The following is a 72,089-nucleotide window of genomic DNA, read 5'->3' on the forward strand; positions in this document are numbered from 1 at the left end:
ACGGACTGAAGCAGGATGCCCATGTACCCTTTGTAATGACTAACACATATACAAACCATAGCAGAAGCACACCAGAATAATGCTAAGTTTAAACATGACGTTAGAGAAGAGGGAACGGCAAAGTGTGGGGAGAAATTAGCTTTAGCTTTCAACATGCTGCTTTCCCCTGGCTTCTATCTCTTTGTTTCAATTCCCTAATCAGGTTTTGCCAAAACTGCCATACTGGCTTCTCCTCTGTCAACACTCTGTGTCCTCTCGTTCTTCTGTCCACTCTTTCAGATAATTAGAAAGACGAATTAGGGAAGTGTGGATTTGGGGTAGAATAGACTGGTTTTTAAGTCCTGTTCCTTCTACTTACTGATTGTTTGATCATAGGTAAGTCATTTTACCTCATTTAAATGAGAATTTCCAAGCCCCAGTTTTCTAAAAGAAATTGACTACCAATAGTTGCATGCTAATAGTAATGTGAAGATTAAATAATAGCAGTAAATGGGCTCCATAAATTGTTATAGTAATAGTTTTCATTACTGCTCATTCTATAATGGAAGAAACTTTTCCAAATTTTTAGGGTATCCAGAGAAATAAGACAATCTCTGTATTTGAAGTTTTTCACTAAAATCTGGGCACATCTACTTTACATCATTTCATGTACACACACATTTCACAATCTAATCTGATTTATGTCATGTTACCACAGTGCTCTCTTTCAAGTTTTTCAAATTAATAAGCCAACCTATGATGATGTGTTTTTGCCTCATGGGAGCACTATAGATTATCCATCAGGACATATGAACATTTAAAACAGAGCTCTAGAAGATTATATGGCAAACAGGGGGATGACTAATAGAAGGAATTTCAAGTGCTCCACCCTCCTGAAGTTCAGCTTTCTGTAGATCACATGTGGAAGTGGTTTTGTGTACTGACAACGTGTGGGAGACCAGTCTTGCTAATGCTTTACTGAAATGTAAAAATATGACTCATTTTATTAAAAGTAATTTGGCAAAATGTTATCAATACTTGAAAATATTCATACATTTTGAATTAGCAATGATATTTTGAGGATTCTTAGTAAATTAAAGTTGAAAAAGTGCTATGACAGAAGTTCATTTCGGAGCCATTGAAATCGCTCAGTAGGTAAATACATTTGCCACTAAGCCTGACGGCTTAAGTTCAAGCCCCATCATCCACATGATAGAAGGAGAGAACCGGCTCCTGCAAGTTGTCCTCTGATCTGTACACATGCACCGTAGCCCGTGTACATGTACACTCACACACAATATATAAATAAAAGGTAAAAATGAGAGTTCACTTTATCAGAAAATAATTGCAAATAGAATGAATGGTCAGTAGTGGAGGAAGGGTGTTTAAGTAAATCGCATGATATCCACCTGTATTTAATTACTTTTTCATTGTTGTAATACAGTAGCATGGTCGAAAGCAACTTATAGAAGAAATTGTATTGTAGCTTCTGTCTCCAGAGAGCTAGAGTCCATAATGGTGGGGGAGTTATGGTGGCAGGTGACAAGAGCAGGAAGCTGACTGATCACAGGAAGCAAAAGAACAGAGAAAAGGAGCAAGGCTATAAAACCCTTCACCCATTTTCATGGAAATAATCCCAATAGGCTCACTAATTCACTAAACTAGACTTGGAAGGAATAGTCTCTTTGGTCTGTCATCAGTATCCTAATGGGATGAATAGATGTTTGCTTTTGTATTTCAAGGGAAAAAAATCATGTAACAGATACAGATCTCAACAGAGGTACAAACCTCAGCATAGTGAGTAAAGAAATATAATACTGTAGGAAATCATGATTCATCCAAAAGTTAATAATTCCATAATTTTTCAATAACTTAATCTAAATACATTGAAGTTTGTGAAATGACAAAAAAAATTTGAAAGACCAGTTTTAAAGAGTGATTTAAAAAAGAATGTACTGGACCTGCCTGGACTGCGTCTACCAGGTCGATCCCAGTCCTCGGGGGTGACCTTGATCTGGAGGAGGTGGGAATGGGGGGTGGGCTGGGGGAGGGGGAGGGGGGCGAGAGGGGGAAAACAGGGGAATCTGTGGCTATTATGTTGAACTGAATGGTGTTGCAAAATAAAATAAAAAGAAAAGAAATAGAAACTAATACACATGAGAGGTTCAGTCACGTAATTTCATAAACTTTATGTTGATGCAAAACAATAACAACAACAAACAAACAAATACGAATAAAGAAAAGGAAACCACAGCTCTCGCCTCCTTCAAAGGTGTAAAGGACAGTTTATTTTGGAGCCAAAATTGAATGATCATGGACTGAGGGCACAAATTCAGCTTACACAAAATTCTTTGTTCCAATGTGGAAACAGTTTCATAAAGTTTTGTAATTCTGCAGAATAAAGGAAGCCATGAATCAAAAAAAAAAAAAAAAAAAAAAAAAGAATGTATCTGTCCCGCAACTAGTGGAAGCAGATGCAGAGATCCACAGCCAAACATTGGGCCAAGTTGCAGAAATCCTGCTGAAGAGAGAGAGGAAAGATTGTATGAGCTGGAATGGGGGGGAGGGTCAAGGTCATGGTGGGGGAAACTCACAGAGACAGCTGACCTGATCTCCTAGGTGCACACAGACTCTGGACCGACAGCTAGGCAGCCTGCGTGGGACTGACCTAGACCCTCTGCATGTGTATGACAGTTGTGTAGATTGGTATATTTGTGGAAATCCTAGCAGTGGGATCAGGGCCTGTCCCTAATGCTTTGACTGGCTTTTGGGAACCCTTTCCTCATAATGGGTTGCTTTCCCCAGCCTTTATACAAGGGGAGGAGCTTAGTCCTACCTCAACTTGATGTGCCATGCTTTGTTGATACCCCGGGGAGGCCTTCTCCTTTCTGAACAGGAGTGACCTTTGTGCTTGTATCCTGCTAGATGAGATGCATCTGGGAAGGGTATAGAATCATCTCCACGGTGGACAATTCTGTTCTGCCATCTTTCTTTCCAATTTTGTGAGTACACTTTTTAAAAGCATCTTCCCATAAGACTACCCTTCCCACCTCCTCCAGGGCAATGAGGGGTGAGCTGGGGGGAACGGGAGGGGGACAGGAAGGGGGAGAACAAGGGAGTCTGTGGCTGTTATGTAGAACTGAATGGTATTGTAAAATAAAATAAAATAAAGACTACCCTTTAAAAAAAAGTTGTTCTAGACTTACTCCAGGCCCTGCAGACTCCTTTTCTATCTCCTCATCACTAGTCACTGTCAGAGCCTCCATGGGTTTCTCAAACTCCTCAGAGCTTTGTGGCAGGTGCCAGTGGTCTCCACCATCTTTGTTTTCTCTGGAATTTCAATCATTGTGGGTTTCTTACCATCATTTTTCATAAAAAGAGAACACTTAGACCTGATTTATATGTTTTTCTACATGATATGCAGATATCACTCAAAAACCCCATGTCTGGCTAGGATATTAACCCTAACAAGGAACTTAGTAGTATTATTCTTTTTAATGGATGTAGTAATAAACTGCCCTTAAGTGCTTATCTTCATAGCTATAGAATACTGCCTCTCAACCCTCAACAGAGATGCTTCTTTTAGCAATAGATGGCAATTAATGCAAAGACCCACAACCACTCAATGTACAAAGAACAAAAAGACTGTGGAGTGCTGTGGAATAAATAGGACATCGATGTCACACACACACACACACACACACACACACACACACACACACACACACACACCGAGGCTCAGAGGCCCTATAAGAAGAAGGGACAAAATATTTTAAGAGCCAGAGGTAGTGAATGACTACAGTAAAACACTATTTGCCAGACATGACAGTATGCTTTACACATAAATTCACAGCTGCTGTGACAACATGTACAAGACCTGCATAAGATCAAGCCAACCCAAATCCCAGCATAGATGGGAGAGCTCATTAAGTTCCACACCTAGAAGAGGAGCTATGGGTAACTGATGGCTGACGCGAGGTGAGTAAATTTTCTTCAAGGATTTGGGCCCGGAAAAGCTACCCATACTCTAGTGGATGGTCACACATCCATGCAACTGCAGGCGTATACAGACTAAATGGGCTCAGTGAGTATATTTAAAAAGTGAGACCACATGAAATTGGTAGGAAAATGCGGTGGGGAGGATCAGGAAGGAATTGAAAAGCTGAGAATAGGGGTTGGATTTTGTCAAAACACACATGGCCGTGAGTATCACATACAATATTTTTAAAAACTTGACAGCTGAAGTACTGTGAATCATATATGGGGCTGAACTGAAGTATGATAATGAATGGAAATCTTTAAAACATTTGTGTAATACCCCTGTGTATGTGTATATAGACACGTATTCAGCTGTGGTGGTGCATGCTTGCAATCCCAGCACCTAGGAGGTACAGACAGTAGAATTGGATTAGTAGTTTAAAAATAGTCACACATGATTTGTAAACCAATTAGTTTGAGCAAATGCTCAAGGTCTTGGAAGGAACATAGTTGGAAAATTGTTGGCAAAATCAATGAGAAAGAGGTATATAAAGAGTTATATCTGCTTTGAACAAATAAAAACAATGAAAGTATTTGTATATCATAAAAAACTCCCAAAAGGAATTTCAATAGAGAAGAATTTTAATGATCAAGTGGATACAGTGATGCATTCCATAGATACCGGTTTGTTTCTTTTCCTATTGTGATGATTAATTTTCCATGTCAACTGGGCTACATTAAGAAACAGCTAGAAAAATGCTAAGAACACATTTCTGTGTAGCAGGCTTTTTCTCTTAGGTCCACCAACCAGCTCCCAAATGAAGACATGGAGACTTCTTATTAGTTATGAATGTTTGGCTTTATCTTAGTTCTTATTTTAATCTGTTTCCCTTCGTCTACATTTTCCCTGGGGCTTTTTAACCTTACTTTCTTTCTGTATATCTTACTTTTCTGCAGTCGCCATGGCTAGCTGGCGGCTGCCTGGCTTCTGGCCCTGGGCTTGTCCCTCTTTTTCTCCTTCATTCTCTTGTCTCTTGAGCTTAGATTCCTCCTCCTACTATTCTCTCTACTGGCCAGCGCCACCTATCCCTCTCCTGCCTAGGTATTGGTCATTCAGCTTTTTATTAGACCAATCAGGTGCCTTTGACAGGCAAGGTGAAACAAACGCAACAAAAACAAATGTAACACATCTTTACATAATTAAACAAATGCAGCATAAAAATGTAACACACCTTTATACAGTTAAAGTAATATTCTACAGCATAAACAAATGTAACACACCTTCACATAGTTACAATAAAATTTCACAATTCTGTTTGTGTCTGTGAAGGTGTTTCCAGAGACATTTGTAATATAGATTAGTAAACTGAATAAAGGAAATGAATTTTGAATGTGAGAGGCACTGTCAGAAAAAAACCAAAAACCCCAGACCATATGTAACAACACACAGAAAGCCAAAGTTTGCCACTGTGTTCAAGATTGAGTCTTTATGACAGGTGCAATGTTTCTGCTGCTACCATTGCTTATAGACATCAGATTCTATCTGTTTTACCATTGACCATAGACTCACACAAGAAGTAATCCACAGTTCTTTTATATTTTTAACCTTTGAAAATTGCATACATTTATACAATGCATTTTGGTTCTATTTACCTTTCACTCCTCCTCCCCAATTGTCCCCAGCACTTATATCATATCACCATCCCGATTTCATCTCTTCCTTTTATCATTATATTTTTAGCACACTGAGTCTAATTATTGCAGTCCATATATGCACAGGCTCCAGGTTTTTTTTTTTAATAGACTTTCAGGTTTAGACTACAGTTGCAACATCAGTGACCCCCCCCTTACCACCACCACCACCACATCTACTTTTTTCTTCTTCATGACTCCAGCTTCTTGGACTAAGCAGACAGACACTGGTTTCCCTAGCTGTTCAGTTTTTAGACATTTAAGATATTGTCAAACTAGCCAGCATCTGATAACAGAAATAAATCTGAAAAAAATCTCTATTATTTTTGGATATGGAGATAGTAACATATAAAAGACAGCATCCTTTAGGATTTGCTTAATACCTGAAGGTGAATAAAAGCTTTCATATTCAATAGAGATGGAGGAAGAAAGACTTTATATCAAATATGCTTTATATTAAACTTACAGATGTTAATTTAATCACTGTTGAATGTAGACATAAAGCAAATTTGTTCTATTCTTAATAGTTGTCAAGAACAAAAAATGAAGACACATTGTAAATTACATTAGATTATGCAGATGTTGGTAAAATGAAACAAACTACTAATTATAAAGTGCTTGTGTGTGAAGAGGATACAAAGGATCATCTTGAAAGATTTCTGTTGCTAAGTTCCTCTTATTAGACTGGCAAGCAGGATACTCCTGGTGAACAGCTTTTAAACATAAGAAAGGGAAAAGTGGTTAAGAAATTTCAAGTATGTTCTTCAATATAGTCTTTCATTAGCATTACTTCTCATTTTCCTTTAATCTATTTTCTCTACTAAAACTGCTTTTCTCTACTTGGAAATAACTATTTTCTAATAACAAAAGTTATTTACTTTCAACTTAAAGCTGGCCCTCATATACAAATGAAAAAAAAATAAGCTAGAAATAAAGCATGCAAGCAAGTAAACACACAAAGATGGGGTGGAGAAAAGAAAACAATTCCTATCTGGTGGTGTCTTCCTCCAAGTCACTTAGATGCACCCTTTTAATTAAAATTTTCATTTATTTTATATCTCCCTCCCTCTTCTCCTCCCTCTGCCTTTCCTCTGTGTGCCCCCTCGCATCCACTCCTCCTTTGTTTCTGTTCAGAAATGGATAGGCCCACCATGGGTGTCAACGAAGCATGGCATATTAAGTTGAAGTAGGACTAAGCTCCTCCCTTTGAATTAAGGCTAGGTGAGGCAACCCAGTATGAGGAATAGGTTCCCAAAAGCCAGCTCAAGTGGTAGGGACAGGCCCTAATCCCACTGCTCAGATTCCTGCAAATAGACCAAGCTACAAAACCGTCTCACGTATGCAAAGGGCCTAGGTTGGTCTCATGCAGACTCCCTAGCTGTCAGTCCAGAGTCTGTGAGCTCCTATGAGCCCAGGTTAGTTGTTTCTGTGGGTTCTCTTGTGATGTCCTTGACCCCACTGGCTCATATAATTCTTCCTCCCTCTCTTCAACAGGACCCCTGGAGGTTGAACCAGATTGGTGACTACCCTAATTGTCATCAGAGGGCCACCATCCAGTAACTATGGAAACAAATGTAGCGATCCACAGCCAAGCACTGGTGCATCCTCTGGCAATCATGTTACTTGTTCTTTTTCCTTGCAGCTTTTAATATTCTTTCTTTATTCTGTATGTTTATTGTATTGATTATTATGTGACGAGGTGTCTTTCTTTTTTGGTCTGTTCTGCATTGTCTGTTTGGTGTTCTGTGTGCTTCATATACCTTTATGGGCATCTCCATCTCTTTGTTAGGAAAATTTGCTTCAATGATTTTGTTGAAAACACTTTCTGTGCCTTTGACCTAAATTTCTTCTTCATCTATTCCTATTCATAGATTTCGTCTTTTTATAGTGTCCCAGATTTCCTTGATATTTTGTGTCTGGAGTTTTTTTTTTTATATTTAACATTTCTTTGACAGAGGTTTCCATTTCTTCTATTTTGTCTTCAATGTCTGAGATCTTTCTTCCATCTTCTTATACTCTGTTGGTGAGGCTTGCCTCTAATGTTCCTGTTTCAATTCCCTAATTTTTCATTTACAGATTTCCCTCAGTATGTATGTGTGTGTGTGTTCACCTTTAGAAAATGAGGAAATTTTGACATTTGTGATAACATAGATGAATTAGAGCACATCATGCTAAATAAAATATGGCATATACATTGGGGAAGGCACTCTATGATAATGCTTATATGAGAGAACTTTAATAGGTCAAATTCATGAAAAACAAAGATAATGATAGCTGCTAGGGAGTGTGACAGGAGAAATGTGAATATATTAGCTAAAGGAAAATGTTTTGATTATATGTGATGAATATAGCCTCAAAATGCAAATTAAAAATCATTTGAGATTTTTGTCAACTGAGTCCAAATGTCTACCATTAAGAAAGCAAATGACAATGATTGCTAGCATGGATGTGGGGAAAAAGAAATCCTTATACATGGCTGTTTGGAAGTAAACTGGTGCCACCTCTATGGAACTCAATATGAAAGTCCTGAAAACTAAAATGTAAGTTCTACTTATATTGCTCCTGAGTATGTATCTAAGGAAACTAAATCAGCATACTGAAGAAATACTTATACATGTACATTTATTGCTGTACTATTTACAGTAGTCAATATATGTAGCAGTTACTTCATTAGTGTGACAAAATATCTCACCAAAGCAAATTTAGGAAGGAAAGGTTTGTTTGTTCCTGCAGTTTGAGAGGAAGTCCTTTATGGCAGGAAGCCATGGCAGCAGTACTGTGATGCTCCTGCCCACACTGCATCTGTAGGCAGGAAGCAGACAGTGATTGGTGCTGGTACTCAGCTCACTTTCTCATTTTTCTAGTCCATGACCCCTGCCCAGGAATGGTGCAATTCACATTGAGAAATGATCTACCCAACTCAATGAATTTAAACTAGAAAATTCCTCACAAACATGACCAGAGATTTGTCTCCAAGGTGATTCTAGATCCTGTCAAGTTTACAGTCAACTATTAAACATCATGATACAAAACCAACTTAGGTTTCCCTCAATAGCTCATTGGATAATGAAAATGTGGGATATATACACAATGAATTTTTTTCTTTAAATTATGATAGTTACAGAAAAATGAATAAAGACCATCATTTTAAGCAATGAAACCCAGGATCAGAAAGTTAAATATTGCATGTTTGCTATCATATACAGACCATTTTAAAGAAATTTACTCTTTGGGAGAAGTAAGAGGACCAGCGGAAAGCAGTGGAAGGATGGGTTATGTGAAGGGTGGGGAGCAAGCCTGAGTGAAGTACACTCATATCTGTGCATGAAAATGTCACAATGAGATGTACTAATTGTATACCAATTAAAAGAAATCTGGGAAAAGCCTGAAGAAATGAAATCTCAAAAACCCATAAATAAAAATGATTCTTATTTTGTAATAATTGCATATTTAACAGAAATTGCCATGAAGGGACAGAAAGTGCTATGTACTTTGCATCCAGTTTCTCCTGATGATTGTAGGCTGATTGTGGCAATAACTTCCTGCAATTGCTCCTGGATTCGGAAGGTGACCATGGGGAAATTTTCATTGCACTTATTTCTTTATTTTGCATGAATGTCTCTGTGTGCTCACATGCCATAGAGTACTTTCAGCAGTCAGAGGACAACTTGCAGGAGTCCATTATATGGGTCCCGAAGACTGAACTCAGGTCACCAAGGTAAGTGCCTTTACCAGCTGAGCCATCTGGTCTGAGCACTGTACAGAAGTTTTAAAAGTTTTAGTATTCAACCCTAGCACTGCATTTATTTATTTATTTTTCCTTATTTTGTTTCTTGCCTTCACTACACCAAGAATTATAGAAGTATCCACTTGATACTGTCCCAAATGGCTTGAAGTGTAAGCTTCAGCTAATACTAATTGTTTTGCTTTGTCACAAACAGGATATTTTCATAAACAGATACATACTATGTGAAGAATAAAACACATCTCCCTTCAGTGTACAGTGTCATGAGTTTTTGTTCAACTTTTATATATAATTTGCTCTTTTCTTCCTGTCTTAGTCCTTTGCTCTTGACTCATTTAAGAAATTGCTGGGGATGACAAAAGGCCCCTTGAAATCTTACTCTTGATTTTTTCCTGCCCTTCTACAGAGAAGCTTACAACAGTTTTTAATGTTAACACCTGATCATTAAGAGTCAGCAGGACTCTCACTGGTCCATTAATAATAAGTGGCTCTGATAGTTTCCAGGCCCAACACAGACTAACATTCTTATTAGGAATTAGGGTTTGGCCCTCAATGTAGAAACATTCCTACCAAAACCAAATCCTGACTAACAGTCATTTTAAACATCAGAATTGTCCAGATTTCAAAAAACAGGGTCTTGGAGAGGTCCACAAAACTGCTGACATCTGTTTGGAGATTAAATGTGTAGAAACAGATCAAACCAAGTTAAGTCCTGTCATAAGAACCCGAAATTATCACTTCCCTTCTCAGCTTCCCTCTGGAGAAAATATTGAGTAAATTTTTCTGAAAGATAAATAACATAAACATGTATCATCCTTTGCCCTCTCGTTTGAAGACTCTGATGGAGGACTATAAACAATAGAATAAACTGCATGAACTTATTTCTCTTCTCTCATTAATTTTGTTCAACCTATGTTCTCTTTAGATTCCTGGAACAGTAGCCAAGAACAACCTTGGGTGCAGAAATGAACATCTCATTGCTTTGCAATAGAGGGTAGTTCTATTTATGGTCCATTTGTAGCCTTTCACGTTATATTCTACATAGAAAAGAACAAAAGAAGTTTTTCGTGGGCAGCATAAAGTCATTGGGGTGCAGAACATGACTCTTGTCATAGCCACAGAGAAACAGTATTGACATACCAGGGAAAGTTAGAAGAGCTTAAAGAATTTTTGAGATATTTTAGCAAACCAAATTGAACTCCTCTCAAAGTGCAAAAAATACTAATTTGTTTCAGTTTCCTCTCAGTGTTAGTTTTTTAAGTGTGCTCATTTACTATTTTCCTCACATTCAGAAGTTACATTTCATTTATGCTAGAGATACAGACCTGACCTATATGTTTTCTACCTAAGGAGCCCACAGGTCACAACCTAAAATGTTACTCTAAGGTAAAGACATTGGGTTTTCAAAATTGAAATCAGTTTTCTGTTGTGGAGATAGAATGTAAAACTTCGGTATTTTAGATAGTGTTGGGAAGTATTTGGAGAAAACTAAGACCACTTCCCCAAACATAGCTATTATTGAAAATAAGCCTATGTTGTGTTAATGAATTCTCCAAATCAGTGAAGACATAAAATTTTATAATAGACTGGTAGCAATATATTAAACTGCATACTCCTTAAGTCAGTGGACATACTTTATTTATCTCTGAATATCCACTGCATTCCAGACTATATAGGTTCAGGAAACATTGACTCCAGAGGTAGATAAATAGAAGATGGACTAACTCTACAGATTGTAGTATAACATATCTGTCTCTAAAATAAATGTGTCTAAGGGTTTTGAAAGAGCACCTGGAGACAACTTCTTGTTGTGAATTGCTTTTTTATGCTGTAGAGCATTTGTTTAATGATGTGAAGATGTGCTGCATTCTTTTATGTTGAGTGTGTTTAACTTTGTGAAGCTGTGTTACTTTGCCTGTCTAAAATCCCTGATTGGCCTAATAAAGAGCTGAATGGCCAATAGCAAGGAAGGAGAAAAGATTGGCAGGGTTTGCAGGCAGAAAAAATAAATAGGAGAAATCTGGGAAAAAAGGATTGAGGTACAAAAGAACAAAAGATAGAAGAACTCCAGGGGCCAGCCACCCAGCCACGCAGCAAGCCACAGAGTAAGAAGAAAGGTACACAGAAATAGGGAAAGGTAAAACCCCAGAGGCATAAGGTAGATGGAATAATTTAAGTTAGGAAAAGCTGGCTAGAAACAAGCCAAGCTAAGGCCAGGCATTTATAAGAAAAAATAAGCCTATGTGTGAGTATTTATTTGGAAGTTGGGTTGTAGGCTCCCAAAAGAGTTAAAAAAAAAAAAAAAAAACAACTACAGCCTCTGAAGAGTGTCTCATTCTCTTTTGTTATTGTTGTTGGAGCTATAAAATTCATAAATACACCCCTCTCCATGCACAACAAAGTAGTTTTTCAATAAAAGAGCAGAAGAGGCAATGTATGTAAACAAAAAGGGCTGGGCATGCCAAAGTAAGATTTTTCATAGAGCTGTTAGACAGCAATAAATAAATAGTTAATATATGAATATTATGCTGTAGAATGTTTTATTAATTATAATGTAATATGTGAAAGATAAATTGAGAAAATTTTTCTTCCTATGAGAGAGGCAGGATAATTTAGTGAAATTAAAGTTTGAATTACTTCTTAAGGTGTTTTGTTGTTATGTCACCTTGGGAAATTTATTGAGTAAAGTTTTTATGTTACAGATGTCTGATTTGTAAAATTGGGCTAACAGTAGTAATTATCTAAAGTTATTCTAATGTTTATAAAATTCTATTTTAAATTAAAATATTAAGATATTTTTATACGCAAAAATGTACTTACATCATTGATTTGTCTCTTCCTCCTCCAACCTCTCCCATACCATATCCACTTCCTCTAAAATTCATGACCTCTTCGTGTGTGTGTGTGTGTGTGTGTGTGTGTGTGTGTGTGTGTATGTGTGTACAAATTAAGTCCATTTAACTTATTTTGTGTATGCTTTCAGGGCTGACCCACATGGGACTATATAACAAAACAATGGTATCGTTCCTGAGAAAGACTGATTCTTCCTCTCTCAGTAGCCATTGATTGCCTATAGCTCCTTATTTAGGGGGTGGAACCTTATAAAAAATTCTTATTTTTGAGCTAGACTTTGTGTTTATTCAAAAACTGAAAGTTTTTTCTCTCAATTTACCAGCTGCTTTAAAGTCTCTAACAAATATATTCTATAAGTGTTGCAATTAATTAGCATATTACATGGATCAGTAGAAACAAATTCCTTTTAGCCAGTTTTCCAAGAAACAAAGACAACACAGATTGCAACTTTTCATTTTAATATCACTTACAACCCAGGTAATATTAAATAAATCGTTCTAAAATAAATTCTTCAAATCCTAAATTAGTTGTTTCATAGACATATATGAAAACTTCAGCATCCCATGTGAAGCAGACTATAGTTTTTAAAATAAAATTTTAAATTATGTAAATATTAAAGCTTGTCCCTGGGCTAATTGTTGTGCCAGTTTGAAAAACAACTACAAGTGTCTTGAAGCACATCATAAACTATAAGGAGTATTCAGACAAGGCTCCCACAATTCAGTCTTAGAGAAATGCTTGACAGAGATTGAAGGAGATTAACTTATTCTGGACTGGCTAAAAAATATTCAGGAAATCTAGGCCAATTTTTCTAGTCTACTATTTTCATGAATGTAATATAATGCCATGGATTTTGGATTTCTTTAACCCCATTCTTTGTTTTGTAACCACTATTCCTGTCTTCCAGTATTCAAGGAAATGGAGTTATGGTCATGCTTTTTATTATTTCATGTGCAACTTTTCTGACCTAGTTTGCTGATATTAAGTGGGTTGTAGGAATTCAGGAACTGTCTCATCTTACCATCATAGACTTTTGATACTGTGTAATTATTTGTCTATGACAGGCTTTGAGACTTTTAAATTTTCAGTCATTCTCTTTTTCCTCTTATTCTAAATAACTTTCTGAGCACTGAGTCTAGACTAGTTACATTTTTTTCTAATTTGTTTCCTAAACAGATGACTCTAGTCTGTTCATTCTAAGATGCTGTTATTTGCCAATTTTTATATCTTTTCATGTCTTTATCCTTTATATATGTCTTCCTTTCACTTCTCAAAAAGAACCATGAGGGCAAAATAACAACTCTAAGATGTGACATTTAAAATGAGTAATAATAATACAGTAATATAAATCCATCAGTAACATGCTCACATTTTCAAATATTTTGTTATCCAATGAAAATCCATTTATGGAATCAACATTTCGATTTTCTCAGTTAGTGGGAGAGCAGGACATGATTGTGGTAGGAACACAAATAAAGAATTTAAAACAACAAATTTACTCTTGAATATCCTACTGAGAGAAAATATAAGCTTGGTTGGTTACTCAGTATCACTGCTATGTAGCTCTACTATATGATCATCAAACCTATTTCATAAATGCTGTTACTACCTTCTCTTCAAAGAAACACTTCAGTGATTTCCAATAACCTAGCTTACATACTGGTATTGAATATTTCTTAACCCCAATGTTTAAATTTCTTGTGATCTATCCATATAACATCACAAATTCTTTATCAATTCATGTTTAGGATATTATAATAACCCTCTGTTTCATTGCATCAGATTTACTCCTTGATAAAATAAGAAAAAAAACCCTCTTTTTTTGGTCTGGCATGGTACTCTTATTAAAATAATTGCCTTTGTCAAAAATCTAGTGGCTATAGTTGTTTTCACTTATTTCTGAGTCCTCTGTTCTATTTCATTGACCTACACGTCTGTTTTTGTGCTAGTGCCATACTGTTTTTGTTACTCTGGCTCTATAGTATATGTTGAAACCTTGTGCAGTGATACCTCCAATATTATTTTTGGCTCAAGATTGCTATGGGTATCCAGAGATGTGTGTGTGTGTGTGTGTGTGTGTGTGTGTGTGTGTGTGTGTGTGTGTGTGTTTATACCTTTATTTCAATTATAGGATTGTTTTATTCAATTTCTGTGGAAAATGCCATTGATATTTTGATGGATACTGTATTGAGTGTGTCAATTACTTTCAGTAATACACCCATTTTCACAGTGTTAGTTCTACACATCCATGAACACAGATGGTCTTTCTATCTTCTAGTGTCTTTCTCAATGTCTTTCTTCAGATTCCAAGTCATATTACAGAGCAATAACAATAAAAACAGAATGGCACTGGCATCAAATCTGACACATTGACTAAAGGAATAGAATAAGACATACATACAAACCTACATTGTTGTATAATATTTTGTTTGTGTTCTGACAAATAAAGCCTGCCTGGAGATCAGAGGGTGGAGCTAGCCACTAGTTAACCATAGAGACCAGGCAGTGGTGGCACACACAATTAATTCCAGCACTTGGGAGGAGGAAGCCAGAAGATCAGGAGTTCAATCCCACCCGGGGCTACAGGAGATTGAACCAGTGAAAAAGAGAAACAGAAGACGGGTGGTGGTGGTGCACACCTTTAATTCCAGTACTATGGAGGTAGACACAGGAATACAAGGTGGGTGCAGACAGGATCTCAGCCCCCATTCAGTCTGAAGATTCATAGAGACAGGATCTCCTCCCCATTCCGTCTGATATTTCATAGAGGTAACAAGTCTGTAGTGGCTGGCTGCTCTGCTTCTCTGATCTTTCAGCTTTCACCCTGATATCTGACTCTGGGTTTTTATTATAAGACTAAATAGATTCACACTTCACTACACTCCTACAGCCACCTTATGTTTGACAAAGAGGCCAAAAATACACACTGGAAAGAAGACAGCATCTTCAACATATGGTACTGGTCAAACTGGGTATTTACATGTAGAAGAATAAAACTCAATCTTCATCTCTTACCCTCCTCAAAACTCAACTCGAAATGAATCAAAGATCTCAATATAAGATCTGATACAAAAAAATTAGATCTGACACACTGAATTTGATAGAGAAGAGAGAAAAGAACATTCAAATTCATTAGCGCAGGAAAGTACTCTCTTAACAGGACCATATAACAGTCATTAAGCTTAACAATTAAAAAAATAGGGCTTCAGGAAACTAAAAAGCTTCTGTACAGCAAAAGACATCATCATTCAAGGGAATAGGCAAGCTACAGAGTGAGAAAAAAATATTACCAGCTGTACATTTGCCAGAAGTTTAATTACTAGAATATACAAAGAACTCAAAAAGCTAAATATAAAAAAAGTTTCTGACTGAGGTAACCCAGACCCTAAAAGACAAACACCACATTTCCCCCTTGTGTTTGTGGAAGTTAGCTTTGAATCTTCAGATATGTCTGTTTAATTTGGAATACCCCAGAGGTTAAAAAAAATTGCTAAAGGGCAATAATGTAGCATAAAAATAAACAGAAAGTTCTCAAAAAGATGAAACACATATCCCTTAGACACATTTCACAAAATGTTCAACATCTTTCATCATTAGTGAAATGCAAATTAAAAATACTTTTAGATTTCATCTTACCCCATCTACAGTGGCTAAGATTTAAAAAAAATGATGACAAATACTGGCATGGGTGTGGGTTAGGAGGAACACTTATTTCCTACTTGTGGAAGTAAGAACTGTCACAACCACTATAAAAATCAGTGTGGAAGTTCCTCAAAAAGCTAAAATAAGATCTCTTACCCAATCTAGCTATACCACTCTTGTACACACACCCAAAGGACTCCATATATTATACTGCAGAGATGCCTGTGAATACAAGATCATTGCTATTCTATTCATGATAGCTACAAAATGGAAGCAGCCTAGATGTCCCACAGCTGATAAATGGCTAATGAAAATATGGTACATTGACCCAATGGAATACTATTTAGTTGTTAAGGAAAACAAAATCATCAAATTCTCAGGTTGAAACAGGAAACAATTATTCTGAGTAAGGTAATCCAGACCACAAAAGACGAATATAACATTTTTTTTCTCTGTGGAAGTTAGCTTTGAATCTTCAAATATGTGTTTAATTTGGAATATGCCTAGAGGTAAAAAAAATTACTCAAGGGCCGTAAGAGGGCTTTTCAAGGGAGGGGAGATAGAACTCAGTGACTTAAAGGGTTAAGGGTAATAATGGAAAAGAAATAGAGAAACAAATATGTGTTGAGGATTGGAGAGCAGGATAGAGGAAGTAATATTGGGAGGAATAAATAATATAATGACCTTTTGAAAAACTCATTTGAAAGCTTACTACTGTAGAATCTTCCATATATATATATATATATATATATATATATATATATATATATATAACACATATATATGCACCTATAAATGCAATTACCCTAAATAGGGCAACAATGTCTCCATTAGTCTCTACAAGCTAAAAAATGAAAAGCCCAGTGTTAGGAATGAGGAATCTATTTTGGAGTATTGGCCACTGAGGTCTCATAGACTTCTAAACACTACAGACTATTGCCAATCCTATTGGTTACCCTCTAGAACTTGATAGTAAGATCCTATTGATCAAGACACTACATACCTGAATAATAGAATATGGAGTTTCTTTGATGGTCATCATCTTCTCTAAAGTATTTTGGTGATGCCAGGATCAGACATGTCTCATTGTCATAAAAAACCTTATGTTATTAAAACATCTTAAATGCTATGTCCTGTAGATCTCTGAAGTGTTTGAAGACCAACTGTCTATCTAAAATATATCTGTTTGACCTTGAAAACATATCTAACATAACTATAAGTTTGATTGTAATAGGTAACTATTAACCCGTTTTTTTAATTATCCTAAATAGTTTGTAATAATAACTTTCAAGGACTAGAAATCTACATTACATTGTTAAATGAGCTGTATAGGTACAATACCTTAAACAAGACTATAAACGTATGTACAGTAGGTTGTAACAAAAATAACCTTAAATTTGTGTCAATATATAAAAATATCTTAAACAAGAGTAGAAACATATATACAGTATAACAAAAATAACCTTAAATTTGTAGCAATATACAAAAATCTGTGCCAATGTAAAATATTTAAGACTAGTAGTTTCTTTTTTTGGTTTAAAAGTAGATTCAATAAGCTACTCTTTTATCCTGTCATTTCTATATCTCCCCTTTTTCTTTTCAGAACAAGATCCCTGAATCTAATTTCCTTTGTTCAGCCCTTTTCCTGACCACTACCAATAACAACGTTGTAACCAACCCTCCTAAACAATGACAAATAGCAGAGGGCAGAGCCAACCAGTAGCGGGTGGTAAGTCCTGCAGACTTTGGAGCCTAGATGCCTCTGGGGTTTGGGGACTGTGGAGTTTGGGTGGCACTCAGAGATTGTTGTAGAAAGGCTGCAATAGGAAAATCCAAGACGGGCTTGGAGAAAGATAGGAAAAGCCAACCGGTGGTTCAGTGACTCCGGAGGGTACAGCTCCAATGACTGGCTGCCAGTGGCTGCAAAGCCAGGGGCAAGCAACTATCTTGTGAATTCGTGCCCTGAGTTGGACACCAGGTGAAGCCTTATCTAATTATTCTTTCTCAATAAAAAATTGGGAGTCAGATATCAGGGTGAGAGCCTGAAAGATCAGAGAAGCAGGGAGCACCCACCAGTGGCATCCTACCTCTTCCATTCCTTCCTCCAAAAGGGCCGAGATCCTCTTTCAGCCCCACCTTACTACTTCCTGTCTCCTATCTGTCTACAGTCCTCCTATCCTCTATGGTTAATTTTGGTCAGCTAATGGCTAGCTCTGCCTTCTGACTCCAAGTAAGATGTGTTTGTCAGAACACAATGAAAATATTACACACAATAGTTGCACATGTGAATATAAGCTGTGATAGCACACACAAGACTTATGCAAACTCAAGCCAGATAAAATTCTAGTACAAAGAGGGATATTGGGCATAAAGTCTCTTTCCTAGCTGAGGAGCTACTAGCATTTGATAGCTACCAGGAAAGAGTGAGACAGTTTTCTATAAGAGTGTATCTCCTAGCTAGGTATGGTGGTGTACTACTTTAATCTCAGCACTTGGGAGGCAGAGTCAGGCAGATCTCTGTGAGTTCAAGGCCAGCTTGGTCTACATAGTGAGTTCCAAGCCACATAGTGTGATCCTGTTTCCAAAAAAAAGTGTATCTCTTGGTAGACGAACTATACTCCAATGGAAGGCCACACATGTAAGAATATATCAACAGCACAAATTTGACTTTGACATTTTTTTTCAAAATGAGTAAACAAAGTTGCATAGATAGGGGAAAAGAATTGATCTGGAGTTGAGGGAGCATGAATATAATCAAAACACATTGAATTTTGCAAAGAACTAAAACAATTTTTTCATTGTAGATGTTTGGTATTTTCAAGGTTAAGCACACTCTGAATTGTTTTATATATTTTTAAGATACTGTTATGGAGTTATTTTGCTAATTTTCTCCTTGGATATCCAATTTTCTATAGGGGGGGACAAATAGCAGATGGGGGAAGAGGGTGGTAGAGATATGGTTAAAGTACATGACATACTTATATGAAAATACATTTATGAAATCTATCAGTATGTGTAGTTAATATATTCCAATAAAATTTATATTAACTGTTCATAGGTTTGAAGGACATTTAGGTTGTTTTCATTTGCTATCTGGTTGCAGTAATTTGCAATCTCACCAATGAGGGTGTCCCTTTTTCCTGAATAATGAAATTCTACTTAGGTGTAAAAAAATTGGAATCATGAAATTTGTAAGTAAATGAATGAAACAAGGAACAGTTATACTGAGTGAGGTAACCAGACTCAAAAGACAATACACAGTCTCTCCTATTTATGAATCCAACTTTTTAGGGCAAATATATTACCTTGAGTAACCTTGGGAACCAAGAAAGTAAAAAAGGACCATGATGGAGTGGGGATAAGATCTGTAGAGAGGAGAGGATGTGGAGCTAGGGGAACTCTCCTCCACTGCTGGTGGGAATGCAAGCTTGTACAACCACTTTGGCACTTTCTTAGAAAATTGGGAATCAGGCCGGGCGGTGGTGGCGCATGCCTTTAATCCCAGCACTTGGGAGGCAGAGGCAGGCAGATCTCTGTGAGTTCAAGGCCAGCCTGGGCTACCAAGTGAGTTCCAGGAAAGGCGCAAAGCTACACAGAGAAACCCTGTCTCGAAAAAACCAAAAAAAAAAAAGAAAAAGAAAAAGAAAATTGGGAATCAATTTTCCCCAAGACCCAGCAATACCACACTTGGGCATATACCCAAGGAATGCTTAATCATACCACAAGGGCACTTTCTCAGCTATGTTCATACCAGCATTGTTTTTAATAGCCAGAACCTGGAAACAACCTAGATGCCCTTCAACTGAAGAATGGATAAAGAAAATGTGGTACATATACACAATGGAGTACTACTCAGCAGAGAAAAACAATGACATCATGAGGTTTGCAGGCAAATGGATGGATCTAGAAAAAAAATCATCCTGAGTGAGGTAACCTAGACTCAGAAAGACAAACATGGTATGTACTCACTCATAGGAGGATACTAGATGTAAAACAAGATGACTAGACTGCTACTCACAACTCCAGGGAGGCTACCTAGAAAACAGGACCCCAAGAAAGACACAGGGATTGCCCAATGATAGAGAAATGGATGAGATCTACATGAATAACCTGGACGTGAGTGAGGGAAATGAAAAGCAAGGGTGGAGGGAAAGAGAGCTTAGGGGAGCAGATTCCAGCTGGATCAAGAACAGAGAGGGAGAACAAGGAATAGGAGACCATGATAAATGAAGATCACATGAGAATAGGAAGAAGCAAAGTGCTAGAGAGGTCCTCAGAAATCCACAAAGATACCTTCACAACAGACTACTGGCAATGGTCGAGAGAAAGCCCGAACTGACCTACTCTGGTGATAGGATGGCCAAACACCCTAATTGTCGTGCTAGAAACCTCATCCAATGACTGAGGGAACCAGATGCAGAGATCCATGGCCAGCCCCCAAGTGGAGCTCCAGGAGTCCAATTGGCGAGAAAGAGGAGGGTTTGTATGAGCGAGAATTGTTGAGACCAAGATTGGAAAAAGCACAGGGACAAATAGCCAAATGAATGGAAACACATGAACTATGAACCAATAGCCGAGGAGCCCCCAACTGGATCAGGCCCTCTGGATAAGAGAGACAGTTGATTTGCTTGATCTGTTTGGGAGGCATCCAGGCAGTGGGACCGGGACCTGTCCTCAGTGCATGAGCTGGCTGTTTATGGGGCTTATGCAGGGACACTTGGCTCAGCCTGGGAGGAGGGGAATGAACCGGCCTGAACTGAGTCTACCAAGTGGAACAAAATCCCCAGGAGTCTTTGCCCTGGAGGAGATGGGAATGAAGGGTGGGCTGGGGAGAAGGTGGGGGGGGGGAGAACAAGGCTGATATGTAAAATTAAATTAAATTATAAAATAAAAAAATCTGTAGAGAGGATGATAGTAGGTGCTGTGAAGGGATAACTAGGTAAAATGGAAAAAACCTTAACTGGGAGGTGGTGATGGATAATACAGTAGGAGAGGAAAGAAGAAAGGATAAATGATACTAAGGATGCTTGAAAAAGCAACAGGAAAGCATTTTTGTTTACTTAAAATACGTACAAGACACCAACAGAGACACAATTTATTTATTTATTTTTCATTTTTCTTTATTAAGAAATTTTCTACTCACTCTACATACTACCCACAGATCCCACTTCCTCCTTCCTCCCACCCCAGCCCTCTCTCCCAAGCCACCCCACATCCCCACATCCCCCAAAACAAGTTCTTTTATGGGGAGTCAGCAGAGCCTGGTACACTGAGCCTAGGCAGGTTCAAGCCCCTTCCCACTGCACCAAGGCTGTGCAAGGCATCACACCACAGGCACCGGATTCCCAAAAGTCTGCCCATGCACCAGGGACAGATCCGGATCCCCCTGCCTGGGTGTCCTCCAAACAGTTCAAGCCAAACAAGAGTCTTCCATATCCAGAGGGCCTAGTCCAGTCTTCATGGGGGCTCCACAGCCACTACTCAGAGACACAATTTAAATGAAATTACATCACTTGAGGTGATAATGCTCACTCCAATGCACAGCTATAGATTACCTAATAGAAACCTCAGTGCCAGGCATTAGAAACCTCCCTTCAGATTGTTGGAAGGGCCAATGAAATCCAAAAGACAAGCCCCAAAGAACATAAGCCATTGCCATTGCTCTTAGTCGTCTCCTAGAACTTGAAGATAAAACCATGTTGCTGAAGACACCACAAACTTTGGATAAAAAATTTGAAAGTTTATGTGTTGGAACTGACTTGGGAGCCTCCTCTCCAATTACTTTTTCACAGTATCCAAAGGTGTTATGCACACTGCCTATGGAGAAAAGCAATCAATAGTTCTACTGAGCTGTAAAGTCTATGGACCACAACAATGACTATGTAGTTCTTGAGTGTTTAGAATTGATTTGTGGCTGGGATATGGAAGAATTTAGAATATTTGGTTAGTAAAACCATTTAATGCTGTAGATAGAGTGTAATGGGCCACTCTGATTGGAGTTTGGAAGAAAAAAAAATGTTAAGAGATGCATACAGTGGGGTCCTGGTTCATAAGGTTTTGAGGGGGGACAAGGATTCCTATCTATCAAAACTGTGTTAGGTGTCTTTTGATTGTTTTTTTTTTTTTTTTAAAATCAGGAATCTGGCTGCATTCTGCCCATCTTCTGAGACCTTGAGTGCATTTAAACTAAAAGATTACAGTCTAATTTGCTTATGGTGGTGAAAAGGTGTAGAGCAGGCACACATTCATTGCTCTGTGTTTGCTGATTATGGATATGATATAACCAGTTACTTCTAACCTATGTCCAGTTAATTTCCTTGCCATGAGGCATTGTACATTGAACTGTGAGCAGATGAAAAACAAAACAAAACAAAACCTTTCTATGTTAAGTTGCTCTTGTTGGGGCGTTGTATCAGAGCAACCTAAGACAGACAGATACTAATCCTGGCTTTGCTAGCTTTGCTTTTCTGGGTAATCTCTTTTTCCTTTTTTTTTTTCTCTAGGCTGCTTGCCTCATAGCAATATCATGCTCATTTTTTTGTTTCTGCCACAACATGAGAAGATAGAAAACTACTATATGAAAAAAGAAAAGGTCTAGAATAAAAGAAGTTTCCAGAGAGCCCCATGAGCATCTTAGATACTGAAACTATAAAATAGTAAAATTAAGATCACTGGGGAGGAACTTTCAGTTTCAAAGCTTTGTTTTTGCTTCACTTAATGTTTTTAGATGAAAGTTTGTACACAACTACCAGTTAACCCTTTCAATGGGGCCAAGACTAAGATTATAGAATTCTGAAAGTTTTTATTTGAGATCTTTATTACACTTCATTCTGAGACATTGTGATGCTTTTTAGGCATTTCCTTTTTCTTCAGCCATGCTTAAAGCTACCCTAACAATGTCTTTACAACATGTTCTTAAACATTTCATATGTTAAAGTTAGTATTGTTAAAGATAAGTATATGAATATGGAATTCTTTTTTATAACTTTATTTTATGTGCTTCTGTGTAAAGGTGTCAGATCCCCAGGAACTGGAGTTACAGACAGTTGTAAGCTGCCATGTGGGTGCTGGGAATTGAACCCAGGTCCTCTGGAAGAATAGCCAGTGTTCTTAACTATTGAGCCGTCTCCCCAGCCCTGAAGATGCAATTCTTAACCACAAAGAAGACCACAATTCACACATTTATTCATCTTTTGGGGTGACCTTACTGAGCACAATCTTTTTGGTGATCTCAAATCATTACATTTTCGTGACCCAATAAAACTCTCAAAGATGTTCTTATTATTACCATTCTTTAATTTCTAAAACATAATGTGGCAAAACAGAGCTACAATCTAATTTGGAAATATTGACCTCCTATAGCCAGCCTTAAAGTCATATGTGACTCAGATATATGCATGCATACACATAGAAAAAGGAAAAAAAAAGGAAGGAGAAAGCTGATGATAGAATAAGATGGGCGTGTGCAAAGCAGGAAGCTCAGTGCATTCTTGACACATTCTCTGTCAAAGTACATAGCAAAGCCACATGACCTTTTATGTCTTTAGATGGAAACATTAGCCATTGTAGACATGGGGTGTAATGATATCTGGAAGCATAGTATCTTCTATAGTTTTAGCAGACTGTGGAGTAGCTAGCTACCTAGTAGCTTTGCGAGCACTAGAAATGGATTTCCCTAAGAAGTAGATGCCAGAAGATTGCTGCAGAACGATGCTATGGTAAGGAATGAAATACAATGGAAAGAGAATGGGGGATTGATATATAAGTTGATACTTATTGATTTCTGTAGAACCGTGATTAGGATTTTAATTACATAGCAATTGATTTTTCAATAGTAAAATAAAATTCTAACGGTTAAGCTGGGTTTTTGCATAGCACACACTTTAAATGTTCAGAGGAGACTGAGAAAACCATGGTAATACGTGGCAAATTAAAGTCAGATACTCTGTTCCTGATTGAAGAAGTGTACAAATCATGGAAACTCTGAATTTATCAAAGCCAAAATTTGAATTTACTTTGCCCACAATATTCTCTGAGGCGAATGCTTCCCCAACAACTGAGTGATGCTGACGAACAGTTCTACCTCCCATTAGAGGTAAACGATTTTGTTTTTTTTCCTGTTTTGCTGAATAAACTACGTTACTTCCTCTTCTAGCTGTACAAGCCTGCAGTTCACTACAGGATATCTGGGTAGAAAGGGTAAGGTTCTTGGCTTTCTCTTCATACATTCAAAAATAGAACTAAAAAGCTTCTGTGAATTGAAAACGACAGTGGGAATTTCTGCTGCTTCCATTGAAAACTTAATTCTGAGTCTGCTATATCTTACCTTTGGGGGGATATATTGTTATGAAGAATGGAGACTTCAGTGAGGTAATATCTATTTATAAGTTTAAGTGGTTAAAATGTTCGCTGAAACTGCTGCATGCTTTCGGAGAGGAAATGTGGCTGTCTAGATAGAAAGCTCCTTTCTCTACAATTTAACATGCCACTGACAAAAACCAGGGGTCCAGACTTGTGTTAAACATTGCTCCTAACAATTCTATGTTAAAATAGATTGTGGTTCATTAAATGCATTTTTGTTAGTGTGAGCCAAGGGGAGAAAATAAACTTACAATTTTAAACTCATGGTTTGTGTCAACCAAATTAAAGCAGCATTCAAATAGTAAATGCATCTAAGTGCCTTAATCTTTTCATAAGATGAGACTTGACATGTTTTCTTGAATTGGGACATTTTCCATGCATGCATTTTCCGGTGGGATGTGATGGCTTCAAATAGCACAAAAGGATTTTCATCAAGCCCTAGAAGCTAGCACAGCTGTCGAGTCTCAATGGGGCTGATTCTCAGCTTACGATGAACATTTCTTTGGATGTATTTTTAATTTGAGAACATGGGAAGCATTTTCAGAAGGCGTTCCAAGCATTTTGCTGTCTTTTTAAGAAGGAATTCCTTCTGTGTTTTTTTTAACGTGTTCTTTTTAAAGTCTGCTAATTTCACACGTGGAATTTGATTCTTTGATATGTAAAATTATCCACAATATGTAAGATTACATATGACTCTAGATGAGACTATAAGCTGTAGTAAAATATAAGTGAAACCTATTTATTAGGAAAATATAAATGAAACCCATTTACACCAACACCTTCCTTTTCCTGTGGTGAGCAAATCAGTGTATTTTGTACAGATTTAATTTCCCCAGAAGGAAGTGTTGGAAACAGTAAATTCCTCTTTTAAAAAAAGATCCCCAAATGAAGGTTTTTTTTTTTTCTGTAAAAATTTAGGATAAACGCTTTATTGTACTGCTAGTTTTTTTCCAGTAACAAAATGAAACTAACAGCTGTAGAGTACATGAGCATGACTCACAGGATGGCACTATGTGTATATTATGGTTGCCAAGTGGCACTATACTGTCTGCTATTGAGAGAGCTCTGCCTAATCTCTCTAACCACAAGTATGGGTGGGGCTTTTTTCCTATAGCAAAGTTGTTCCAAAGTGACTGATACTTGGGCCAGTATGTGAAATCCAGGCAGGCTAAGCAGCTGCACTGCTCTGGGAACCTCCAGAAGGGCTGAAATCAGCAGCACTCCATGGACAGACCCTCCTTAGAAACAGTTTTGGTGGGATTATGACAAAAGATGTCCTCAGTAGACTTAAAAAGTTCTGGGTGGAGTTTTCTCTACCAGTCAGTTTCCCTTTCTTCCACTCCACCCAGGAAGTTTAATGGGAAGAAAGATCAGTTATTCAACCAGCTTCTGAAACTAGATGAGGGAAGAAGGAAATTAATCATCTCTCTGTCCCCAACAGCACAGTTTAACACCAAGTTGGAGCTTAGTAGGGACTAGACGCTTGATGAATTGTAGAACCCTAGGGGAAGGGAGAGGTTTCTGTTGGCTGACTCTGTGCTGATGTCTTACTTTTTGCAACTGTGAATGTGTGTGTCCTAGAAGGCTGAGAAAGAAATTATTCACTAGAGCATGAGACATTTTCCACTTGGTCAAACTTATTTGCTCAAGATTGGAAAAATAATACTTGTCTGAAAGTTCTAGTGGTATAAAATTATAATATACCATTAGAGTTAGACTTACAAATTGGCAACTACCTAGGTACAGTATTCTGGGGCTGGGAAAGAAAAAACAAGACTCTTACTGGGTGTTTCTCTTTGTCCAGCAAGTGTTTCTGTCTGCCTCTAACCAGAAATGTTATTATGAATAATCTAATCTAGAGATTATTTACGGTCTCTCAAAGTTCTTCTTTCTTGTGAAACACAAGTGATGCTAATCATGGTAAAAGGTTAAGCTAGTGAAAAATTAGCTAATGAGTTTATAGGCTGAATTTTTCGGTCAGCTGGTAGGTTTTCACAAACCAGGAAGTCCGACACTTGGAAATGTACTAAGTAATTGAAAAGGAGGTAAGGGAGACAAAGAGTGGGGGGAGAGTTTACAGCACAGTATAAAGAGAAGTTTTCTGGCTCTGTACATCCTGCCTACTTACTAACCAAGAGTGTAGTTGAAATACATATGCACCATACCTAGATAATCTTTGAACATAGCTATGAAATGGAACACTGTCAATACTTGAGTAAAATTTTCTTTTCTGGGTTTGGAAATTTTAATTTTCCATCTTCAACTTTATTGCAGATATGTGGCATACTTTACTTTGGTAATTTCCTTATCTTTTCAATCATTTATTTTCCTCATAAACTTGTTTTTAATCAGCAAATACCAGTGTATGTTTATGAGCTACAGCATGATCTTTTGATCACAGATTATCTTTCTGAAGTAAAAATGTTAAAGATGTGTTTTTCTAGAAATTTTGTCATATACATTTGTTATTTACTATTATTGTCCCATAATGAAGTTCATTACAATAACATTCCTTCTTGTTTAGCTTTATACTTTTTTTGTATTTTAAGACAGGGTTTCTCTGTGAAGCCCTGGTTGTCTTGGAACTTGCTCTGTAGACTAGGCTGGCCTCAAACTCTGAGATCTGTCTGCCTCTATCTCCTGACTGCTGGGATCAAAGGTATGCATAACCATGCCTGGCTAACCTTGTATACTTTAATTACTATTTTCCCTTTCTCTATCCTCTCCCTAGTCTCTGGCAGCCATTTTTCTATCTTCTGTTTCCATAAATCAATATTTTAAATTTCACATATAAGATTATATAGCATTTTCTTAACTTGGTGTATTTCACTTAGCATATTGTTTTTCAGGTATACCCATATTGTTACATGTAGCATACTTTTCAATGCCATGCAGTATTTCCTTGTGTATATATGCCACATTTTTTATTCATCTATTTATAGACTTCCTGCTTTCATATCTTGACTATTTGTAAATAATCATGAATTAGCATAAAAGTGTTGATATCTTTTTGCAACATATTGATCTAAGTTATTTGCATATATACTCAAGATTACAATTACTGGGTCATATACTTCTACTTAGAGCTTTGTGAGGAAACTGAATTCTGTTTTCAAAAGTGACTGTAGTGATTTACATTCCTACCAGCAGTGTGCACAAGTTCTTTTTCTGGATGGCTTCTGTGTGCTGGCTTTGGACTGAAGGGATGCTGAGGCATTTCTGTGTGCAGGTCAGAGAATCCAGGGTTGGGCTTGACTTAATGTAAAACGTCCAGAATTTCTCACTTGAGAGCTGGGTCTGATGGAAGACTCAGTTCAATGGCTGCCAAATTACCCGATTGTTTTTCTGAGATGCTTCTGAAGTTTCTGCAAGCTAATCAGAAAATCATTTCTTAATTTTGGATCACACGCTTCACACTCAACAGCATGGGTGGAGATGCAAAGATTTTCTCCAAATACATTAGATAGGAAACATCTGAGATAAACCCTCTTTTATTAGTTTCCAGCCAGTTGACCTTAATGGATCTCAGCAAGAAATGTAAAAGAAAGCCTTTTTATTTGTAAATATATTTTTGTTTTACAAGAAATTGAGAAAATAGTACAGATTCCTTTTGTACACTTTACCAAACTTTCCCCAATGATAAGATCTTAAGAAACGATCCTACATTATCAAAATCAGGCAGTTGAAAGTGATATAAATGAACTAGACTGCAAAACTTATTTATAGTTTATCAGTTTTGGCAAGTATTCATGTGTGTATTTTATCATATACATACATTTTCTCAAACAACATCACAATCAATTGGGAAATCCTTTATCATCAAATAAGTCCTCTTGTGCTATACCATTACATCAGAACCCACCCTAGTCTATAGCACTTTGATAACTTTTCATTTGCTTTCCACATCTATGTTTTGTTTTGAGTACACTATACAAATAGAATGAAGTAATATATAATCTTTATAGATGGGCCATTTTCACTTAGCATATTTCTTTGAAACCTATATAGTTTGTTCCCTGTACCACTAGTTGGTTCATTTTTATTGTTAGTCATGATACCAGCATAGGGATATAATAAACCTTGTTTATCTATTTATCTATAAATCCACTAAAGTGTTTAAGTTGCTTCCATTCTGTTTTGGGGGAGAATATTACATCTAAATGGCAGTGAGCATCTGTTTACAAGTTTTTTATGGATATGGTTTTATTTTTCTTTGGCATCTACCTAGAGATAAAATTTCTAGGCTTTATAGTATGTGTGTTGTTAGTTTGCTAAAATCTGTCAAACATCTTGGCAGAGCAGTTGTACATTTCCTAAGAGAATTAATGTATGAGAGACTCACTTGTTCTGATTCTTTGTTAGCATTCGCTGTGGCAAATAGTTTTTGTTCTATACATCCTATTAAGTATAATATTGTAACTCATTGTAGTTTTAGTTGTCTTTCCCTAATGGTGGCAATCTCTCCCCCGCATGTGTAAATGTATGTATGTTTCACAGCTCCATTTTGGAAGAATGCCTGTTCATCTTCTTTCTCCATTTCTAGTTACATTGATTTCTTATTGTTTGTTTTAAGAGTTTTCCTTAATGTGTACATCAAATAAAAATCTCTTAGATTTGAAGCACTGAAGCATTTTCTTCAAACTTGTGCCTTGCCTTTACATCTTCTTAATATACTCTTTTTTTTTATGGTTTTTTTCAAGACAGGGTTTCTCTGTGCAGTTTTGTGCCTTTCCTGGAACTCACTTGGTAGACCAGGCTGGCCTCGAACTCACAGAGATCCGCCTGCCTCTGCCTCCTGAGTGCTGGGACTAAAGGCATGCACCACCACCGCCTGGCTTAAGCTACTCTTTCATAGAACAGAGGTTTCTATTTTTGTGAGGTCAAATTTAGTTATTTCATTTTGTTTCTTCCTATATCATCACTTTGTGTCATATCTTAGAACATTTTACTAACAGATTTTGAAGACTTCTCATCCCCCCCATACTTTATACCATTATATTTTATAGGTTGAAGTATGAGGCATTTTGAGTTTAGTAAAACATAGTTTTTAACAATAGAGTACCTTTATTCTCCTATGGATATATAGTTGCTAAAATGTCATTGATTGAACGGCTATATTTTCTTCATTAAATTTTTCACTTCTGTAAAAACTGGGGAATTGTGCATTTTTATGTTGGCCTATTCTTTTTATTTTCATTTACTTAATTCATTTTTTTAGTGTCCAACAATACTATGCTGTCTCGATTGCAGTGGTGGTCACAATTGGGTATAGTGGAGCAAGCTTATAATCACAGCTGCTTGGCAGGCTTAGCCAAAAGTTTATGAGTTCAAGGTCTGCCTGAGTTACAGAGCAAGTTCAAGACTAGTCTGATTTACTAAGTGAAAATCTGCCTCAAAATTTAAAAGAAAGAAAAGGAAGCCACAAAATTATATACAGTGACTGTTCTCACTTTTGTCTTTCATAATTATCCTAGTTGTTTTAGTTCCGTTGCCTTATGATACAACTTTTCAAATAAGCAACTCCATATCCTACAAAAGTATCTGCTGGGGTTTGGGAGTACTAGTAAACTACATATCAATCTGGGGAGAGTGTATATCTGCCATAGTTTGATTCTCTGTTGTGATAAAACACTAATCAAAAACAACTTGGGGAGGAAAGGGTTAATTTCATCTTAGACCTCTCAGGTCACATTCCTGAACAGAAGAAAGTCAGTGCAGGGACCCAGGTAAAAAATCTGAAGGCAGAAACTGAAGCAGAGTTCTCAGAGTAATGCTGCTTACTGCCTTGTACTCCATGGCTTGCTCAGCTTGCTTTGCTATATAACTGAGGACCATCTGCTAAAGGGTGGCACCACCCACAGTGGGCTGAACTTTCTTTCATCAATCACTAACAAGAAAATGCCCCACGGACTTGCTGACAGGCCAATCTGATGGAGATATTTTCTCAATTGAAATTCCCTCTTCCTGGATTTGACTGTAGTTTGTGTCAAGTTGACAAAAACTAACAAGAACACATCTAAACATTTAAATATAATTTTTAACTTTTTGAGGATTTCATACATGAGTAAACTATATTTACATCAGCCCCTTCTTTCCCCTTCTCTAACTTTAGCACACCAAACTCTCTTTCAGATTCAAAACCTCTTCTTGTAAAACTGTTATTGTTATGTATGCAATATATGTAATATGTATATTTTATACTATATGTGGTACATACATATATATCATTTTCATAATATATAGAGAGATAAACACATTGTATTGGTTGTAAATGCAAGTGTTTAGGATGGCCACTTGGTATTGGATAATCTATAGTCTTTATAATCTCCCAATCAATAAGCACATTATAGTTTTAATATAAACCTGGAATTTTTATCAACATTTTGTGGCTTTCAATATAGTTCCTGTATATGTTTTGTTAGATTTATGCCCAACTATTCATGGAGTTTTAAACTGTTATAAATACATCATTGTAATGTATATGAGATTTTTTTGGGGGGGATTCATTAATTTTTTTCATACATGATAGTCATTGTTTTAGAATAGAGAACATATCTTTTTGGCTTTTCGATTTGCCCTTTATTTCTTCTTTTCTTTGTCTTATTACACCGGCTAGCATTTTGAATGATAACACTATTTGTTACTGATTTTGTTGAGATGGTTTATGAATATTTCTAGTTTTTGAGAGATTTTAAAATGAATGCAGGATTTTGTCCAGTGCCTTTTCTTCATTAGTTTGTTTGTTCCTGTGAGTTTCCTCCATTAACATATTAATAAAATTGATTGCAGTATTTCCTGTTAAAACATCAAACCAGCCCTTTTGCTTGTAAAGTAATTTTATCTGATCTTTTTGTATGGTATTTTTATATGTCACTATGTTTTGTCCCAATCCTGACATCACATTTTATCCATCCATTTTTGTCGATGGGCTTGTGATTTATTTCTGTTTTTACTTCTATGAACGATCCTGATATTAACATTCATGTATGAGTTTTATCATTGTCGAAGCTTTGATTTCTCTCAGTTGTAATACATAGAGATAGAATGGTTGGCTCATATGGTAATTTTATGTGTAAGATCTTGAACCACTTGCAGTCCATTTTACAAAGCAGCACTACATCTGATGACCTAGCCAGAAATGCATAGACTCTAATGGCTATTCATATCCTCTAATAGTTCTTATTTCTGATTTTTAATTTTAATCATTCTAATGGACATGAATTGTCAGCCCAAGGCATTAGCTTTCATTTCTTAATCAAGAAAGACAGGTTTCATATGCTTACATAGCCATTTTACAATTATATTTACATTATCCAGAGAATTCTAGCCAGACATTTGTTTCTCAAACTTTCTCAGCATAGTACACTTTCTGAATCACTTATCATCCATATAAACATTAGCTATGGCACATGAATTTGTATATTATCATGCCTACTTGGACTCCAACTTTTGAGCAAAATAGATAGTCAAGGACACTTCTAAATGTTCTTCCCACTGAGAGGATTAACTTTGCTATAGTCTTCAGGGATGTCACAGGAAGGTGCTATGCTATAATGTTGCAGTTGTCCACCTTTGTGTTTCCATATCATATAGAACCATTTGCAAACCATACCAGAACTTACTTATTTGGTCAACAGGCATTCGTGATACATAATAGTCATGACTGTGGACTTTGATTTACAAATTTATGGCTTGAAAGGTCCAGGATATCTAGTTTAAGATGTCCAACAAAAATGTCATGTTGCATGTCTACAAAGGCCTACAAACAACTCCAAAGATATATCTCAAATAACAGCATTTACCTGAAAAGGTTGACAGTTTTCCCCCTCAAAATTATAATAATTTGCACTGTGAATCACCTGTAAGGGGTCTCAAAAAAAGCTCCTTATGTATAGTACTGTCATCTGTTGACACCACAAATATTAATTCTGTTGCACTACAACCTTGACTTTCTCCAGAGGCTGTGACCTGAATACCAATAAAAATTAGTAGTTTCTGGATCATTCAACACATTTATTTTCTTAGTTTATTTCGGGTGTTATAAAAAAAACACCATAAGCTGAATATCTTATAGTCATAAACTAGAAGCTAAGAAGTACACCATCATGGTACCATGGCGTCTAGTACTGATTCCTTTTTATTTTGGCATGTACTTGGTAGATTCTTCATACATCTTTGCTTGGTGGAGGAGGCAAGGCAAGTCTCTGAGGACAGTTTTTACAAAGTCACTAGTTCCATTCATAAAAATTTCACTTAACCACTTTCTCCCAAATCCCACTCTTTAGTGTCATCATATTGATGAGTAGGTTCTAACATGCAGATTTTAGGGGACTGCAAACATTCAGAAAAAAGCAAAGCCTGAATAGTTCATCCAAATGTGGACATACTGACTTCCAAACAGCAGCTCACCTACCACTTTTATAGGGTTGTCTCAACATATTCTATACAAATAGAAACTTCACAAATCTAGAAAACTTGTGGTTTATACATTGTGTCTTACTTGTCAACACCTACTAAGACTAGAATGGTTTAGAAGCATGAAGACTGATGGCAATGAGTCTAGCAGAGAATCAGAGGCAACTATCGCACAGAATGCTCTTACAAATTCCTAGGCAAAGGGACAGTAAAATCTCTAGGCAGAGTTCAGAGGCCTGTTTTGACTAGAGAGAACACAGAGCAATTTAGTTGTTTAGTATTGCCAGAATCACTTGGATTTGCTGATATGTTTCCATTCCAGTTTTATTATCTGTGTGTTTCCAGTCAATGCTCCTCTTTAAGAAAAGTATTTATGCAATTGGAAACTTAATGTGTGTTATAATTCAGTCAATTAAAAGATGACATTTGTTTTGGTTGAACTAAACTGGCCTTATGACTACAGATGATAAGTTTTTTTTTTTTTTAGTAGAAAATAAAAATGCTTGTAGATTGTCAACATGAAGCTTCAGCTTCAAATTTGAAATCTTGGGCTTGGAATTTTCTTTTGCCACTTCCTCCTGCATATTGAGTAGTAAGCAGCCAATCTCACTCTATCTTATAATTTTACATTTTGAACATTTTAATTCTAAAATGATAAATGGAGGTATTCTACAAATTTATCTTCTTTAAGATTGATTAGAAAATTTCAATGGCAGTATTTTGAGTACCTCTACTACCAAATCATGCCCTGGGCTATCATGGCCTCTTCACTATATACAATAGTCATTGATGCATTTAGTTCTAATCAGATTAGTGAACATCAAATTCATAAAAGTCCAGGAGAAATTCCAAAATTCATCCTTAAGATGGTACCTTTTAAAACAAAGTGCTCCCATAACTCATATTAGAATCAGTAAACATCCAGTTTGTGGAACAGAACTAGTAGTGGGCATAAATTATGAGATAGGTTTGCTGCTGTGGATGATTGATTGATAATAAAAAGCTGATTGGCCAGTAGCCAGGCAGAAAGTATAGGCGGGACAAAGAGAGAGGAGAATTCTGGGAAGTGGAAGGCTGAGGCAGGGAGATACTGCCAGCCACGAGCCATGTGGCAAGGAATAGATTAATATATATGGGCTGAGTTTAAGTGTAAGAGCTAGACAGTGGTAGGCCTGAGCTAATGGCCGAGCAGTTAAATTAATATGAGCTTCTGAGTGATTATTTTATATGTGCTTGTGGGGTCTGTGGTGCTGGATATGACTGGAGAAAACTCCAGCTACAGGTTGCAAAGTATTGCCTAGACAATCATAGATGCTGACTAGGCAACACAGAAATTCCTAAGTCAGACTGTCCTGTTAGAAGAAGCAGGATCAAGGGGACAGACAGAAGCTACTATCTGCAGGTGTCTTTATGGAAGCCTCTACACCTACAGTTTAAAGCTGGCTGAATGCTGCCTACTCAGATTATCTAAATGATTTCCCTTAAAGTCAAGTGAGTATGCAATTTAGTCAGGTCATGGAAATGTCTTCAAACATTAACATCCCAACTAGCCAGCCTGATTGGTTACACACTCCAATAGTTAATTAAAAAGATAAGCGATGGCAAAAAGCAGAAAGAGAAAAGTTATCCAACATGACAACACTCTGAAGAGGAATAGGTAAAGGAGTCCAAGGGCTCCAAATTCATGTTTGCAGAACTAACATGAGCTTTGGGTTTAAACAGAACAATAATCAGGGGCAAGAAGTATAATTTCTCAGCCCTTATAGATATAAGGCCAATGACCTAGTTCCTTTCCATCAGCTAATGTAAAGCAGAAAGATAGATATAAAATTATGGCAATGGTTTCAGGTTCATTCTGTTTTAAATAACCTGTGGGTACAAGGGAGGAGTCAGTGATTTTCAGCATAAGCAGTTTCCAAGTAGTTGTTATACACACAGCTTTGCCTAAGGTAGGGCTCCATCCTTGTGAGAAGCAAAGACGAGGAGAAATCGTGAGGACAAGAGGGAGATATTGGTGTTAATGATCCCCATGAAGGTGGAGCCACTGCCCACTTCCCTTCTGCCTACTTGCCCCAAATAAGCCGATCTACCCACTACCTAGTGCTGGAAGCAATAAATGAAAAATGCTCAAGAATTTTAGCCAGCAAAGAAACATAAATCAAAACTACATTGCCATTCTGTTGTGAAGCACTCAGAATAGCTACCATCAAATAAAAAATATTAGTATTATGTGTATAGTGCTTTGAATGAGATTTTGGCCCCTGTAAGCTCAGCTATTTGGAGACTTGGTCCCCAGTTGGTGGCCCTGTTAGTGGAAGTTATGGAATCTTGTTGTTGGAGGAAATACTGGCATTGGGGGTGGGGTGGGATTTGATGTTTATAGCTTTCTGATTCATGTTGGGGGTTGAAGAGATGATCTTTCAGCTTCCTACTCCAGCTGCCTGCTGTCATGTCTCCTCTTGCTCCTATGAACTCGCACTCTAGAATTGTAAGCTAATCTTTTTCTTCCATAAGTTGTTCTTGGTCATGGCATTTTATCTCAGAAACAGGAAAGTAACCAATAATGTATGAGAGAAATGAACCCGTATGTACTGGTGATTAAAATGTCAATTAGTAAATTAGTCCAGCTGTTATGAAAATCAGTATGGAAGGTCTTCAAAAACCTGAAAACAGGACTACCATGTGATCTTTTTTTTTTTTACCATGTGATCTTGAAATATCACTTAAGTATATATCTGAGGAATAAAAGATGCAAGAATATCCATATTTATTTCACTACTATTCACAATAAGCTAGATATGGAATCAGTCAAGATGTCCATCAACAGATGAATAGGTAACGGAAGTGTATATGTATAATAGGGATATTAGTCAAGCACAAAGAAGAAAATGGTTTCATCAGAAGGAAAAATTTTAAAAAATTGTAGGTCATTCTTCTAGACAAAATAAACCAGACTAAGAAATATGACTATCATATTTCTTCCAATGAATAAAACACTTAGCATTCTCTCTCTCTCTGACCAGTGGTGAAAGTGGAGAAAGATGTGAAAGAGCTGAAAGATGAAAGAGAGAATGGAGATAATATGCAAATAAACTATGTACATGTATGAAAATAACAATAAAGAAAACCACTCTTTTGTTCTAAAAGAGATAACTGCAGCTTATGTTTTTTACAATATTATCTACAATTGAAAAGATATAGAATCATCTTAGGAGCTCATAAGATAGGAGTGAATGTGTGTGTGTGTGTGTGTGTGTGTGTGTGTGAGAGAGAGAGAGAGAGAGACAGACAGACAGACAGACAGACAGAGACAGAGAGACAGAGACAGAGAGAGACAGAGAGACAGAGATTAAATAGATAGTACCATAGATTAAATAAGTAGGACCATAGCTTTATAACTGAGTTTATAAAGGAAAGGATCAAGACAGTCATGGCTATCAAGTTCAAGTATATGTTTGTCTGTCCTGCTATCTAGTTGTTCCATGATCACTGACTTATTATTCTTCCTTCTTCCTAACATTTCATTGCCACTCTTCTAGAAAATCTCTTGACCACATATGTGAAAGTTCTATTTCTAAACTTTAAAATATATTCCATTAATCTTTATGTCTATCATTATACTCCAGCCACCTTGCTTTGATTACTGTCATTTTAAAATGAGTTTTGAAATGCCAAAGTGTGCATCTTCTAGCTTTTTTTCTATTATCAATCCTAAGCTCTTTGCAATTTTTGCATCATTTTGCCAATATCCGTAATTAAGGTAGCTATGATTTCGACAGGAATTGCAATTAATGTATACAACAATTTCGCTGCATTGCTGTTTTAACAATATTAAGTCTTCAGTGTAATTCTTTAAAAGCTTTAAGAGTCATAGTGAAGCCATTGGAGCTTACACTTTTCATTGTGATGTGTTTATTTATCATTAATTTTATTTCCTTTATTCCTAAGTTCATTCATTTCTTAAAAAGAAACATTAAATATACATTTTGACTGTTTTGTGTAAATATGTAAATTTAGCTATGTAAACATTGTACTGGTGTTAATATTACTACAATCATTAATTCTGCCAGTAATAATGTATTCTCTTTCAATCTTGTTATTATTGTGGATTTTTTCTTAATATTTTTTGCAAGTCAAGTTAAAGGCTTGCAAGTTTTGTTTATGCCTTCAAGGAGCCAATTTGGGTTTTGTTGATTTTTTTCTATTATTTTTCATTCCTTTTTGCTTATTCATGCTTTATTTTCTATTTTTATATCGATAGATTCTGATTTAGTGATGTTTTTCCATTGATGCTTCCATAATGTAGAAGGTTAGGTCATAGATTTCAAAATGCTGTCAGTTTTAATATATCCTTTAATCTAAAATGTTCCCTCTAAGGACAAATTAAAACATTTTTATATTTTTCTTGTGGTATTTTGACGAATGTGTTACTTAAGAGTTTGTTTGTAAATTTGTTTCTATTTGTTAAATTCCAAAATTTTCTTCTTTTAATTCATCTCTCCTCTTGCTATTTTTCCCAGCCTGGCCTTGAATTATTGAGCTCAAGCAACCATTTTGTCTTAGCTCACCCATCATTACCCATATGCCCTGCCCAGCAAATTAGTGGATTTCTTTCAACATTTTGATGCTGAGATGAAATCCACAGTCTTGTGCATACTGAAGATACATTTCAGTTGTTCTTTGTAAGCAACATATAGTTGAATGTATTTGTCTCATTCCATTTTACCAATGTATTAACTATCCCCTGATATGTCTAATTTGCCTTTATTTAATTTAAAATAAGATTAGGTGTTAATAGGCTTTTTGAATACTCATTCTCTCAATGTTTTATAGTATTGTGACATTTTTATTTAATACTCCATTTCCTTTTCATTTGTGCTACATAAACATTTCCTTATGAACATTTGAATTGATTTATTTATTTTGTTCTTTTTGCTTTCACTTTTGAGTGATTTTCTTAGTTGTTTACACTTGAATCACAAATAATGCTTTACCTTGAAGAACTCCACTTCAGATCAATGTCAGCTTACTTTCAAAGAGCTTCATTGGCTGGGCAGTGGTGGTGCACATCTTTAATCCCAGCACTCGGGAGGCAGAGCCAGGCGGATCTTTGTGAGTTCGAGGCCAGCCTGGGCTACCAACTGAGTTCCAGGAAAGGCTCAAAGCTACACAGAGAAACAAACAAACAAACAAACAAACAAACAAAAAAGCTTCATCGGAAGTAAAGAGACTACTTAGAAGGTGACCTGATGGCCACCTGTATCAGAATAGGGCTGAGTGAAGCAGGATAAAAGAAGTGACTCTATATTTTAAAATCCAGGAAAACAGACATATTATGATTTGGTGGTTATGTATGAGGCTAGTCGGTAAACATGTTCAAGGTATCATGTGTTGTGTGGATTGAATATATGTCAGTGTGATCATATAGCATCATGTAAATACCCACTTTTAAGGGACTAGGAGCTATGTTTCAAAAATACTAAGATAATACGAGGTTAGAACTCAAAATAAATTCCCCAAATAATATAAAATTGCATATCTGCTTCCAGGTATCAAATATTGAGATGTCATGAGGATTAAATGATATAAGGTACATTAGAAATTCTTAGTAAATTTAATTTTCATGAAATATGGTATCCATGAAGTTGTAAGTTGGCAGATACATCAAAAATCCAAAGAAAATTGAAGTCAACAAGGGCTTAAGAAGTCAGGAGTAGTTTCCTGAGGTACAAGAAACTTAAGCCGGGCTTTGAAATGTATTTATATTTTGTCTTCTCTCATGACTCAGAAGAATTTCACAAAACAAATGAGAAGAAAAGCAGCATGCATTGTGACATTACTATATACCAGATGCAAACATTGTGAAAATTAGCTTCCTTCTTTGAACATATAAACAATGGTGTACATTGTATAATTTACGAGACTGTAGATAAGATAAATCAAGAAAAACAGCTCCTAAGCACAGATACTTGCTTTCAAACTCAGGTCTGTCTGAAAATAGTCTGTAGTTGTACTACTATAGTATATTGACTGTCAGGAAGAAAAACAAATAAAGCCAGAAAACGGAATTTAACTTACATTGGCACCAGATAAAAAAGAATTTGAAATAGGTGGTTTTGGGACAAAGTTTATGAGTTTTTCCAAATTCTGGGGGAGGGGGTGGTGGTAAAATCAGAAATAGATTTTACTGTTAAAACAAAAATCAGCCACAAATGAGAAAAGTGTTTTTACCAGTTACATTCTGAAGCCAAAGAAAGTCTTTTTAAGACCACTGTATCCTTTGACTTTTATTGAACCTCCTGTTTTGAAGTTTCTGACACTGGAGGAGGACTAGGAAGTTTAAGACAACGTAATTTGTTTTCCTATAATGCATGTTTTGTCTTAGCGTGGTTTGAATTTTGGGAAACATTGTTTATACAAGTGCTTAGGCCACAGCATGGTGGTGATTCTGAACATTAAAAATAACTTGTAAGGAACTAGTTGTATAAGACATTTCAGAAATAAGTTCATTAAGCTTTTCTCAAAGATACATTGGATAATAATAACTAATTCAGATAACTGACATTGTTTCCCAAATATGGAAGATTTACTATTTAAATAGAGAATCTGGCTGTATTTTTAAAACCCTAAATATGATGCAGTTTTTACTTGTTTTTCAATTTTTTAGATTTATTTCTTATTATTTTATGTGTATGATTATTTTATCTGAGTGTATGTCTGTGTACCACATGTGTGCCTAGTGCCTGAGGATATAGTGAGCCCTCCAAGTGGGTGTTGGGAATGGAACCCAGGACCTTTGCAACAACAAGTGCTCTTAACCACTGAGCAAAATATCCCTTAAATGTTTTTTAAGCATTTCTTTCCAGAATGGTGAGAAGGGAAAGATAACTGAGTATAGATAAACATGCCAGATTATACTACAAATTGTTGGAAATTAGACCAAGCACTTGTGAAAAATTTCCTCATATCCAATGTGGAAAAGAAAAAACAGTGATTCACAATATTTGTGAGGAAAAAAATACTTTTTTCCCAGATAAAACAACTCTGGCTTGTATTGGAAGTGGGTTAGGGTAGTGATTTCTCAAACAGTGATCACATGGGATAATTAATAGAAATGCTTATTATTGGTCTCCATCCCAGATCTACTAAATGAAAAATTCTGGGTAGAACTTCACTCTAGATCATTCTGTGGCATGCTTAACTTTAAGAACCATGTGTTAAAGTATTTGGATTTGTGGTTTCAAGCCTATTAAAAGTGGAACTTTCAAGATTCTTTTTTATTATGATGTTGAGATAACTGTCATAGTTTTCTAACTACAGCTGATTCTTTAGCAGGGTGCTAAGCAATGAGTCACACATTCTGGAGATCTACTATGCACCATCACAAAACAACAAATAATACTTAGAATACTGAAGAATTACCAGCAGGAAATTTTAAATGTTCTCATGAAAATTGTAACTAGATGAGGTGAAGGATATGTTATTCAGCTTAATTTACTATTTAACAATGTATACAGATATGTTCAACATATGCTTGCATAATTTGTCACATGCCATTTGATTGAGTCATAGTTAGCTACATCATACTTCTTCTACCAGATAGACAAAGTTCTATTTGGAATACTAACGTACTTGACACTGTAATGTTACATTAAAGAACATGAACTTTGGAATTTCATATGGGAAGCCTTCTTGGATAATTTGAATTACTGATTCAATGCGTAGCAATTCAACTTAAAATTTAAGGAACCAGTTGTTCAAATATATAAAGATGAGTATGCAATAGCGTTTACCATAACTTTTAATGTATTTTTTTTCCAGAGAAGATTTCACATAGCCCCTGGGTGATTTTGTCCTATTTATGTAAAGGATGATGAACTTTAACTCCTGATCCTCCTGCCTGAGCCTCCCGATGTTGGGATTGTAGGCAAGTACCACCATTCTGGACTTTCCCATTGTTTCTAATAATAAAGAAAATGGTATTATACTACAATGTCCATTAATTAAATAAAATACATTATATAATTCTAATTAAAATGTAAACATCCATTAAATTTATCATTTAGATGTTATTGACATGGAATTTTATCCTAATTGTGATTAAGTAATTAAAACTATGTTTATAGAAGTATATGTATACACAAATCAAATTCAATTAAATGGCTAACTATGAATTCATTTATAAATCAGTATACATAGAAAAATTACCTGGAAAGTGATGAATTAAAATGTTACGTCTGGAAACTTTTGTGTATATAAATGTCTGTGTGTATGTGTAAAACCAGACAGTATTGAGAGTCTCAAACTGAATGTTTTATATTAATAAAAATTTGTTTTGTCTTTGCTTATCTGTTTTCTAATGGTACTCATTTCCTTATGTGTATAAATAATGAAAGATTAAGAGCAACATAACTAGGTTTTTTAAGGAGGCTTCTTACACAATCTTATCCCCAGGGACTAGAATTATTCCTTTAAACATAGTGTATTTGCTCTGGAAAAATTGGAAGGAAGCAATCCCTCTTTTTGTAACAGTTCACTGTCAAGGTTAGTGGTCTAAATCTGGCATTGGTTCATTTCTGAACATTTGTATTATTGTATAATTACAAAAATGTGCTTTCCATCTACAAAGTTCCTGGAAAAGTTGATATTATTCTGTGGTGAGAACCAAGAGACCCCAGTTCAGCCACCAGCACTAACTTTCTGTGTAAATTTGTAACTTTTAGGTTTCCCTTTTCTGGAATTGTTTTCCTCTTTTGAAAAATGATTGATTCTTATCTAGATGGCCTTTAACAGCTCTATAATTTAGGAATCTACAATACATCTAGAAGCCAAGCAGTCTTTAGAAAATTATTATGAAGTGTGCAAGCTTATAACAATAATAAACCAAGCTTTCTAAAATACTCTTGAAGGATTTTGTTTCTGAAGTTCACAGGATGGCTACTGATCTTTAATTTTTTTATTAATGGGGTTTCAAACATTCCTTTCATGAGTCAACCTATTTGAACATCGGTGTACTTATGACACCTGGTGGTCAAGTCAAACATCACAGCTAAATCCTAATCCCCAGACACTCCTTCACCCCTACTTATTCCCTTCCTCTCACAGAGACTTTCTGTCTCTCAGATTCATTTGTCCTTCATAAAATTATCTACCCAACAAAGAGTCAACAGACCCTTCAAATAGTCAAGACACTTTACTTGACTTTTATTTGGGAGGAGAAGATGTAATAAGAGAATGATTAGTTGGCATGTGGGAGATTTCTATTTCCCACAGCAAAACCACTTGGAAAGGGAAAGTGACCTCATCTTGCCAGAAATATTATATGATGCTCACTAAAGAGAATGATCAGAATTATGGATAATGTGAAGCCAGAAAAATTACTTCTATAATTTGTGGAATTGAGCCTTGCCTTTTGGAAGGTTCAGTTTGTTCATCTGACAAAACAGTCATTATATCTTATTGTTTCATAGCATTGATGTCAGAGACTGATAGAGTGCACACACAGTATTTATCATAGAATCTGGCTAAAATGGGTATTTAGTAATTGTTATTCATTTTTATAATTAAACCAAAGATGACCATAAGCACTAATTGTCTGATTGTATTTCAATACTCCACCTGGTTTGTGTTTGCAAGTATTTAAAAGGATTTAGCTTGAATATAAAAAAAGCACAATATCAATTATTTCAATTAGTTCAAGGAAATTATAAAAAGGTGATAGTGTTGTCTCTATTTACATTTTACTGGACCAATTGCCTGATTCAGCAGCATATTTAACTCAGAGAAAAAAATTAGAGTAGCTGTTTGCCTGAGTGACCTGGTTGTTTGATTGCACTGAACTTTAAGCTCAGTAAATAGAGTTTCTCCAAGAGTTACATGTACTCACTGCAGAGACATCAAGTAGGTTTTGACTTCAGCACAGTAAATAGAGTTTATCAGAGTGTTACATGGACTCACTGCAGAGACATCAAGTAGGTTTTGGCACTGCATGGGCTTTGTCTGGATTGATCACATCCTTATAATTTTTAATTAACCGTGTCTAGGTTTGTACACATGGTACTAGACCCCATATTACTTTGCAAACTAATTCAAGAGGCATTGTAACATATGCATTTCACTTTTGCACTTGAGTACTTATTGCCATTAATGCTGTCTCATTTTTCCTTTAACTTTATAAAATGTGTAGCAAACTAGCTGTCCTTTCAAGTACTAAAAAGTACAATGAAGCACTAAAATGTTATTTACCCCTTTGTGTTTAAAATCAGCTATATAAAACATATTTCCTAAAAATCATCAAACACTAATTAAACATTTGTTTCGAGGGTGAAATAAGCTGTACTGTGGTGGCTTTTGGCCAAAAGCAATAAAGTCATAACATAAAACAAAACCAAGAACAAGGACCATGTCATATTAGGAAATGAATGTTGAATCTGGATAAGGAAGATTTGAGAGAAGACATGATCGTTATCTTCAGATATTTGAAGATCTTTTATGTCTAACAGGGAGTAGACTATTTTGTCTTTGACAAGAAAAACTAAGTTGAGACTAAGTCACTAAATAAATGGAAGACATCTCCAAAATTTATGACCACTGGAAATACAACCATTTACAGGAATAATTTTCACTGGGTTTCAGAGTTAAAGGCAAGCAGCTCCCATTTGCTTCATTCATGACAGGATACCCTCTAGAGCGTCACACATTCTGGTAGTTGACTGAAATGGTGAAAAGATAGTTTCAATATATATGAGTGTCTGAAGCTGCCATGGTATTGTTAATGAACACCGAACTTTTGTGGCAAGAGTTTTAAAAGGTGTTAACATGATGTTAGCAAAACAAACCTTGATTTCAGTCAATTTTTGAAGAAGGGAGCCCTGTTTTTCTTAAGACCTTATCCTTCCTAAAGCCTAGTGAGCTGCCAGCCCTTGCTTAGGCTCCTAATGCATGTGCCATTAACAAGAGTTCATAGCTCACCTTAACAACCATCTAATAATTTATAAAGTAGCTATTGAAAATGGATAAAGAGTTCATTATCCCATAGTTGATGACAATAACTTTGCTAAATCTCAAACTTTGGGCAGAAACAGGTATACAAATGAAACATGAAATTTCATAAGGGCGATGGAATATTTGTCTGGGGGCTGATGGGCCTTGAGATCTTGGCTGTTGTTTATTTTTACAACTTCGATGATTCTCTGTCAAAGTAAAAACCTGACTGAAGTTATTGTCAAAACAGTGATCTTTTACATTCTTGAAAATATCTTCCTCACTGCTATTTATCTCTTGGCAGATTGCTACACTATTTTAATTTGACATAGATGAGAGATTTCAAATTTATGAAAGATCACATTTAATGTCTCGGGTAGGAATACAACTAATATGCATATTCACATGTGCTGACCTGCCTCTGACTCTATCTTTATTCTATTTTCCACAGAAACCACTATGCAAAGGAAGGAACATAAATGCACAAGATGGTAATTAACAGCACAAATAGTATGAAAGTAAAGTGCACTGATCTACAAATGCTGTTTCAGCACGTCCTCTTGGCAACCACCTATATCCTTGGGCAGGAGTTGTAACTCTATAGTTTACCTTGATGAACATACTGAGATATTCAAGATGGGCAGCAATAGTACCAGCACTGCTGAGAGTAATTGCAATGATACACATCCGCCATTTCAGCACTCTCTGTATGCAACCACCTATATCTTAATATTCATCCCTGGTCTCCTGGCTAACAGTGCAGCCCTGTGGGTTCTGTGCCGCTTCATCAGCAAGAAGAATAAGGCCATCATTTTCATGATCAACCTCTCAGTGGCGGATCTCGCTCATGTCCTGTCCTTACCTCTTCGGATTTACTATTACATCACCCATCGCTGGCCATTCCAGAGGGCCCTTTGCCTGCTCTGCTTCTATCTGAAATATCTCAACATGTATGCCAGCATTTTCTTCTTGACATGCATCAGTCTTCAGCGGTGCTTTTTTCTCCTGAAGCCATTCAGAGCCAGAAACTGGAAGCGTAGGTACGACATGGGCATCAGTGTTGCCATCTGGGTCATTGTGGGGACTGCCTGTTTGCCACTTCCTATCCTGAGAAGTGCTGGCTTAGCCAACAACAATGACTCCTGCTTTGCTGATTTAGGGCTTCATGACATTAGTATGGCTTCCTCCATTGGCATGGTAACTGCTGCTGAACTTGGAGGGTTTGTATTGCCTGTTGTAATTATTACATATTGCACATGGAAAACAAGAAAATCTTTACAGGAATTCCAAGATCCACCTCAGAATATTAAAGAGAGGAAAAAGGCTTTGAGGATGGTCCTAATGTGTGCAGTGGTATTCATAGTGTGTTTCACTCCTTACCATCTCAACTTCCCATTCTTTATGATGGTGAAGCAACATGTCTTCTCCAACTGCTCCTTTATTAAGAGCACTCTGTGTTTCCACATTATCTCACTGTGTCTTGCAAATCTGAATTGTTGCCTTGATCCAGTTGTGTATTATTTTATGACTTCGGAATTTCGTGATCAATTTTCAGAACATGGCAGTTTGGTCATCCAGTCATGTGTGCGATGTAAGAACAGTACTTTGGAAATTCATCAGAGGAATGAGAACCTTCAGACTATCTCTCTTGAATGTTTGGATGCTCCAACACAATGTGATGAAATAATTCTCTAGAATAACCTTTATACTCTGTCAGGTTAGCCATGTCATTTCAAAGTGATACTGAGCATCTTGAAGAAACATGGCCACTTCACTCAAAATAATCTGTCTACTGGAGTTCTTTATGCCAAAATCATTTGTGGACCTTCTGAGAAAAAGACTTTTTTCACAGAAAGTGATAATCAACAGAAGGAGTCTCACATCTGTTCCTCAGAAATGGGGACAATCATCTCATCTTCATCTGAGAAAAACAAAATACATTAAAAAATAGTGGACATGTACAAGTTATCTAAACAGTGACAAGTCTACATCAGAATATGACCCTAACTTTATTTAGAAAACATACACTACTTCTCCAATTGTATTACAGAGGGATGGCTTTTCATATTAACATAAATTATGGAAATTAACAATATTATAACTTAAAATACCTATAAGATTTTCTTTTTCTCACCTTGAAGAAAAAAATCTTTTCAGATGAGCTTCTCAAAATTACCATGGAAACCACAATGCAAACACCATAAACAGGATTGCGCTCTGCATATTTAACAAACTTGAGTTTAAGGGCTCAAAATGAAATCTCTTTGCCTAAATGTCTGTTTGTGATGTGATGCATATTTATGTTTACTGGCACTAATTGGAAAATAGTCTCATTTATCTGTTTATTAAAATCAGCTGTGTCATTCTCTGGCTAGGTTGATTGTTTCATATGTAACTTCAGACAACTTCATTTGATACATTTAAATCAACAGATTCCAGAAGATTCACACAATACATGCAGTTTTCATTTTGCTAAGATTTAGTTGAACCTAAGTTTTTATAAGCAAAATATACCAATGAAATGAATTGAATCCTATCCTTAATGCAGAACAAACACTGCCATTCCAAAAAAATTCCTGTTGTTGCATCATTATTAATATAACTCTTTCCCATTGGAAAATTTGAAGCTTACTATTTTCAAATATTGGGTATCATTAAAATGAATTTTTATAAAGCAATAGTTAGTTTTATAAAATTACGATTTTTGTCTTGTCTATTTTTTGAATAGCCTTTTATTTTTTATTGTATTTTTTGGTTAGCATATAAGGGAATGGATTTCATTGTGATATTTTCATATGCATACATCATTGTACTTTCTTATTTACTCCCCACAGCCTTCTCTTGACTGCCCTCCAATTCTTGTTGGTGCCTTCTTCCTGTATTCTCTTTTCTGCATTCTCGATACACATGTTACCTCTTGAATTTGATTACCTCCCTTATCACATTTTGCATGTGTCCCTTTTCATCTCTCTTTTTCTTCACTACTTTCATGTTTCATGAGTGTGATTATAATATTATTATTACATATGATTAAAAATTTCATATTTGTCTGGTTTATTTTTCTTAATATACTGATCTTCAGTTCCATTCATTTTCCCCAAAATGTTCTAATTTAATTCTTTATAGTTCAATAAAATTCCATTGTTTATAATACTACATTTTGTTGATCCATTCATTCATTGATGGATAGCTAGACTGCTTCTGTATCTTTGCTGTTGTGAATAGTTCAGCAATAAACATGCATGTGGAAACATCTCTGTAAAATGATTTCTTACAACCCATCAGCTATATACTCAGAAAAAGAATAGATAGTTGGATCTTGTTTTTTAAATAGACTAAGCTAATCTCTTTATTGGTGAGGTGAGATCATTTATATTTAACATTGTTATTAACAGAGGTCTGCTAATTTGTTTAATTCAGTTGGATGTGTTTTGAGTTGCTTGGATTTTATATTGGTTCTTTTGTTTTCCCTATTAATTTAGAATTTCCCTATAATTTAGAATTAGAGGTTTTCTGTTTTGGGCATGATAGATGCTTTCCTCACTCTCCTTGGTCATTGATTCCTCTCATAAAATGTATTTGTTGTAGTCTCATAAAAACGATTGTCTTCCTTTTCTGTGTATAGGATTGTGTGTGTGTGTGTGTGTGTGTGTGTGTGTGTGTGTGTGTGCGCGCGCGCGCGCGCATGTGTGTTATACATGTCTTTGTGTGTGCATAGTGTGTGCAGATAGAATCCATAGTTTTGATCTTGGATGTCTTTCTCAATCTCTCTTTGTCTTACTTTTGAGACACGGTTTCTAGTACTGCATCTGAGTGACTCACTTGGTTAGATTAGGCACCCATTGAGAAGAATAGGCCTGTCTGCCTCACCAGCACTAGACTTGCAGATGCTTGCTGTTGTACCTGGCTTTTATGTTGCTGCCTGGGATAGAAACTTGGGGCCTTGTGCTTGTGCAGCTGAAACATAATGAATCTCCCTATCTCCACCAGTCTGTGGTATTTTAAGCATTTTCTGTAGTGCTGGCTTGGTGACTATGAACTGATAGCTTGGCTGGATATAGAAATCTTTGTTGGAAGTTATTTACTTTGGGGCCTTAAAATATGTCATTCCGTGGTTTCATGGATTTAAGACTACTGGTGAGGGATCTGATATTATTCAGATGTGCTTACATTTTGGGTGGGTTGCATTCCCCCCCGCCCCCGACAGCCTCTAACATTATTTTTTTACCATTTGCTTATAACATCTATTGATGCTGTTCTTCTCTGGTGATGATTCTTTAGGGTTCTAAAGGCCTCTTGTGTTTGGATGTCTATACAGATTTGAGAAATTTTCTGCTGTAATTTTGTTGACTAGAATTTTGTGCCTTTAGTTTTTAGTGAAGCTTCCTCTGTCCTATAAATTCTTGTGTTTGATATCTTGATAGTAATCCAGATTTGAGTTGTTGTGGTCATGCTCATTTATTTTTTCCATTACTAATATTTTAATGTGGTAATTTCTTGACCTTGTCCTCTGACAGTCTGTTGATTGTTTGGTTGTTTGTTTGTGGTACTTTCTATTGCATTTTTAGGGTTATTGACATCTTTATTTCCAACAATTCTAATTTTTTTTCAAATTATGAATTTTCCTGATAAACTCCTCTTCCATGTTTATGACTTTTCCATCCTATTTTTGAGTTTCATACATGTTGTTGACTTTCCTCTGTATGTTATTAGCTTTCCTGTCTAGGTCCTGGTTTAATTTCCCTGCCTCGTTTATATATTTCTTTGTATTCTCTTTCAGTTTGTTGGTCATTTTTGCTATTATTTTTGAGATCTAACTTCATATTTTACTCATGTCAATATTTTTTTTTATTTTGTTAGTTGATGGGTCTGCCTTTATAAGTCACTTGGCCTTTTTCCTTTGCTGCTCTTAATAGTCTTTCTTTATTTTGTAGGTCTAGTTGTTTAATTATTATGTGGCGAGGGGACTTTTTGGGGGGGTCTAGTCTGTTTGGTGTTCTATAGGCTTCTTGTATATTCATAGGTATTTCCTTCTTTAAGTTGAGAAAGTTTTCTTCTATGATCTTATTGAATATATTTTCTGTGCTTTGAGTTGGTATTCTTCTCCTTCCTCTATCCCTATTATTCTTAGGTTTGGCCTTTTCATGATGTCCAGGATTTCCTGGATGTTTTGTGTTATGACTTTTTTGTCTTTGGTATTTTCTTTGATGAATCTATTTCATCTGTTGTATCCTCTGCATCAGAGATTCTCTCTTCCATCTCTTGTATTCTATTGATTATGCTTGCATCTGTGTTTCCTGTTTGTTTACTCAGATTTTCTATTTCCAGCATTCCCTCTGTTTGTGTCTTCTTCATTGTTTCTATTTCCCTTTTCAGGTCATGAACTGTTTCCCTCACATGTTTAATTACTTTTTCATGGTTTTCTTGGCTTTCTTTATGGGATTTATTGGTTTCTTCCAATTTTTTATTTGTCTTTTCCTCTATTTCTTTATTGATTTCTTCCATTTGTTGTTTGTCTTTTTCTCGATTTCATTTTTCAATTTTTTTCTTGAAAGGCCTCTACCATCTTCATGATGTTCTTCTTAAGGTTGCTGTCTTCTGCTTCTTCTACCTTGTGAAGTTCAGGTCTTGCTGTTCTGGTGATACCGTATTGCTCTTTATGTTGTTGTATGTACTTCTGCCTTGATGTCTGCCCATCTTCTCCTCTAATAGATATAAGAGGTGCCTGTGTCTGAGCGAGTTGCTATTGGTTCATTCTGTGCTTATTGTGTCTGTGTCTCAGGGGGGCCCTCAGGGTCCAATCTTAGCTCTTGGTCTAATTTGAGCAGGCAGATTCTGTGTCTCAGGGAGCTGCTCGTGGGTCAACCCAAGCTAGTTGATTCTGTGACTCAAGGAGCCACTCTTGGTCTTATCAGGGCTCTTGGTCCTGTCAGAGCTGACAAATTCTGTGTTTCAGGAAGCCTCTCTTGGTCCCATGAGCAGTGGCAGATTCTATGTCTCAGAAAGCCACTCTTGGTCTAATGAGGGCTGGTGGATTCCCTGTCTCAGGAGGTTACTCTTGGTCCAATGAGAGCTCTTTGTTCAATGAGAGCCGGCAGTTTTGTTTCCATGTCTCAGGAAGTTACTCTTGGTCCAATGAGAGATGGCAGTTTGGTTTCCTTGACTCAGGAAGTTGCTGGGGTCTCATGCAGATGGGTATTGGGGCAAGGTGTGTAGATTGCCAGGGGGTTTTGGTGGGGCAGGGCTTCCCGCAGGAGTTTTGTCTACTAGCCAGCAACTGGGACAGATTTGGGTGGGGGTTCCAGGGGACTGGTTGTGTCCCAGGCATGGGTCCTAGGGCTAGTGTGGCGTTTTAAATCCCTGAATATTTGGTGAAAATAGCATATTTATATCCAATCTAAACTAATCAATGTAGCATGTATAGTAAGAAAGAAGCACGAACACAGATTCAGATAAAATTTATGCTGCATTAGATGAAATCAATATCCAACATATTTATTTTAAAAAGCAAATTCTAAAATTAAACACTTTACAAGCATTTGTTGCTACTACTATTATTTTATTGTTTATGGATTGCTAGCAATGAAGCTTGTAACGAGGCTTAGCAGGTAAAGGCAGTTACCACCAAGCCTAAGGACCTGAGTTCCATTCCTTTGATCTACATAGTAGAAAGAAAGACCTGACTCATTGTCCTCTAGCCTCAATATACATGCTATTGCAGGGGTGCACTCCCACTTATACACACACACACACACACACACACACACACACACACACACACACACGAGAAAAAAGTTCTTTAAAAGAGTAGGAGTGTAGAAGCCAGAGGAGTCAAGGACACCAGGAAAATATGGCCCACAGAATCAACTAGGCAGGGTTCATATGAACTCACAGAGACTGAAGCAGCAATCACAGGGCCTGCATAGGTCTGTGCTAGGTACTCTGCATATACCTTAATGATGTGTAGCTTGGTGTTCTTGTGGGACTAATAGTAGTGGGAGAGGAGGCTCTCTCTGACTCTTTCCCTGCTTTTGGGACCTTTTCCTCCTGCTGGGTTGTCTTGTCCAGCCTTGATATGAGGGTATGTGCCTAGTCTTATTGCATCTTGTTGTGTTGTGTTTGGTTGATATCCTTGGGAATCCTGCTTTTTTTAAAAAAGGGAAACAAAGAATGGGGGGAAAAGGAGGTATGGAGCACTGGGAGGAATGGAGGGAGAGGAAATTGTAGTTGGAATATAATGTATGAGAGAAGAATGAAAAATCTGTTTTCAGAATCACTCAAGATCATTATTATAAACATCAATTATTGTATTGTGATTCATGGCTTCTCCCATGTCTATTGAACCTGTTTGTTTCCAAAATTGAATTGCAGTTCTTTATTTTTATTATATTTATAGTGCTTGTATCTCTAGATTTTCAAACTATAATCTGTCAAAATTTTCTCCTGTTAATAAGCCATTTCTATCCCTGATTTAGTTACTTATAATCTTCGGTGGCTTTTAAACCACAGTAATCCAGTTATGTAGAACTTTTTTTTTCCTTTGGTTTTTTGAGACAGGGTTTCTTTATGTAGCTTTGCGCCTTTTCCTGGAACTCACTTGGTAGTCCAGGCTGGCCTCGAACTCACAGAGATCCGCCTGGCTCTGCCTCCCGAGTGCTGGGATTAAAGGCGTGCGCCACCGCCGCCGCCGCCGCCGCCGCCGCCGCCGCCGCCACCGCCACCACCACCACCCGGCATGTAGAATATTTTTTAAAAGAAGAAAAATACTGTTTATTTTTATTTTATTGGAATAGTTTATCTATTGAAATGGGAAAATCTCCTACTGAACAAAGTAAATGGGTTTCAGTTTATGAACTTTATGTTACCTATTTTTGCAGTTCAAGATTATTTTGTATCATTCCTGGTTCTATCAGCTGTGTTTAGACAGGTAAAGTTGCCAGACATGTGAGGTCTGAATACTTAAGGCGTGATTAGTTGTTTTTGATACCTAGAATGTCTTTGAATATAAATATCACTAAATATATATACATATAATTGACTTTCCAAAATCATTACTTGCTTCATCCAGGCCTAGTATATTTAGAACTACTTCAGTTCTCTTAGTGAAGTTGTTTTCTCTGTGCCATAATGTTCTTAAGAAAACATTACTTGCCACGAGCACTGCTTCATTCCCTTTCAGGAACACTGTAGAAATTCATCTATGCATTTGAAGTTTTATTTCAGAAACATTAATCCATTTGGGAAACTGGCCTGTTACTAGCATGGAAACTGAACATTATTCACCAAGTTTGGAGAAACACACACACACACACACACACACACACACACACACACACACAGACACAGAGAGAGAGAGAGAGAGAGACAGAGAGACAGAGAGACAGAAAGAAGAGACACAGAGGCAGACAGAGACACACAGAGAGAATAAAAGTCTAACATTTGAACATTTTTTGAAGTTATAAGAACTCTCCAGAAACCTATTGTCACTCTTAGATCTAGAGAAAGGGCTATGCACAGATATCTTGATCCAGTATTTCTGGAGCTGTACAACTATTCAATTCTGTCTTCTAATTTCTTGTTCCAAGACACAGGTGAGAGGGAATTTTTTTAATTAATAGGAACTATGAATGTAACTAATGGATAGTACTTAGAACTGAATCCTAGTATTATTCCTGCCCCTTCTTAACTGTATAATCACCCTGAAGCTCTTTTCTCAGCTGTAATGTGGTGATAATATTTGATCTTTGAACTACATGAAACTCCAGTAAGAAATATAAGTAAGAAAGCTTTTTATAGTATGATAGCTGTTTAAACATAAGGACACAGGGAAGGCACAGTATTAACAAATTCAATGAGATGGCTCAGCAGAGAGTAGTGTTTGTTTCCAAACCTGACAATCTGAGTTCATCTCTGGAACCTATACCACAATGGAAGGGAGACAACCAATTCCTGAAAGTTGTTCTCTGACCTTCCACATTCATGTAGCTGTAGTGCTTTCTCATGTACACACACACATAGACACAGACAGACAGACAGACAGACAGACAGACACACACACACACACACACACACACACACACACACACACGCAAATCTTTAAAAAGTAGTGTAATCCATGGAAGGAAATAGAATACACTCCTAATCCAGTCACCTTTCCCAGGACTCTCTGCAGCCCTGCCCCCACCTGGTCTCTCCTGTTCCCATCCCACCTGCCCCAGTACACTCTCAAAATCTATTCTAACTCCTATTCCCAGATATGGGGTTGGTGAAGAACTTTTCCCACTCTGAAAACTGCCATTTTGTCCTATTGATGGTGTCCTTTGCTGTACAGAAGGTTTTCAGTTTGATGAGATCCCATTTATTAATTGTTGATCTTAATGTCTGTGTGATTGGTGTTCAGGAAGTTGTCTCCTGTGCCAATGCATTCAAGGCTATTCCCCACTTTCTGTTCTATCAGGCTCAATGTGTGTCATTTTATGCTGAAGTCTTTGATCCACTTAGATTTTTTTTTGGCAGGGTGATAGATGTGGATCTAATTGTATTCTTCTCTATGCCAACATCCAGTTATGCCAGCACCATTTGTTGAAGACACTTTCTTTTTTCCATCATGTATTTCTGGTTTCTTTATTTAAAAAAATCAGGTGTGTGGATTTATGTTTGGGTCTTTGACTTGATTCCATTGATTCACCTGTCTGTTTTTATGTCAATACCATGTAGTTTTTATTACTATAACTCTATAGTACAGCCTGAAATCAGGGACAGTGATACCTCCAGAAGTTCTTTTATTGTACAGGATTGTTTTTAGCTCTCCTGGTTTTTTTTTTTTTTTTTTTTTTTTGGTTGTTGTTTTGTTTTTCCACATGAAGTTGAGTATTGTTCTTTCAAGGTCTGTAAAGAATTTTGTTGGGATTTTGATGGGCACTGCATTGAATGTGTAGATTGCCTTTGGTAAGATTGTCATTTTTATTTTGTTGGTTCTACCTATCCATGAGCATGGGAGAGCTTTCCAACTTCTGATATCTTCTTTAATTTCTTTCTTCAAAGTCTTGAAGTTATTGTCATACACAAGTTTTTCACTTGCTTGGTTATAGTTACCTCAAGATATTCTATCTTATTTGTGACAATTGTGAAGGTTGCTGTTTCTCTGACTTCATGCTCAGGTCATTAGTGTTTTGTATATAAGAGGGCTAATGATTTTTTTTTTTGAGTTAATCTTGTATCCAGCCATTTCACCTAAGGTGTTTATCAGCTGTAGGAGTTCTCTGGTAGAATTTTTGGGTTCACTTATGTATACTATCATATCATCTGTGAATACTTATACTTTAACTTCTTCCCATTTGAATTCCTTTGATCTCTTTTAGTTGTCTTACTGCTCTAGCTAGAACTTCAAGTACTATATTGAATATATATGGAGAGAGTGGATAGCCTTGTCTTGTTCCTGATTTTAATGAAATTGCTTCAAGTTTCTCTCCATTTAATTTAATCTTGGGTATAGGCTTGCCATAAATTGCCTTTATTGTGATTAGATATGTTCCTTGTATCCCTGAACTCTCCAAGACATTTATCATGAAGGGGTATTGGATTTTGTCAAAGGCTTTTCAGCATCTAATAAAATGATCATGTGGATTTTTTCTTTCAGTTTGTTAATATGGTATATTACATTGGCAGAAATTCATATGTTGAACTATACCTGTATCTCTGGGATGAAGTCCACTTGATCATGGTGGACCATCTTTTTGATGTCTTCATGGATTTGGTTTGCAAAGTATTTTATTTAGTATTTTTGCATCAATGTTCAATGAGGGAAATTGGTCGATAATTCTCGTTCTTTGTTGAACATTTGTGTGGTTTGGATACCACAATTACTATGGATGCATAAAATAAATTGAGAAATGTTCATTCTGTTTCTATTTTGTGGTAAAATTTGAGGAGTATTGGTTTTAACTCTTCTCTGAAAGTCTGGTAGAATTCTGCACTAAAACCATCTGGTCCTGGGCTTTTGGGGGTTGGAAGACTTTAAATGACTGCTTCTATTTCCTTAAGGGTTATAGGTCTATTTAAATTGTTTACTTGGTCTTGATTTAATTTTGGTATGTGGTACTTATCAAGAAAATTATCCATTTCTTTCAGATTTTCCAATTTTGTGGAGTACAGAGTTTTGAAGTATGACCTAATGATTCTTTGGATTTCCTTGTTGTCTGTTGTTATGTTCCACTTTTGTTTCTGATTTTGTTAATTTGTGTATTATCTCTGTCTTTTAGTTTATTTGGATAAGAGTTTGTCTATCTTGTTGATTTTCTCAGAGAATCAACTCTGTTTCATTGATCCTTTGTATTGTTCTCTTTGTTTCTATTTTACTGATTTCAGCCTCAATTTGATTATTTCCTGACAGCTACTCCTCTTGGGTGTTTGCTCCTTTTTGACTAGAGCTTTCATGTGTGCTGTTAAGTTGCTAGTTTAAGATTTTGGAAATTTCTTTATGTAGGCACTTAGTGCTATGAACTTTCCTTGTAGCACCGCTTTCACCATGTCCCATAAGTTTGGGTATGTAGTACATTCATTTTCATTGAATTCTAGGGAGTCTTTAATTTCTTTATTTCTGCCTTGACCCAGTAGTCAGCATAGAGTTATTCAGTTTCAAATGAGTTTGTGGACTTCCTGTTATTGCTGAAATCCAGTTTTAATCCATGATGGTATGATAGGGTTCAGGGGGTTATTTTAGTTTTCTTGTATCTGTTGAGGCTTTGTGACCGAGTATGTGGCCAATTTTGGAAAAAGTTTTGTGAGGTTCTGAGAAGGTATTTTCTTTTATATTTGGGTGAAATGTTCTGTATATATCTGTTAGGTTCATTTGTTTCATAACATCTGTTAGCTCCATTATTTCTCTGCTTAGTTGTTGTCCATCCATTGCTAAGAGTGGGTTATTGAAGTTTCCCACTATTAACGTTTGAAGTTTGATGTGTGACTTAAGCTTTAGTAATGTTTCTTTTACAAATGTGGCTGCCCTTACATTTGGGAGATAGATGTTAAGATTAGAGAGGTCATCTTGGTGCATTTTTCCTTTGGTGAGTATGAAGTATCTCTCCCCATCTCTTTTGATTAATTTTGGTTGGAAGTCTCTTTTGTTAGATATTGGAATAGCTATACCAGCTTGCTTCTTGAGTCCATTTGCTTGAAAAATCTTTTCCCAACCCTTCACTCTGAGGTAATATCTGTCTTTGATGTTGGGGTATGTTTCCTGTATGCAGTAAAAGGATGGATCCTGGTTTTGGACCCATTCTGTTAGCCTGTATCTTTTTATTGGGGAATTGAGTCTATTGATATTGAGAGATATTAATGACCAGTGATTGTTAATTCCTGTTATTTTGTTGTTGGTGGTGGTAGTAGTAGTAGTAGTGTGTGTTTATGTGTGTGTGTGTGTGTGTCTGTGTTCCTTCTTTTTGTTTTGTTGGTGTGATATTATTTATTTCCTGTGTTTTTATGGGTGTAGTTAGCCTCCTTGGGTTGGAGTTTTCTTTCTAGTACCTTCTGTAAGGTTGGATTACTCAATGTCCTGTTGCTAGGCAACCTGACTGTAAGACGATCTAGTTCCCTGTCTTATTGGGGGTCTGTATTTTTCCACTAACTAGAGATTCTGTCCTTGTCCCTGACATCTCCCCCTTCTTAGTAATAATATCTTAGTAATAAATCTAAGGGCCAACATAAACCAGGTTCGAATGGTCTAAAAGGAGGGCTCTGAAAGAGGCTTTGCATGGAGGATTACAGAGGCCCTATCCCTCTAAAGGTTGTGAAAAAAGTCTGAGAGGGAATGTCTCTCCAGACTCAAGCACCACAGGCATCCCCATAGTGCCTGAATCAATGGACCGTGCAGTTTTTTGAGGGAGCGGAAATGGGTAAGCGCAAGGCTGCTACTGCACAACCGCTATGCAACAGGGCATATAATCCAGGCTCTCAGGATTTTGGGGTACCATGGTCCCCAGCCTGTGCAGTCCCAGCTGCACTCCAATCATGCCTTGAGTGAGCCTTTTTCCCACACACAGGTGCAGCCTCCCCCGAGTGAAGGGGTCTGTGTGGGGCATCTCTTGTCAGGGGAAATTTCAACCCTGGAGTCCTGAATATCAAAGCAGTGGTAATGAACCTGGATCTGCCTGGCCAGCAGGTCTGTTATTTGGCTTCGGATGAACTGAGTGAGCCGGGAAAGTGTCCATGTCCCAAAGGCAAGGACCAGAAGCAGGCCTACAACAGGTCCTAGGAGGGAGGAAAGAAGGGTCGTTAGCCAAGGGGAGTTTGAAAAACTAATTCTAGAACCACCCAAGTTCTTGTTCTCCTTTTCTTTTTCTTTTTTTTCTAGTCCTTTTCTAACCTTTACTATACTATCTCTGACTACCCCGGTGTGGTCTGTAAAGAAGCAACATTTCTCTTTGAGCACAGTGCAAAGGCCACCCTGTTGTAAAAAGAGGAGATCCAGGCCTCTCCTGTTCTGTAAAACTATCTCAGCTAGGGAGGAAAGGGATGACTTGAGGGCAGAAATTCCCTGTTCAAATTGGGCAATATCCTCATCTATGGACAGGTGAAGCTCAGAGTAATGTTGGTTGAACAGGACCAGAGAGGCAACTTCTGTGCCTGTTCCCACTGCTCCAACCCCCAGAAGGACTGCTAAGGTGATGGCAGTAACAGGCTCCCGTCAAGGCAGTCGTCTCAGCACGGCTTCTCTTCCTAAAGATCTAGGAATTGATCTGAGGAATAATAGGTTAGTCTAGGTGGAAGGGACATAAGTGTCCTGAGTGGCATCTCTGGTGCTACCCTGTTTTCTGTGCTACCTGCCAGCCACAGGATGTGTCAAGTTGGCCCAACATGGCTATGACCACCTGTGACACCAAGGCCAGCAAGTCCAACAAGCCTTTCTGACACTTTGGATGAAAAATTCAGCACTGCCCTTGGAAACATGACCCCTGCTGTCAGACTGGATTTGACATGCAGTGTCCCTGCTTAGCCCAGAACGTTATTGACTATGGGACTTGTATACTGTGTGAAAGGTCTCAAACACAGTTTGCTGTAAAGTTCCCGCTGTCCTCCCACAGGAATTCTGAGCAGAGTGATAACAGAGCTAAAGGGCTGGTGGGGGTTGCTGTGAATGAGGACAACAGCCTGGATTGCTTGCCAGAGGGACAGCATTTAAAACAGAAGAAGTTTCCTCAGGAGAGGGGCTATCTCTCCTGGGCAGATCAGGTATATTTACAACTCAAACCAGGCCTTCTGGCAAACATCTGGGAGCAGAATGTATCTCTTTTATGGCACCATTAACATGATTTAGTCTTTCTGTGATGATCAGCAATGGTGTTAATGCTGAATGTTCTCCTACCTCACATCATGAGGATCAGAAGGCTGCTGCCCCCCCCAGACTCCCCTCCCCTGCCAGCCCCTATGACTCTCTCCCCATGAATGAAGGAGCCAGCAGGCGCCAAGGTGGAAAGGCTCTCCCCTCCCCCCTCCACGGTCCCACAAGCTCCCCTCCCCCCAGTGCCATTAAGAACCAACCCTCCACAACAGTAAGCATCCGGCCCCATCAGCACCCCAGTCGGGGAACCACCTCCAAGGCCGGCTCCATCCCCCACCCCCATAAAGACAAACCAATGCCAACATCTCCTACACTTTGAGATCCTCTACCACCACCCCCTCCAGACCGGCCTTACTCTGTTGGAGCAGAAACATGATCTCAGAGACGGCCCTGTCCTGCACACCAGGCGACTGTCTATCCAGAGACAAAATGTCCCTCTAGCTGCCCAGGGGACTCATGGTTGCCTCGGCAAATCCCCGAAAGCACCAGTAGCTACCCCAAGCCCTAGTTCCTGACAGGCAGGGTTTGCATTTTTAAAGGCCAAGTGTTTAAGGAAGGTACTTTTGTTTTTGTTTGGCCCGAACAGTCTCTCGGCTGGAGGGAATTTTGTCTGTGCTGTATTTGTATCATAGGGAGAGTTGCTGAGAAGTTTCTTTAGCATCCAAGTTTTTGAGGACGGCTGTTCAAGTGAAGTAGTGGGAGTGGAGAAGGAACAAAGAAATCTGTAACTGGTTGTGATCAATCAATTGAGATAACTCACTACCTTCGGACCAGCCCTCTAGGAAAGCCTTCTCAGCAGGGTCTAGAGGGAAGCTAGAGGCAAAATTGTTAAGAGAGGGATAAAGATGGGCAGGGGTGGACTCCTGAGGATTTCTAGGTTTAAAAGTCGTGAGCGTCCCCTCTTCCATAGTGCGCAGGTCGTGATCCCAGGGACAGACCAAAGGCGCTCGAGAAAGTGCTCGGGGGATCTTAGGGCAGGTAGAGGGGGAGTGAAAGCCTTCTTTGAAGATTTTTTTTCCTATATTAATAACCTCTTGGATGTCCGGGGAATGTTTATAGACCCTAAGAATATCATTAATAAAAAAAAGGCTTTAAGATCTTTTTTTTTTTTTTTTTTTTTTTTTTTTTTTTTTTTTTTTTTTTTACCCTAGTTCCTTGTATCTTGAGGGGCTCATTTAGGCCAGAAATGAATAAATCTCGTGACGAAGTTTCCTGTCCCATGGCTCATCATTTTCTTACCTGCGTCGTCTCCACTCTCCTCCGGGACCGTGTCCTGAACTGGGCCATTTCAGGGGGATCCAGCAACTTCACCAAGGCCTTGGTCTTCCTCTGGGAGACGAAGTTCCGAACCTTAAGAGGTGGTTTCATCCACGTTGGGCGCCAGTCGCCCCGCCTGCAGGGCTTTAATGGGTTCTCAACCACCCTTAGAAGGGAATGTAGGGACAGGAGATACAAAGGAAAATACACCAAGTCTAGATTCTGATCAAGGTGCCCTTTATTTCTCTTCCACAAAGGTTTATAAAGTTCCGAAGGGTGGGGGGAGCAAGAAGCTGCCATCTGCATAAGGTGGGGCAAGCTAACAGGATGTTTGTATAGGATGTTTACAGGGTGAGAGGGTCAAGGGCTCTGACTCAATGTCCTGTTGCTAGGCAACCTGACTGTAAGCTGATCTAGTTCCCTGTCTTATTGGGGGTCTGTATTTTTCCACTAACTAGAGATTCTGTCCTTGTCCCTGACAGGATTTGTGGATACATACTGTTTAAATTTAACTTTGCTATGGAATATCTTGATTTCTCCATCTATAGTGTGATGTGGTGGCATTCAGGCAGACATGGCACTGGAGAAGGAGCTGAGAGTCTTACATCTTGACCCACCACCAACAGAAAGTGGTCTGAGACACTAGGTGTTGCTTGAGCATACAAAAAAATTCTCAAAACTATCCTCCACAATGACACACTGTTGGAGGCCAGCTCTCACCTGTCGAAAGGTTCTTAGGGGGAGGAGTGAGGAATGAGGAAGTATTAGATACAAATATAGACAGAGACATGAGAAAGACAGAGACACAGGATAGCTTTGGGAGGATCCTGGGTCAACAGCCTTGAGTTTTATTCTAATGGGCTTTTTATATGCTATCAAGGGGAGAGGTAAAAGACCTCCCCCTTTCAAGAGCAAAGCACAATGTATAGCCAAGTGTAGACCCTTCAAAACACCTGGTAATCATGACCCTGTCCAAATCATCCCATTATGCAGCCCTGCTAAGTAAAGCAAGCTCAGATTCTCTGATCTTGAGTAAGGCCTTACTAGGGAGCCTCTGTGAGCCCCCACAACACACTTCCTCCACCAAGGCCATACTTTCTCCAACAAAGTCACACCTCCTAATTGTGCCCCTCCCAATGAGCCTATGGTGGCAATTATATTAAAACTACCACAGTAAAGAAAATTTTATTCTATGATTTTTTAAAAAATATTTTCTGGCTGGGTGGTGGTGGCGCACACCTTTAATCCCAGCACTCGGGAGGCAGAGGCAGGTGGATCTCTGTGAGCTCAAGGCCAGCCTGGGTTACAGACTGAGTTCCAGGAAAGGCTCCAAAGCTACACAGAGAAACCGTGTCTCAAAAACCAAAAAAAAAAAAAAATTCTGGAATACCCCTACCCATTGCAGACCTAGTTGCAGGCCAGTAGGCAAGAATCCTGCAGGCAGGCCTGAGTACCACAATTTCCCATCTGACCCTGTAATCTACAAGCCCCACTCCATCCTCCAAACTTACCCATCCCCTGAGACCACAGCTGCTCCCTGAGACAGACTCTATCAGCTCCAATTGGACCAAGAGGTGAGTAACTATTCTCCCAGCCAGTCACTCCAACCTCTAGACCTTAGACCCATGGGCACAACCTATACCCTCACACCCCCACCAATTGTAGCCCCAGTTGTAGGCAAGCAGGCAAGACTCCTGCAGGCAGGCCAGACTACCACCCCCACAGGACCCTATAATCTACAAGCACCACTCCATCCTCCAAACTCACCCATCCCCTGAGACAGCAGCTGTTCCCTGAGAAACAGACTCTGATTGGACCAAGAGGTGAGTGACTGTTCTCCCAGCCTGTCACCTGAGCCTCTAGACCCTAGGGCCAGGGGCAGAATATGTGTGCCCATAACTCCATCCATATTCTCAGTTGCAGGCTAGCGGGCAAGAGTCCTGTGGGCAGGCCTTACCACCCCCACTGGACCCTGCAATCTAAAGTCCCACTCTGACCCCCAACCCACCCATCTCCCCCATGGCCCCAGCAACTCCCTGAGACACAAACACCACCAGTGCCAATTAGACCAAGAGCAACTCCCTCAGACACAGACATCGTTTGCACTGATTAGAAAAAGAGATGGGTAGATGCCAGTGCAGCAATACATTCAACAAAATAAAGACCAATATGGTACCACTAGAACCTAATGACTCTACTACAGCAAGACCTGAACATCCCAACCTAGAAGAAGCAGAAAATACTTTGCTCAGCCTCGGTGCAGGGAGAAGGGACTGGCTGGACCTGCCTCAGCTGAATCTACCAGGCTGGGCTGACTCCCCAGAGGAGACCTTGCCTTGGAGGAGGTGGGAATGGGGGGGTGGACTGGGGGGAAGGCTGGGGGTTGGAGGAGGGAGCACAGGGGAATCTGTGGCTGATAAATAAAATTAAATTAATTATAAAATAAAAATATTTATAAAAAAAGAAAATGAATGTACAATAGACTCAAACTTAGGGAACACTGTGAAAGCAGTGCTAAGAGGAAAATTCATAGCACTAAATACCCACATAAAGAAGTTGGAGAAATCTCACACTAGTCACTTAACAGCACACCTGAAAGCTCTAGAACAAAAAGAAGCAAGCTCACCCAGGAAGAGTAGATGCCAGGAAATAATCAAATTGAGAGCTAAAGTCAATAAAATAGAAACAAAGAGAACAGTACAAAGAATCAATGAGACAAAGAGTTGGTTCTTCGAGAAAATCAACAAGATAGAGAGAATATCCAAATTAACAAAATCAGAAACAAAAAGAAAGACAGACCAAAAGACAATGAAGAAATCCAGAGAAGCATCGGGTCATACTTCAAAAACCTGTACACCAAAAATTTGGAAAATCTTAAAGAAAAATCTGAAAGGACAATTTTCTGGATAGGTACCACATACCCAAATTGAATCAAGACCAGATAAACAATTTAAATAGACCTATAACCCCTATGGAAATAGAAGCAGTCATTAAAAGTCTTCTAACAACAAAAAAAGTCCAGAGCCAGATGGTTTCAGTGCAGAAGTCTACCAAAATTTCAAAGAAGAGCTAATACCAATACTCCTCAAATTGTTCCACAGAGTAGAAACAGAAGGAACATTGCTGAACTCTTTCCATGAGGCTACAGTTACCCTGACACCCAAGCCACACAAAGATGTAACAAAGAAAGAGAATTACAGACCAATTTCCCCCATAAACACTGATGCAAAAATAGTCAATAAAATACTGGTAAACTGAATCCAAGAACACATAAAAAAGATCACCCACCATGATAAAGTGGGCTTCATCACAGAGATGCAGGGATGGTTCAACATACGAAAATCTGTCAGTATAATCCATCATATAAACAAACTGAAAGAAAAAAAAAACACATGATCATCTCATTAGTTGCCAAAAAAAGCCTTTGACAAAATCCAAAAACCCTTCATGATAAAGGTCTTGGAGAGATTAAAAAATACAAGGAACATACCTAAACATAATAAAGGCAATTTACAGCAAGCTGACAGCCAACATCAAATTAAATAAAAAAGAAACTCAAAATGATTCCACTAAAATCAGGAACAAGACAAGGCTGTCCATTCTCCCCATATCTATTTAATATAGAACTTGATGTTCTAGCTGGACCAATAAGACAACAAAAGAAGATCAAGGGCATACAAATATGAAAGGAAGAAATCAAACTTTTGCTATTTGCAGATGATATGATAAGTGATCCCAAAAATTCTACCTGGGAACTGCTACCTCTGATAAATATCTTCAGTGTTGTGGCAGGATAAAAGATTAACTAAAAAAAAAAAAAAAAAAAAAAAACCTCTTATATACAAATGATAAATGGGCCAAAAAAGAAATCAGAGAAACATCACCCTTTACAATAGTCACAAATCATATAAAATATTTGGGGTAATTCTAACCAAACAAGTGAAAGATGTGTTTGGCAATAATTTTGTCTTTGAAGAAAGAAATTGAAGAAGATATCAGAAAATGGAAAGATCTCCCATGCTCATTGATAGGTAGAACCAACATAATAAAAATGGCAATCTTACCAAAAGCAATCTACAGATTCAGTGTAATCCCCATCAAAATCCCAACACAATTCTTCACAGACCTCAAAAGAACAATACTCAACTTCATACCGAAAAACAAAAAACCTAGGATATCTAAAAATATCATTTACAATAAAGCAACTTCTGGAGGCATCACCACCCCTGACTTCAAGCTCTATGATAAAGCAATAGTAATAAAAACAGCTTGGAATTGGCATAAAAACTGACATGTGGACCAATGCAATCAAATTGAAAACCCTGACATTAATGCACACACCTACGAACACCTAATTTTTGAGAAAAAACCCAAAATTGTACAATGGAAAAAAAAGGCATCTTTCAACAAACGGAGCTGGCATAACTGGATGTCAACATGTGGAAGACCACAAGTAGATCCATATCTATTGCCATGCACAAAACTCAAGTACAAGTGGATCAAAGACTTCAACATAAATCCAGCTACACTGAACCTGATAGAAGATAAAGTAGGAAGTAGCATAGAAAGCATTGGCACAGGAGACCACTTCCTATATATAACACCTATAGCACAGATACTGAGAGCAACAATTAATAAATGGGACCTCCAAAAACTGAGAAGCTTCTGAAAAGCAAAGGACACAGTAAATAAGATAAAAATGACAGCCTACAGAATGGGAAAATATCTTCACCAACCCCACATCTGACAGAGGACTGATCTCATATATATATATATAAAGAAAATAGACATCAAAATACCAAAAAATGGGCTACAGATCTAAACAGGATTCTCAACAAAAGAATTTCAAATGGCTGAAAGACATTTAAGGAATTGCTCAACATCCTTAGTCATCAGGTAATGCAAATCCAAATGACTCTGAGATATCATCTTACACCTGTCAGAATGACTAAGATCCAAAACACTGAAGACAGCTTATGTTGGAGAGGATGTGGATCAAGGGGAACACTCCTCCACTGTTGGTGGGAGTGCAAACTTGTACAGCCATTTTGGAAATCAGTATGGTGGCTTCTTAGAAAATTGGGAATCAATCTACCTCAAGACCCAATGATACCACTCTTGGGCATATATCCAAAGGATGCTCAATCATACCACAAGTACACATGCTCAACTATGTTCATAGGAGCATTATTCATAATAGCCAGAACCTGGAAACAACCTATATACCTCTCAACTGAAGAATGGATAAAGAAAATGTGGCACATATACACAATGGAGTACTACTCAGCAGTAAAAAAACAATGACATCATGAAATTTGCAGGCAAATGGATGGAACTAGAAAATATGATCCTGAGTGAGGTAATCCAGACTCAGAAGGACAAACATGGTATGTACTCACTCATAAGTGGATACTAGACATAAAGTAAAGGATAATCCGACTACAACCCATAGCTTCAGAGAAGCTAGGAAACGAGGAGGACCCTAAGAGGGACACATGGATTGCCTTGGGAAGGGGAAACAGATGAGATCTCCATGAGTAAACTGGGGATGGGGGCAGAAATAGAAGGAAGGGAATAGAAGAAAGGAACACGAGGGAATGGAATGGTCAAGCTGGGGGAGGGACAGAGTGGGAAAGCAATGAAAGAGATATCTTGATAGAGGTAGACATTGTGGGGTAACGGAGACACCTAATGCTAAGAAAATTCCCAGGAATCCACAAGGAAGACCCCCTATTAGACTACTAGCAATAGTGGAGAGAGTACCTGAACTGGCCCACCCTGGCAATCAGATTGGTAAATTTCCTATCATCACAGAGCCTTCATCCAGTAACTGATGGAAGCAGATGCAGAGATCCATAGGCGAGCACCAGGCCAAGCTCCAGGAGTCCAGTCAGAGAAGGAGGAGGGATTATATGAGCAAGTGGAGGGAGGTGTCAGGATCGTGATGGGAAAATCTACAGATACAAGTGAACCCAGCTTGTAGGAACTCATGAACTTCAGACTGACAGCTGTGGTACCTGCATGGGATCAGACTAGGCCCTCTGCATATGGGAGACAGTTGTGTCTGTTTGAGACAGGGTCTGTTTGAGGGGCCCCTGGCAGTGAGATCAGGATCTATCTCTGGTGCATGAGCTGGCTTTCTAGAGGCCATAACCTATGGTGGGATGCCTTGCTCACCCTTGATGCAGGGGCCAGAGGCTTGGTCCTGCCTCAAATGAATGTACCAGGCTTTGCTTATTCCCCACTGGAAGCCTTACCATTTTGGAGGAGGGAATAGGGAAAGGTCAGGGGGAGGCTTGGGGGAGCAGGAGGAGGGATGAGAGGAGGTGAGAGGAGGATCTGTGGTTGGTATGTAAAATGAATTTTTAAAAATTTTAGATAAATGAAAAATATTTTATGGATATTGTATAAAAATGCTGAAGTTTAGTTCCCTACAATTGCTAGCTTCTCTTGAAGTTGTGGGTAGGGAAGGATTCAGGTTTTGATTTGATTTGTTTGTTTGTTTTGTTTTTAGGGACTGCAACCTGGACTTTGCCCATGCTCCATTGAGTATATGGGCAACACAAATTGTGCTTGTTTCTCCTCCTCCTCTTCCTCCACCTCCTCCACCACCTCCTCCTCCTCTTCCTCCTTTCTTCTCCTCCTTCTCCCTCTCCCCTTCCTCTTCCTCTTTTTCTCCTTATTCTTCTGGGAGGAAGGTCACAAGGGTAGGGGTTAGACCTGGGAAAACTAGGAAGTGAGTGTGATTGGGTTTCATGATTTCAAATTCTCAAATAATAAAAGTGTTATGAACAGGAACAATTTTTTTTCTGGGCCTTTGAGTTGGGATTCTTCTCCTCCTTCTATTTCTATTAGTTCTAGGTTTGTTCTTTTCATAGTGTTGCAGATTTCATGGATGTTTTATGTCAGGAACTTTTTAGATTTAACATTTTCTTTGATTGATGTATAAATTTCTTCTATAGTATCTTCCATACCTGAGATTCTCTCTTCCATCTCTTGTACTCTGTCGGCAATACTTGTGTCTATAGTGCCTGTTCACTTATCTAGATTTTCCATCTCCAGGATTCCTTCAGTTTGTGTTTTCTTTATTGCTTCTATTTCTATTTTCAGGTCTTAAACAGTTTTTTTTTGTTTGTTTCCTTCAGCTGTTTTTTTTCTTGGCTTTCTTTAAGGGATTTATTCATTTCCTCCAATTGTATTTTTCTGGATGTCTTTAAGGGATTTATTTCTTCTTTAAGAAAATAAATACCACTTATTGCACTGGTGGGCATATACTGCCACACAAGTCATCACTGCAGGTCACAAAATTCATAGGGGGCTAAGACTGTTAAATACATTTTCCTTTATAAAGCTGGTTTTAAGGTCATTTTCTTGTGCTTCAGCTGCATTGGCATATTCAAGGCTCCCAATAGTAGGATAGCTGACTCTGGTGGTGACACATTGCTGTGGCTGTTGTTGATTGTGTTCTTATGCTGGCCTCTATGCATCTGGGTTTGGGGTAATTATAGGTTTAGGTGATGATTTCAGAGTTTGTCTTTGATGAATGGGTGTTTTTTCTTTTGGTCTCTGTTTCCTTTCTGGTCTTCTGGCCTGAGTGGCCTGTGGTTCTGGTGACCAGCAACTCTGCTCCAGTGGGGTGCCTCATCCAGGATTTTGGAAGCCTGCTTGACCTCTGGGGTTCTGGGTGCCAGTGTTGCCTCTGGGGTTCTGAGGTTCTCAGAACTTGTGTGACCTCTGGTAGAACAGGGGGTTTCTGCCAGAGTTGTGGGCCAGGATATGGTGATAAGGGTGGGGTGCCTGTTGGGGGAAAACTGGGTGGGCTCTAAGGAGTGTTGATAGTCTGCAGAATAGGATCTTACTTGGGGTTCTAAGTACTATGTGACCTGTGGTAGAGCAGGAGACCACTGCAGGAGTGGTGGGTCAGTTGTGGGTGACAAGGGTAGGGGGGCTGTTGTGGAAAGCTGGGTGACCTCTGAAGAAGCGTTGGTGGTCAGAGGGTGGGTTCTTGCCTAGGGTTCTGGGTCCCTGCATGGCCTCTGGTCAAGCAGGGCTACTTCTGCCTCTATTTACTTTTTAAAACACAACAAAATAAAATACAATAACATAAAACAAAGATCCAAGAGAAGGCACAAAAATCAGAGACTCACTCAATCACAAATTCAGGAGTCCAATAAAAAATACTAAGTTGAATGCTATAATATATACACAGAGGACCTGGTGCAGACAAGTGTAGGCCCTGTGATTGATGCTTCAAGCAAAAATACTGACTGTAGTCATAGTGTTTCTTGGGTCCTGCCAAGCCCCCAAAGTCCTGTGGCCTGTTTATAGAATAATCACCCAGAAGCTTATATTAATTATAATTGCTAGGCCATTAGTTCAGGTTTATTACTTACTAGTTCTTACACTTAAATTAACCCATAATTCTTATCTGTTTAGCCACATGGCTTGGTACCTTTTCTCAGTTCTGCCTTGTCATCTTGTTTCCTCTGTGTCTGGCTGGTGACTCCTGACTCGGCCCTTCATCTTCCCAGAATCCTCCTTGTCTGCTCACCCTGCCTATACTTCCTGCCTGGCTCCTGGCCAATCAGCATTTTATTTACCAACCAACATACAGCATTTGTATTTCTTCTTTTGAGAAATGACTAATATATTGAACAACAGTTTGAATTTTCTTGATGTTAAATTTTTTAGCTCATATATTCCAGATGTGGTAGTTTGATTAAGAATAGTCCCCATGCAAAGATCACAGTCAATAAGACAAAATGACAGCCTACAGAATGGGAAAAGATCTTCACCAGCCCCATATCTGACAGAGGATTGATCTCCAAGATATGTAAAGAATCCAAGAAACTAGACATCAAAATACCGAACAATCCAATTAAAAAATGGGCTATAGAGCTGAACATATAATTCTCAACAAAAGAATCTCAAATGACTGAAAGACATTTAAGGAATTGCTCAACATCCTTAGTCATTAGGGAAATGTAAATCAAAATGACTCTGAGATATCATCTTACACCTGTCACAATGGCTAAGATCCAAAACACTGAAGACAGCTTATGTTGGAGAGGATGCAGATCAAGGTGAACACTCTTCTACTGTTGGTGGGAGTGCAAACCTGTACAGCCACTATGCAAATCAGCATGGCGATTTCTCAGAAAATTGGGAATCAATCTACCTCAAGACCCAGCTATACTACTCTTGGGCATATACCCAAGGAATGCTCAATCATACCACAAGTACACATGCTCAACTATGTTCATAACAGCATTATTTGTAATAGCCGGAACCTGGAAACAACCTAGATGCCTCTCAGCCAAAGAATGGATAAAGGAAATGTTGTACATATGCACAATGGAATACTCAGCTGTGAAAAACAGTGACATCATTAAATTTGCAGGCAAATGGATAGGACTAGAAAATATGATTCTGAGTGAGGTAATCCAGACTCAGAAGGACAAACATGGTATGTACTCACTCATAAGTGGATACTAGACATAAAACAAAGGATAACCAGACAACAAGCCATAGCTCCAGAGAAGCTAGGAAACAAGGAGAACCCTAAGTGGGATGCATGGATTGCCCTGGGAAGGGAAAACAGATGGGCTCTCCATGAGCAAACTGGGCATGAGAGGAGGCAATGGAGGGTAGGTAATGGGGGAGCTGAAGCAGGGACAGAGTGAGAGAGCAAGGAAAGATACACCATGATGGAGGGAGACATCGAGGGAACAGGAAGAAACAGGGTGCTAGGGAAGTTCCCAGGAATCCACAAGGATGACCCTACATTAGACTACTAGCAATAGTGGATAAGGTGCATGAACTGGCCTACTTTAGTAATCAGATTGGTGAATACCCTAACTGTCACCACAGAGCCTCCATCTAGTAACTGATGGAAGCAGATGCAGAGATCCACAGCCAAGCACCAGGATGAGATCCAGGAGTCCAGCCAAAGAGAGAGAAGAGGGATTCTATGAGCCAGGGGCATCAAGATCATGATGGGGAAACCTACAGAGACAACCAAACCAAGCTAGTGGGAACTCATGAACTTTAGATCAACAGCTATGGAGCCTCCATGGCACTGGACTAGACCCTCTGCATAGGCAAGACAGTTGTTTAGCTTGACTTGCTTAAGGGGCCTCTGGAAGTGGGATCAGGAACCGTCCCTGCTGCATGATTGAGCTTTTTGGAGTGCCTATGGTGGGACAACTTACACAGCCTTGATTCAGGAGGCAGGACTTGGACCTGCCTCAACTGAATGTGTCAGGCTCTGCTGACTCCCCATGGGAGTCATTGCCCTGGAAGAGGTGGGAATGTGGAATGGGTTGGGGGGTGGTGGGAGGAGGGTGGAGAGGGGCATTTGTGATTGGTATGTAAAATGAACAAAAATTTCTTAAAAAAAAAGAATGATCCCCATAAGCTCATACATCTGAATGTTTGATTTCCAGTTGATAGACTATGTAGGAAAGATTAGGGGTTGTGGCCTTGTTAGAGGAGGTGTGTCACTTGAGGGTGGGCTTCAAGCTTTCAAAAGTCCACATCAGGCCCAGTCTCTCTCTCTCTCTCTTTCTCTCTCTCTCTCTCTCTCTCTCTCTCTCTCTCTCTCTCTCTCTCTCTCTCGCGCGCGCGCGCGCTAATAAGATGTAAGATCTCAGCTAACTCTCTAGCTCCATGCCTGCCTGCCACAATATTTCCTGCCATGATGATCATGAACTTACCTACTGAAATTGTAAGTAAGCCCCAATTAAATGCTTTTCTTTTTATAAGCTGCCTTGGTCATTGTTTCTCCTCATGACAATAAAACAGTAACTAAGATAAGTGCCTTCTCTAAAGTATAACTGATTATATCCTATATTTTAAATGTTAAAATAAGCATAAAAGCCAATTTTAAGCTAAAGAATTAAAAATGAAAAAAAAAAAACCACCTGTTCACTCTCTGAACCATCAGAGATATACAAATGAAAAGTACTTGGAGATTTCACCATACCCCAGTTAAATTGGCTAAGATCAAGAAAACAGATGACAGCAAATATTGGGGAGGATGTGGGAGATGGGAAACCCACATACACTGTTGGTGGCAGTGCACACTTATGCAACTACTATGAAAATCAACGTGGTAATTCCTCAGAACCCCACAGTATTCATACCACTAGTGCACTGGTGGTCATATCCTGCCACACAAGTCAGCACTGTAGGTCACAGGGTTCATAGGAGGCTAAGACTGTTGATTATATTTTCCCCAGCAATCTGCATAGCACAATACAGTAATATTATAGACTGCCAGCAGGGAGAAATCTTCCTGATTAGTACACACTATTTTTATTATCAAATCTTTAGGTTACCTAGAAGTGTGTCCTAGAAACAAGTACAGTTATCTCTAATTTTATGACATAGCTTAGCAGAACTTTTATATCAAATAACATTCTGTTGATTGTTATGGATTTGCTGATTGAGAGATTTCACAAGCCCTTAATTATTTTACATGATTGCTTTGTAATTATTCATCTCTTATTAATTTAAATCAGAATAAAAATCTATATAGAAAAATAGAGTGATAACCATTCATATGCCAACATTTTAAAGTAGAGGGTGGCAATTACTCTCTTTAAGACCTTCAATGTGTCACAATTCTTCTCTGGGACTTAGTTTATTCTTTTGACAATTTCTGATTTTATTCTTAACTATTTTTTTGAGATTATATCAATTTTCTCTTCCTTTTCCTCCTCCCAAACCCTTCCAAATATCCTTTCTCTTTTTCATTGTTTTTACATACATATATATGCATATGTACACGTATACTCATAAATTATAACTACAACCTGCACCATCTGTATAATGTTGCTTGTATAGTGTTATATTTTTTCTTCTCCCTCTTCTCCCTCCAACCCTTCCCATATCACCCTTCCCACCAATTCCTTTCCAATGGCCTCCTTTTCCTTATTATTGATACAGAAAGACAGATACAAATAAATATATAAATACAACTTGCTGTGTCCATTTGTATTTCATATATATATATATATATATACATACATATATAACTGACCACCTGTATTAGATAACCAATTAGGAGACTCATCCCTGGGAAGAACTAATTCTGCTTTTCTTAACAGTCACTAATTGCTTGTAGCTTTATATCTAAGAGTAGAGTCCCATGAGATTTTCCCCATGGACGTGTAACACATACTTTTAGGTTCCGTATTCCAACAATCCAATTAACAATGACTTCTCAGATTTTTATTGTTTTCTTAAAAGCTTATTTATGCAGGAGTACTTCACATGGACAAATCATGGCATAACAATTACTATCGTAAGATGCAGATCTCAATATTTTCATTGGATCAAGATGGTGAATCAAATCTTACTCTGTCAAAGAAACTTTTTTCACATTATCTGTGTTACATTTAATTTGTGTTCTAACTCTGAGGAATTGTTTATTTTTTACCCATTCTTGGCAATGCAATCCCAAAGGAGGCTGTAGAGTTTCAAGCTTTGGGAACTGTGGGGTTAAATGTCAACTTAGTCATTAATTATTTGACTTTCAGTGAGTTATTTGGTTTCTCAAAGATTTTATTTCCTCAGTGGTAATTGAAACTATAATTTCTTACCTTATAGCTCTGGCACAGGGATGGAGAGAAAATACACATTAAAACTCTTTCTACCACATGTGGTACTTATTAGATGTGAAATATATCTTAGTGATGGCAATCTATGTCATGTGAAGTTGGATTATTACAGATGATATTTTGTCATTATATCCTTTTATATGTTTTTAATATTGAATCTATTACATCATTGAATAAGTGTAGTTTGTAAGTTTGCAGTCTGGAGGGTTTGGATAGCGACAAA

At 37.8% G+C, this 72,089-nt stretch overlaps 1 protein-coding gene across 3 annotated transcripts; it reads left to right on the forward strand.

Moving 5' to 3' along the window:
• The first annotated feature begins 23,387 nt into the window (after positions 1–23,387).
• On the forward strand, positions 23,388–46,690 carry LOC114704899 (putative P2Y purinoceptor 10). Of its 3 annotated transcripts, none has more exons than XM_028886406.2 (2): positions 23,388–23,607; positions 44,100–46,690. In XM_028886406.2, the coding sequence occupies exon 2, from the start codon at positions 44,285–44,287 to the stop codon at positions 45,341–45,343; it is 1,059 nt and encodes a 352-aa protein (XP_028742239.1). In that variant the 5' UTR covers positions 23,388–23,607; positions 44,100–44,284; the 3' UTR covers positions 45,344–46,690. The 3 variants fall into 3 exon arrangements, with proteins under 3 accessions (XP_028742239.1, XP_028742238.1, XP_028742237.1); XM_028886405.2 differs by lacking the exon at positions 23,388–23,607 and adding an exon at positions 23,922–24,088; XM_028886404.2 differs by lacking the exon at positions 23,388–23,607 and adding an exon at positions 24,076–24,259.
• The last annotated feature ends 25,399 nt before the right edge of the window (positions 46,691–72,089 follow it).

Source organism: Peromyscus leucopus, chromosome X, assembly GCF_004664715.2.
Source record: "Peromyscus leucopus breed LL Stock chromosome X, UCI_PerLeu_2.1, whole genome shotgun sequence".
Taxonomy (NCBI): Eukaryota; Metazoa; Chordata; class Mammalia; order Rodentia; family Cricetidae; genus Peromyscus; species Peromyscus leucopus.

Bases quoted from the DNA above. Each gene is read 5' to 3' on its own strand.
- LOC114704899 (XM_028886406.2), top strand. From the start codon at position 44,285: ATGGGCAGCAATAGTACCAGCACTGCTGAGAGTAATTGCAATGATACA.